The sequence below is a fragment of the Coenobita brevimanus genome, chromosome 46 (assembly GCF_032717465.1).
Source record: "Coenobita brevimanus isolate Jiangsu-jjx chromosome 46, ASM3271746v2, whole genome shotgun sequence".
Lineage (NCBI taxonomy): Eukaryota > Metazoa > Arthropoda > Malacostraca > Decapoda > Coenobitidae > Coenobita > Coenobita brevimanus.
Genome location: NC_136999.1, coordinates 2,149,430 through 2,221,518, shown reverse-complemented (window position 1 = coordinate 2,221,518; position 72,089 = coordinate 2,149,430). Strand labels below are relative to the sequence as shown.

General features: G+C 40.0%; 1 protein-coding gene across 1 annotated transcript; it reads right to left on the bottom strand.

Annotated features, from left to right (window-relative positions):
- Positions 1 to 20,396: 20,396 nt before the first annotated feature.
- On the bottom strand, positions 20,397 to 68,383 carry Chsy (Chondroitin sulfate synthase). The gene is made up of 12 exons (XM_080271417.1): positions 67,508 to 68,383; positions 43,609 to 43,749; positions 40,627 to 40,759; positions 38,110 to 38,287; positions 36,680 to 36,848; positions 35,193 to 35,333; positions 33,026 to 33,125; positions 31,914 to 32,074; positions 30,854 to 31,003; positions 27,707 to 27,790; positions 25,444 to 25,581; positions 20,397 to 20,606 (listed from the first exon to the last, which is right to left on the bottom strand). Exons 1-12 carry the CDS (start codon positions 68,381 to 68,383, stop codon positions 20,397 to 20,399), a joined length of 2,481 nt encoding a protein of 826 aa, XP_080127543.1.
- Positions 68,384 to 72,089: the final 3,706 nt, after the last annotated feature.

Below are 72,089 nucleotides of genomic sequence, written 5' to 3'. Positions count from 1 at the left end.
TTATTCCTGGTTCTTTTGGTTCGTAGCTAGTTGCTGGTGCTTGCTCCTTGTATATAGTGCTAAGTGATATACGTGATAATTTGAATGTTTATTTAAGTTACTTTATTTTAAGAATCGAGGTGGCCTATCCAAACTAAAAGGTCGTCCTATGCGACCAACAGGAATGGGCTATAATTTTTACTTAAAAAAAAAAAAGTAATGGCAAGGGGATTAAATGCTTAAGTTTTAAGTACTTAAATATGGTCAATTCGAAAAATTAAAGCCATTGCATACATTAAGTAGGAACTCGGCATGTTAAAAAATGACCTTTTAAAACTTTTTTGCAGGTCATGCAGTTTGGTATCAACGTATCGCCACTAACTGGACAGAAGTTTGCCAACTTATATAAACACTGACGCAGAGGAAGTCGCAGAGGCAATTTGTATAGACTGTAGGTTAAAACATAAGTAAATAAAACCTTTGTCTGGCTTTTTAGCTGCCCTACAAAAGCATGTGTACTAAATGCTGGTCACTAACTATTAATAATTATTTTAAATTCTGACTGAGTTTCTTGTTATGGAATGCTGGTGCTGCATAATCAGCTGGGAATGATAATTTCGCGTTAATAGTTAAATGTTATTTGGAAGCTTTACATAAAAACCCTGAACTTGTGCTTGATACATAAAACGAATATTTACACCCAACTTGAGGCGGACAGAGTGACTGACATTAAACTGCTTTTAATGTAAAAACGCAATTTATAGAAGCTACTGTCCTTTGAACGACTGGCACAAAACACACCACCCATCTCAAAAACAATGTTCCCCTGCCCCTTCCAGACTGTGTAAGCAAAACTTCACTAAAGAATATACGCTCTAAAAGGACCGAAGACACTTATTAGTTTAATTAATAAGTAGATACGCGGGAAAACTGAAACAGTCTCACACAAGACTGTCCGAAAAGCAGTCATCACCTAATACTGTTCAAGAATAAGTTCTTGAACTTTTTTAACAAAAAAACATTACTAATCACTCTCCTTCAAGAAAAAACGGTCTGCTGGATGTAGGGTTCAGGACTTTCAGTGAGCACTCACAGGTTTAGATTAAAGTTTCATCCTAGCATTTGCAAAACATACTACTGAATGTATTAGGCAAGGAATCTTCGTGGGTTCTACTGACTTCTTTCAACTTCGTAATAAGATATAGTCTATTCCATAGACATCTTTGAAGCTACAATCCTCCCATGGATAAGAGTGAACCTTTAGAAAAGTTATTTCTAGTTTTCAATACGTAATTCGTGAAGCATGTCTGTAGCTGCTTCTCTTGCCGGACTGAAAAACAAGACCTGTGTACTTGTCAACTGAAGGTCCATAGCACCTTCCTAGTCTTGGTAAGATTATGCAGTAAGTCAGGCAGTCTCTTAGTATACAGGTAACTTTTAACAATGAAGTTTAGGATGCATAATAATGTTCTAAAATCCTCTTAAGAATGTAAGTTGTAAGAATTGTACAGCACATAAGTAATATCTATTCGGCTGCCGCTACAAACGAGGACCAGGATTCAAGATGCAACGATCAATTCCCAGTTGTTGAACACAGGGTAACTAGCCTTCCAAAGGTTTTTAAAAAATTATCGTACGTTGTATTTTTCCGCAGGGACAAAGTGCAGAATCTTGAACCCTGCCTCGAAACGCAAATTACGACTGGGAATTGATTGTGAACGAGAATCTTACCCAAATGTGTTTTTTTTTGAGTGAAGATTCGTTGAACATATTCCTCAGCGATTTGAGTTGTATATTGCGCCTTGATAATGTCACCGATGCATAGGTATGTAGATTTTGTTGATAAATAGCGTACAAGATAAAGTACAATATGCAAATTGAATAGGAACCAACTGGAAATGAGGTGTGTGGGTCTCGGGGAAACTGGCTGTTAACCCTATGCCCCGTCAGAAAAAAAAAAAAAATAATAAAAAAAAATAAAAAAAAATAAAAATCCAGGGGTTTAATAATTGGAAATGTTCTCTCGGCAATATTTATTAATATGCATAAGAATATAGTTCAATATCAATAGGTTTACATGAAAGCAACGCTGCATTCAGAAACAGTGACGCCTTTCTACTGCATCGCAAAAGACAGTCTGTGGAAGCTGGCAGGAATGAGAGAAAATTAAAGCGAACCTACAGTAAGTTCTGCCAGTATTACAAGCCAAAACGGTGCTGGAGAGGGACGCCTTCATGTGGTGACACCTGCCTGGTTATACAAACGCCCCTCAAAAACTACCCTATCCCCTGAAAAGACGATGGACTGCGAGAGAAGGGCAACTTAGCCCAGCAGTCCACTACATTCACCTAATTTAACCTAACTTAGAGAGAGAGAGAGAGAGAGAGAGAGAGAGAGAGAGAGAGAGAGATGCATACATACAGCAGATATACAGACAGATGGATAGATAGACATAGGCTATATGCAGACACAAAAAGAGACAGACAGACGGAAAAATAAAATAAAAACAGACAGCCCACTACACACACACACACACACACACTGCCTGGATACTAGCACACAATGCGGTGTTTATTTCCCACAGTAGCATCTGCACAACCTTATCTTGCTCTCACCGCCGATGACATACCTTACTGCATGCACGCCGCTGTGTGTGTGTGTGTGTGTGTGTGTGTGTGTGTGTGTGTGTGTGTGTGTGTGTGCGCGCGTGTGTGTGTGTGCGCGTGTGTGTGTGTGTGCGCGCGCGCGCGCAGCAATGATTCAAGCTCGTACTGTCCCGTGTCTTAAACCATTTTTATCGTATATATCCTTAAATTTATGAATTGTTTGGGTACACACAGTTTCATTCGGTAGTGCATTCCACTGATCAATTGCCCTATTTGGGAAACTAAAATTCCTTACGTCTTTATCGCCTCTCTTTTTATGCATTTTTTTGCGGTGTCCTCTTGCTGATGCATCCCCACTGGTTAAGTAATCATTTAAGTCTATTTTCTCCTTCCCTGATATGCATTTATATAGCATAATCATGTCTCCTCTTCTCCTTCTCTCCTGTAGCGTAGGTAGATTCAGTGTTTCTAGTCTTTCTTCGTAGCTTAGATCCCTTAAGCTTGGTACCCATCTTGTAGCGGCCTTCTGAGACAAGCTTATCTATATGTTTTTTGAGATGAGGACTCCAGACTACTGATGCATATTCCAGGGTTGGCCTGATGAATGATGTTATTATCTTTCTTAGCATGTCTTCATTTATGTATGTGAAAGCTATTCTCATATTTGCACGCAGTGTATACATGTTCCGTACCTTCTCACTGATGTAATCAGCCGGAGATTGTCTGTTATTGATAATCACACCTAGGTCCTTCTCTCTTTCTGATGTGTGTAGTGTTTTACTTCCTAACTTATAATCCCAATCAAGTCTTTTTCCACTTTCACCAAACTTGATTACATGACACTTGTCCACATTGAATTCCATTTGCCATGTATTGCTCCATTCATGAAGTTTATTTAATTCTTCGTGTGTGTGTGTGTGTGTGTGTGTGTGTGTGTGTGTGAGAGAGAGAGAGAGAGAGAGAGAGAGAGAGAGAGAGAGAGAGAGAGAGAGAGAGAGAGAGAGAGAGAGAGAGAGAGAGAGATGCTGGGAAAAGAGGTTGGGGAGCAAACCTAAGGGGCTGGGTTTACGGGGGTTGGGTAGCAAAGATAAGGGGTTGGGGGGGGGGAACAAAGTATTACGGTGAAAGTTCAGTGCATATTCATTTTTTTACCTTGAACTATGTACCTGTTTTTCTAAGATCTTTTTTTCTTTTTTTACAATAACCCAGATGCGTTCAATCCCACAGCCTTCGCAGTACAATTCGTTCATTTTAACTTTTCGCCATTTTGCATCTTATTTCACGTAGCTCAGTGGCAGAATAGGACATATGCAACTGTTCTACATTCTACTCATTGCACTTCTCCGTGACTAGCATCATATTCAACTGTTGCTCTCTTTTGACAGTTCAACAATAGAATAAAAATACCACGGCTCAATATCCCTTCCTTTAAACTTCACTGCCAGTTATTGCGCAGTAACTAAACGTTAATCTCTTGGTACAGTTGTTTTCAAGATGGCCAGATGGAAATTATGAAATCTGTACCAAGCAAGTGTTGTATTCTCTGAAAGCTCACTCTTATTCCTCTTAGGACAGACCCCGGATAGGGAGGGGGTTAAATAAGGCCATGACACGTATTCCTGTCGGCCAATGAAGCTCCTTAATACCTCTTCCTTACCGATTTATTTTGGATATGGCTGGTTAATATCCTTTCCCACGTTATTTATGCAGAGTATGACGATACTGGAAGGATTTATGCAACACAGGACAGCTAGGTGTAATAAACAAATAAAACCGCTTAGGAGAAGGTGTTAGGGAGCCTCCTCAATATATACCAACCTATATCTAACCTCTAAACATTATCGTCTGAAAGTGGCAATAAAAACGTCTTAGGTGTGAAGGGATATAAAATGCCTGGTGTCAGCTGGAATGAAATACAATGTTCGTAACGTCTTCACTGTGATGATGTATATTGTATTGTTCGTACAGCTCAATGTGGCGACCATTTCTTGTTCATAGATACTGTTGTTGCAAAAATGTCTACTTCACTGTGTTCAATATTGCAGTATTGTTTGCTGTTCACGGCATTCAATGTTGCGCTCATTCTTGTTTGTAAAATTTAATGGTCTCGCGCGCGTGCACACACACACACACACACACACACACACACACACACACACACACACACACACACAAATTTCTCCTTCGTGCACAATGCTCAATATCTCAAGTGCTAGTCCTTTACCTGTTTACAGAATTCAATGTTATAATGTTTCCATGAAGCTTCATACTACAAGTGTTCACCTTCCCAGACCCCTTTCATGTTACCTACAGAGAGAGAGAGAGAGAGAGAGAGAGAGAGAGAGAGAGAGAGAGGGAGAGGGGGGGGGGACAATTATATAAATGTTACGCACCCGCACTGTATCACTCTCCCTCACGAACGCATCCAACTGGCTTCTCAACCTTAATCAACCCCTAATCAAGTGCGTATATGTGTTATTAGCCTTTATTTTTGGTTCACGTATCAAGAGCTTTGTACTTCATGGTAGCTAACGCCTATGAGTACCTTCCCCAAAAGCAATATTTCTTTATAATAATAATAATAATAATAATAATAAACAAAGTAATTCCAGTAACATTACGTACATGGTAGTGAAAGGCAATGAAAAAATCAAGGCCAATTAGTCTTACTGGCCTTGGAAAATATTTTACGTATAACTCCCCAGAATCATTAACGTCCCTGTAAAACAAAGTTAAGCCACACGAATTAATTCATCTTAGAATAAAACATCCTCATTCAGAAGGGAAATCGGTGATGCACATCCACGCAATTAGAAGAATCTGATTCTGGGGCCGGAAAGAATGTTATCCGAACTCTGTCTTCTCTTTGTAAATGTAGAGGTGTGCATTCAACTGTTGTGGGTCGCATTCTACGGAAAGACTAGCGTGCGCGCACACAGACGCACGCACGCGCGCACACACACACACACACACACACACACACACACACACACACACACACACACACACACACACACACACTGCCTTGACAACCCTCCTGCAGTTGATAGCCACTGACTCCCTGAATTCGATGACACATGCTCGCTCATTCCTGCAACCTGAAACTGAATGGGACTTCAATATAACTTTCATTAACTTCTCCGTATGCAGCTCTTCGGTAGCTGCAAAAACAGAGCAATGAAAGTTGTCACCACAATGAATGAGCTCGTTTAATACTCATTTGTCTTCGGTTAATCCTAAACCTTTTGTTCCTCCTCATTTTTTATTTAATACTTTTTTGCGCCAATGTTTGCGTCACACCTAAACCTCTTTCTCCTCCGTTTTTGTCACTCTTACTTTCCTCATTTTTTTTCTCTCCTCATATTTTATCTTTCAACTTGTTTTCTCTTCCTCCTCCTTTTCTTTCCTCTTCCTCCTTTTCAGTCAATCCTTAACTCTCTCCTCCTCCTCCCTATCAGTCAAAGGGCGAACATGCGCATCAAATACCTGTTACTGTTGGTGGTGGCGTTGGTCGGGGTGGTGGCAGCGGACGACAGCTGTCTGTATGAGAGGATGATGCTGAAGAAGGCGCAGGAGAGATGTGCCTTTACCCCGTGCAGGAGGACTCTCTTCCCAGTGCCCAGGGAGTCGAAGGAGGCGGTGAAGGTGATAGAGCCGGTGCAAGTAGAGCCACGCCTGAAAATAGTCGGTGAGCATAAGAAGTAAAATTAAGATCCACGTCGGGCTGAAACTATTGCAGCTACACCATTAACAAGTTCAGGATCAGTAATTCCTTGTTTTAAAAAACTTTCTTCTTTTTTTGTTAACACATAACTAATGTATGGCAAATGATCGACTGTCCAAGACTACAATTTCCCCCAGCTAAATCCTATCGCCTAACCTAACGTAACCTACTCAGACCCTAACAACCTAATCAACTGCCTAACCAAACCTAACTGACTGACAGATTAAATTTAAAAGAACATGGCAGCGTAACGAGAGGTCATTGCTAACCAAAATTCCCAACATTACCTAACAGGAAAGCCTAATATTATCTAACCAAACCTAACCTAGCTTAATAATAATAATAATAAAAAAAACAGTTCAACGAGAACCTTACAATTACTTCCCCAGACACCCTGACGAGCCAAGTGTCCAAGCTCATCACGAAGCTGACGCCTGTTCGTTATGTCATGGCTGGCATCAAACTTGTGGCTAAATTCTTCCACACGACCGAGTCCACGGAGACGACGGAGCACTACTGGGATGAGCTTAAGGGTATGTGTGTGTGTGTGTGTGTGTGTGTGTGTGTGTAATTTCTCTCATCCCTCAGCGGTAACCCATCTCACGTTTGCTCCCCTTTCTTCACCTTCAGACGCAGCAAACGCCATGGTCGACGAAGCCATAGACGACTCAATCCTAGCGCAGACGGACGCAGCTGTAGACAGACTTTCAGAGGACCTCCAGCTCTACATGGACGACTCTAACACCACCCGCGCGTTCTCTGCCTTCGTGCTGACGGAGAAGATGGACACTGAACTCAACACTATCCTGTGAGTAACGTTTCTGTATTCTTTTGGGTATTTCAGATTCCGTGAAATATCGAAAAACAATGATAATGGTAGAGAAAGTCCAAAGTCCTCTTATCAATGAGTGTGTGTGTGTGTGTGTGTGTGTGTGTGTGTGTGTGTGTGTGTGTGTCGCTGTCCATGTCTCTCCAGGTCATTACATTATTCATGGATATAGTGGCCAAGTGTGGGATATTGCACTACCTCCACGTGGCCACCATTCTCCTTAGCCCAGTGGTTTCCAACATTTTCTAATTCTCGCGAGAGAATGATACGTTCCCTGCGCCCCCCTTCCTGAAATACAGTATTTTACTGGCATAGTTGGCATACGTCAATATCATAGATTCTTAATCTTTGAAATTGTTTATATAATCAGATAACTAGATTTCTTATTCATATCTGAAATATTTTCTCCATACTTAGAAATTACTGAATTCCATCATAATTCATAGTTTTCAAATATAATTACCCACTTTATCAAGCCTTAGCGCCCCCCTAGGGGGGCGCGCCCCACAGGTTGGAACCCACTGCCTTAGCCTGTCTATCTATCTGTCTGTCTGTCTATCAATCACTCTACCTACCTATCAGTCAATCGATGTCTGTCTATTCATCAGTTTGCCCACCTAACCATCCTGTCTGTCAACCAAATAATTTGTCTGTCAATGTCCAAATATCTACTGTATTTATCCATCCATCAATCTCTATCTACCCAACAGTACTGTATCTATCAATCTAGGTCACTTTACGACGGGATGCATCGGCCGGAGCGTGGGTTATTGCACTACCTAGACATGGCCACCACCCGCCTTGTCCTCTGGCAGACCACAGCCTTCAGGTACATCAACGACCTCACCATCCACGGACAGGTAACTCTCTCACCCCTTAATAACACTCGGCCTCGCTTCATACGTATATTTCTTTTCAATCCGTAATTGCATAGTCGGAGGCCCGTAATAGTAGCAGCTGCAGCAGCAACAGCAGTAGTAGTAACAGTAGCAATGGAAATGGTAGTAGGAGTGGTAGTAGTAGGAGTGGTAGTAGTAGTAGTAGCTGCAGGACGAGTAGCATTAAAGCACTAGTAGAAGCTGTAGTAGTATTAGTAGTACTGTACTGTTGCTGCTGTTGTTGTAGCCCTATTCATCTGAAACGTGAACCCAGTGGGTTGCAGGTTGAAGATGCTCTTCTCCTGTAGTCCACCACCCACCTTTGGGGGGTGGGGAAATAGTTTTGGGTCGCCCAGCCATATCAGTGTTACCACATGAAGGCGTCCCTCTCCAGCACCACCTACAACCACTAGAAAGACCAGATAATGCGGGAGCTGTTTGACGCGCCCTACGGTCCCCTTATCCACCTCTATTTCCCTGACGAAGACGACAAATATCTCAAGCCTTCTACCCACACACGAGGAGATCGGTTTAACAAGTGTGTGGCATGGTGGTGAAGTGGTCCCTGGCCTACACAAAAGAGATATTTTGCAAAAGCTTATTATCTGCCTTGCCGACCCGCATACAAATGATAACCATTTAACCCAAGCTATTATTTTTCCTTACACAGCTGGAGTCCGGCATAACAGTGTGTGACATGGTGCGGAAATGGTCCCTGGCTTACGACACTGAGACAAGCCGCATAGTAGAACACCAGCTGCCCGCACTACACACTTGGCTCAACACGTTCATTGGGGAGGTGAGTGGCATGGCGGTACTCGCATATTAGCACCCTTCACAGCGATGGCACCGATATAACCATACAAACTTACCTAACTCCCTCCCTATCCCCCAACAGGAGGATGGTGAACTGTAGAACTTCAAGCTGCAGTCCACTAGGTTATAGATGGAATAAGTCTGGGGCTACAACAACAACATAAACGAGGAAACATTTTGAATAGTAGGAGTTAACACTGCCTTCATTAACTCCACCACTGAAGGTCTAAATAACATAATATCCTCCGTTCGGTAGTCAGAGTGGGAAAAAAAAAAAAAAGGTGGATGTGTTCTGAAGCTTTTTTTCGTTTCTCCCATATTAACCCCTTCAATATGAGGATGTATTTTTCTTATTACCGCCAAACGATTTCACTCAACTTGCGAAGCACCTCTAGTAGTGAAGCGATTAACGAATGCTGTGCATAAACTCTCCAGTTAGATTGAAAAAAATCAACATTAACTTATGTCTCTTCGTAGGAATCACGAACTAAACGTATAAAGTCATCGGCCCAGCCCTGTCACTCTCTCTCTCTCTCTCTCTCTCTCTCTCTCTCTCTCACACACACACACACACACACACAGTGGCAATCTCCCAATATTCTGAATCTGCCCTTCTTTGTCCCCAGCTGAACCTAGACTGCCAGATGCACTGCCATGACCCCGCATTTGGTAACTGGGAAAAGACGGTGACGTGCAAAGTATGGGATGGGTAAGTGGCCTGGCTGTTGATGATGAAGAAGATAATAATGACGCCGGCAACTATGATGATGATTAAATATTCATGGAAGATCGTACTGAATTTTGACATAATTTTCAGGTACCACGGCAAGAATCTAAACAGTACCGAAACCTTCTGTAGAAACAGCCATGGCGTAAGTATAAATTTGGTAATCTGGGTAGTTAAAAAATAAAAATATGGCACATTAAGAGCGCATACCTCCGCGCAGGCAGCACCATCCCCTCTCTGACCTTAAATTTTTCGTCTAAAATTTATAACTTGTTCCTTTTTAAAAGTTTGTCAGTCTTCATTCTTAATTACGGGCGCTCGAACCTATTCACCACGAATTTCCTATCATTACTAAGCTATTGATCTGCAGGAAGAACTACAACATATCTGGGGGGGTTTCTGCTCTCTCCCTTCCTATAAAAGTTAAATTTGGTTCATACAGTCCTCCTCCTACCTCACCCTGTCTGATTCTATTTCACTCTGCCTCACCCTACCTCCTACCTCAACCTGCTTCACCGATCCCAACTTTACTCCTGCGTAACCCTTCCTCACTCATTTTCACTCTACCTCCTGCCTCACTCTGTCTTACCTATTCTCACTTTACCATACCCTTCCTCACAAATTTTCACTCAACTTCCAACCTCACGCTGACTCACTCTGCCCAACCAGGAGTGCCCAAGCTGTGATTTTGTGTGCTTCAACTTCTGTCCACCAAGTACGATCGTGCCACACATAGAGAGGACACAAGATAACCACGAAACCCTGAACGAGCATGGTCTTTATATGCTGGCCAATTTCTTTGCTGTGAGTATATGGAAGAATATATAAGGGGTATAAAGGTGTGGATGGTTATATGATGAGCTGAGAGACATCAGGAGAGAATATACCACAGTGAATACGTTAGATTTTGTGTGGAGAAGGCTTTGTGGCACTGTGTACTTTCATGGACCTGTTCGGTGGCTAGTTTCTCCCCTGTGACAGTACATGAGGTGTGATTAAATCATAGGTTAACTAAGAGAGTACCCGGTATGTGTGGAAAAGCATACGAGGGAATATGAAAATGTATGTGGTGAGTACTGGTAGTGTGTGTGTGTGTGTGTGTGTGTGTGTGTGTGTGTGTGTGTGTGTGTGTGTGTGTGTGTGTGTGTGTGTGTGTGTGTGTGTGTGTGTGTGTGTGTGTGTGTGTGTGTGTGTGTGTGAGAGAGAGAGAGAGAGAGAGAGAGAGAGAGAGAGAGAGAGAGAGAGAGAGAGAGAGAGAGAGAGAGAGAGAGAGAGAGAGAATGCATGTGCAAATATATAAGCTGCAAGTATGTGGCTCAACAGTACATTATACAGTATAGTAAATGGAATTAAAAGAATATGTAACAGTGTGTGAATATCTAAGTAAATGTGTACAGTATATGGAATATTTAAGTGAGTAACTGTGTATATAACATGGGCTGAGGACTACAGCATCAATTTTTTCTTTCCAGGTACAAGTGAAATATCTGGACGAGTACAAAGAAGACTGCCACATTGACACCACATAAAAGTATCCTCAGTCAGAAATCATAATTTATTCTCTCCATCTCCTGACAATTTTATTCATCTCGTGAGAGGACCCTCATGGTAAAGAAATTAAGGCTATAATTCACCCTCAAGTTGGAAAAGTCTCTCCTTGGCTGAGGAAATGCCCATGAAAATACCAAGCATAAAATAAGAAACATATCAACTGACTGAATGCATTAATGCTCTTCTACCTGTCATAAAATCCCACTGTTTTCACTTTAACTTGGCACAGAATTAACATCTCTCCATCCTGAATGCACAGTTATACCTAACAACAGACCAGCCCTATAAAATACAAAGATACTCAAGATGAAACGGTATGGAAAGGAAGGAGAGCCACAGCGTTCTCGTATTCTGCCACTGGGCTATGCAAAATAAGCTGTGAAGGGACAAAAATCTGGGCCAAGTTTAGATGAATGAATAAAAGAACTGCAGTTGCCACATAATAAAACCAAATCTAAATGTACCTTCTGTGAATGTTGATAAAGAATATCATATAGTTCCCTATCTCATTCATCCTCAAAAAGCACAATATATTATTGATAGGAATGCACTGTGATATTACAGCCAGTGTACTGTATTAAAGTGAATGTACAAAGGTGTACACAAAACCTCACTTGTGACTCATTTGTAAAATCCATCATGAGGGTAAAACATGCCTGATTTTGTGCTGACTGAAGATGATGGCATCCTGCTTCAATTTCTGTATCCCGTCCACACCATGCATCAATGGAAAACAGTTATGATATTCTGCTATAGGAGTTTCTTAAGCTACACAAATTATGTAAAACACACACACACACATGCAAGGAGATGTGCAACTTGGATGTCCTTTCCTGGCACTGCAGTCAATGTTGACAAAGATAATGATAAAAAAGTCTGGAAAAAAAAAAGTTACAGGAGAGGACAACGAAGAATATGCACCTACAGCACAGAACTGTGTAGAATAAACATACTACAGCAGCAGAAGTCGATGTACACGAAGCTACAGCAGAGAACAATAAAAAACAGGCCATAGCAGTGGCAAGGGATGAATGTGCAGCTACAGCAGAGAACAGATATGGGTGAGTTTGACTTGTCACTGATGTAGCCTATTATGTCAAGTTCTGCCACTGGAAGCCAATGCTGAGAGAACTACTACAACTACTTAAATCAAACCTCATTTATGCTTCTCTTATGCAGCCTTCGCTCATCTCATTCTTACTGGCCAACATAAGGTGACGCTACAATAGTACAACTCACTGAATCTTACCTCACTTCTGTTTCTTATTTGTCATGTTCACTCCTCTCTCTTACTGGTCCTCATCAAAATGGACATCGCAAGGCAGCATGCATCCCAGGGCAACAACCTTATCAAGTACAACCAAACAAAACTGACAATCATGCATAAGCACTGTTCACATTTTTTTACATTATGTTATATCACAGAAGCATCTATAGCAATGTTAATGTGAAAACGATACCTAACCAACAAAACCATAGCAAATAAACAACATACACATGCTCTTACTCAATTTCTTTCCTATACTGTACTAAACTCGTGTCTTGTACGCTACACTAAAAAAGCATTTATGGCACTTTCTGTTACCTGACAAAGATATTTGACCCATTTCATATCACTTTATGGCTAAGCATATTCAAGCTGCAAGGTCAGTTTAACTCATTCCTACCTGATAACTAAGGCTCACTGAAATTCATGCAAGCACAGATTAGTACTGCTGCAATGGATGAATGGTTAGCATTACTGACTGCAAAGCTGTCTGTCTGTCAGCACCAGGATTCGAATCCTGGTATACATACCGTGTGTTGTTTTACTTAGGAGTCCATCCACCTTTTGTGGGTTGGTAGGTGAAATAAGTACCCAGGGTAACACCTAGAGGAGGTAAATGTGGTACCCTGGATGATGCAGTAGCCTTGTATCCCATGATAACCCACCATAGGCTCAAAGGCTAAGTTATAGAGATGAGAACCATGGCTAAATGCCTCAAAGAGTCTACTCCAACCTTTGCCATTTGGTATTTCAGGTTACCTGAATGGCTCATTCTTAACAGAGTTCCAGCCTCAAAACCACAGAGACATCAATCTCATTTTACCTTTGGGCTTATTTACCCTTCATATGCTTCTTTTATGATGGAGTCTGGCACTCCATTTCTTTTTTCACCATCCCTTCTTCAATTGTTTTTAAAGATGCTATAACTAACCCTTTCTGGTCTTCAAAGGTAAATCAACATTCTACCACATCCAGACAGCTACACTTTTCCATGGCACTTTCAAAATAATTTTACTTTTCTTTTTACATATACAGGTCAATATGTTTAAAAAGGTGCAAGGTTAGGACATGGAGATTGTATCTAGTGTGGGAAAAAGGGCATGAACAAGAACCTTACAAGAGAAAAGGAAGACAGACAGGCACAGAGTGTAGGTAGATATGGTGAAAAAGGTACTGGTACAGTAGGGCAGCATGGATAGCATTATTCTGTTTAGCGATTTCACGAACAGCGACAGGATAGAAACAATCTCATAGCGAGACATGTCGCACAGATAGTGATAGGCCGCCAGAAAATTGCGGGCTGGCGGGCCGAGTTGCCAGGATCAGGCCCCTGGCAACCCTGATGTTGGGCGCAAGGCAATCATCACTTGTCGCAGGACGTCATTCCATCTCATTGTTGATGTATATTTTTGTGCTTTCAAGGCCACCTTTACGGCGATTGCTGAATTGGTTGAGAAGTGGCCTGCAGTCCTAATGGACCCAGGTTCGAATCCCAGCTGGGGCAGGGAACAGTTAAGGATTTGAATTTCATTAAAGCAGGCTTTACTGATGTGCCAGAAGGCCCGCCCACATGTCGTAAAAATACCCCCACTAACACCAGTATACCAGTACCGTATGAGACAGCCCTAGCATGTATTCAATATGGACAGTGGGTGTTAGAGATGAAGTGGTGACATGTGAAGGTGTATGGAATGTACGAGGACTACTGGGCCTTGGGAGCAGGCTGTGAGGCCTATGCCCAGAGTTGGACACATACTGTACACACACACACACACACACACACACACACACACACACACACACACACAAAAATAATGGCTTCCACCTCTAACAAGGGTCCAAACTGGTAGGTAAAAAAAATTGGGCTGACAGCCATTAAGAGTAAGAGTGACAGTGGGAGTGAGGGACAGAAGTGAGATAAGAGCCTCTAGTAGGCCATACCAGCACACTCAACATTCAATAAACAGCACTCAGACCCAATAAAAAGAAGTTTGTTTAACCTTCTTGGATAATTAATATACGACAGTTTTACAGTTGTTTAAATTCTACTAGATGAATGTGGTTAAAGACGGAAAATATGGGTGTTGATGAAAAAGTCCCGGACTAATTTGATTTATTTAGGTAAGAAATTTGCTCCACGGATATGATGTTAGTGCCTGACTAACAGTCTCGTCATCTGCGTGACCCTACTATATAAGATTAGGGAAGGAAGACAATATTACTGTGGAAGACAAGGAATGAAAAAGCAAGAGGAAGAGGAGTAACTGAGAAGGAGACTATATGCAGTGCAACAGAGAAAGAATGAACAGGAAATCTGCAAGCTGATAAAGAGAAAGTAAAAGTGGCTAAGACAGGTAATAATGAAAGGGTGGTGACGGTGATGGTCATGATTACAACAGTGGTGATGGTGTAACTGAATGAATTCAATTGTCCATACAAAATATTCTGAGCAAACATGGTAGACATAATGCTGACACTGGATGAGAAAACCAATTAACAAAAAAAAGTGGAAGGGGATGTGGAAGATGTCTGAAGAAGAACACATCCCAACATGTAACAGACAAAGGATAACGAGCACTGAGTCAATAAAATACTTAAACCCTTCAATCTGATGACAGATTTTTGTGATTTACTCTTGCAACTTCCAAATGATTTTAGTCTGTTTATGAAAGCCTACAGAGGTGAAAGGAGTTATGCTGGCAATGTCCAATCTCTGCAGTTTGAAAATTCTAAGGTGAATAAACACATTCACCTTCATCTTAAATGTCAGGACCAACTTGCCTAGCCCCAGGCTCCAATGCTCCTCATGGGGCAACATAGGATTGGATGATGGATGGATGGATGGATAAAAACATCCTTAAGGGGGCAGAACGAAACTTAAAGATATCAAGAGATGGAAAACGTCAATTGCAGCATGCTATTATAACACTAATGGCCATAGGCTCAAATAAATTTGTAAAGATCTTGAACTGCACTCAATGCTAACTAATATGCTTAAACAAATTGTGGAATATGCATTTAAGTGATCACTAGATGCCAAAATTAAGATATAATGTCTCTATCGGATACATTTGTGTGAAGCTACACAATGTGGCGAATGATTTTGGCATATCAGATAAAGCCAGGATTCCGGAGGCTGGAATGATGAGTGAAAGGAAGTGTGTCCCATTTGATTGGGCAAACTTAAGCTGTCCAGACATGCTACTCCTCACCCTGCCCTAGGGTGAGAAAGGAGGCCTGGATGATGATGATGATGATGACCCAGAAGTTTTTGCAAATTCACTCCTTTACGTCTAACAATATCTTGCACAAATTTTGGACAACTGTGGTCCAGTGAGTCATGCCCTTCAACCACAGTGAGGCCTATAATGTCTGCTTCTTCGTTGGGGTTTTTTGCTGGTATCAAGCCACTCATGAGTCAGCAGCTGATTACCCTCACCTTCAGTGTCAGGACTGCATTGCCCAGCTCTGGCCCATTACACTCTTAACGAGGCAATACTAGCTTGGACTATGGACAGATGAATCAACGACATAAAACCATTCTTCTTGTACAGTACATCTAGGCTTACCAATCTCATCCTGTGTCACAAATGACAACAAACTGTGGAATCCACTGGTGGAGTGTGTGCACTGATGTGGAGTGTCACAAGTCTATGGTAAGGTTTAATGAAAAGCATTAATGATGCTTTCATTATAAAATTATTTCATGCTATACCACTGAACTTATGAACTGTACAGTCAGGGACAAAAGAATGCTTAATATGCTCACTAACAGTTCAAAGCTAAGAGAGGCCTGATATGCTTCTTAACCCACAGATGATTTGCTTTCATAAGATACATCATGGAAAAAAACTGAAGGACATGACAAAGTAGAATAGTAGGCAAACTTTTGTTTCTGACTCTACTTCATAAGCAACATTGACTAAAATTAGTAGGAAGACATGGCTCTGCACAAACTATGCAGCGTAAATATAAAAATAAAATTAGCTTACAATATACTGGCAAGCAATAAATATAGGGTTGGCTAAGTATTGCACCCACTGCCAATTCAAGTGTATTACAGGGATGGCTCATTCAGCTTTACCAATGTTTAACCTGTAAAAAGTTAACTGCTTAACATTAGTCATCATCATAACATCAGTTCAGATATAAAAAAATATTGCTCTATTTTTTAGCTGAACACTTATGAAGCTCTTACACATTCTTTTTTGATAAATATGTTGGGCCCTCTATATCACATCACTGTGTTTCAAAAGTCACAGATCACTGCTTCATTATTTAACATAATGAAGGTGCTGGCAAGGGATGCCTTCATGTGGTGGCACTGATATAGCCTGGCAGTATAACTACCTGGTTATACAAATGTCCTTCAAACCTCTCACCAGCCCTCAAAATGGGACAGCTTAAGCCGGCAGTCCAATCAGATGAGCCTGGGGTGACTACTACCTCTACTTATACTACTACTACTACTACCACTACAACTACAAACATAATGAAGCACATTAACATTTACATCCTCAACTGTACTATATATTTATAAAAAGTGAATTAAATAACCCAGCCCATACACATATCAGCAGACTAAGCTGTTCCTGCAAGAACATGAAAAAACTGGCAAGAAGGCACAATATATGGAAAACCCTGTACAAGACTTGACTTATTCTGCATGATGCACCAGTTGAGTCCCTAACACCTAATTCTGCTCTGCTTCCCAACCTAACTACCACAAGCCTTACCCATGAGTACTGAGTATTAACCCCTTGATTCAGAGAGGAGGAAGGGGAAACCAAGGATGAGATGGAGGGATGGAGTGAAGAGGTGTGTGAATCAGGGGATATGAGTTGAAGGAAGGGCAGCCAAACGGCACAGGACAGGGTGACATGGAGGTGATTTGTGGCCACCCCTTATGGGATTACAGCATCTTGCAACAGACAGATAGTGACAGAAATCAAAGGATGTATCTTACGGGTTCATTCTTTCCATTTAAAGTTGATTAAATTCAGCTAAGGATAGACCTTTAACTGAAAGGTTTTTACAAAGGCAATATGTCAACTGTGTGTGTGTGTGTGTGTATATACAGTAAAACCTCGCTATAACGGACTTCAAGAGACCAGAATTCGCTTTTATCGGAATCGTGGAGCTACTGGACTAAATTCCTATATATCGGAAAAAGTCTGATAAAGCCAGAAGCAGTCCAGACTGCCTGACCACTTCAGCTATGTTCACCACAATAAGGTAAATAAAAGACATCTTTATCAGTGTACAGTACAGTGTTATTTTACATGTTATACCATTTGATTATTGTAGTGAAGGTATAACACAGTACAGTACCACTACTGGTTGTCAAAACAGTTTATAAACCAACTGTGTGATCTGGACTAATGTCTGATATATTGGAAAAGTTCGGGTTAGCAGGGGGAAGTCTAAATGTCGTTTTTATCGGAATTTCGCATTTTTCGGAATGGTTTTGGCCCCAATCAGTCCGTTATAGTGAGGTCTTACTGTGTGTGTATATGTATATATATATATATATATATATATAAAACCTGGAAAAAAAAAAAAAAAAAAAAATGCATCCTCTGCTTCAGGGGGTTAATATTTCTAAATATTTTAATATCAACATTTCCCTCTACACTGCCATCACTTATTCAAACAATTAAGGCAACACAATTATTATGCAATATGAGAATGCCAAGCAAAATTCTTGGCAAGATATACAGTACTGATACTGGCTAAAGAATGTATTCAAGATCTTTTCAAGATGCACCAAATAATTCATATACTCTTCTTTAACCCTTCTGCTTTCTACTGACTTTTCAAGCAACGTTGGGTCTGGTTAGTACTTGGATGGGTGACCGCCTGGGAACACCAGATGCTGTTGGCATCCCTACGTGTCAAGTGGGGTTGGTGGAGGATTAGTGCCCCTCCCTGTAAAACAATTAAACTCTAAGCCCTTGGCCACCCCGTCTGGGATACATGGCGTCTGGCAATGAATGAATGAATGAATATGACTTATACTACACGGCAATGTACGGTAATTCAGCTGAGAGAAATTGCTGTTACTGGGTAGAAAACTATACATATTTTTCTCTGGAATGGTTGAATTTTCTTTACTGGAATATAAGACTGGATTTAGTCTGAACACAATACCCAAGTAACTGCAATGTAGTGGACTTGGAAATAAGATAAAAAATTTTACTGTGATGGCGTGCTGAGGCAAGGCATGTGAACAAATATGTCTTCTCATTTAAACCTCTGAAACTAACACAAAATAAAATCTCTTACAGTATTAATTTATAAGCCCCATCAGCCCTAACTAAATTTCCCATTTCACATGGGATGAGGAAATCCTGAGCAAGAACCTTTGATCTCTTTGGGGACATGAATCAGAAGAAAAATGAATTCCCAGGTACAGTACACCTGATAAAAAGAGCATATGCACCCATGAAATTGTGTGATGGCTTAGCATGTACAAGTATAAAACATTCCATTATATGAAGCAACCATAACATCATCATATGGAACAAATTCATTTGAGTGTTTATAATTATGTATATCACATTCACATTACATGTACATTTCACTAAAATTGAACATAAACTATTTGGAGCATGTTACTGGAGAGGAACACCTTCACATTGTGACCACAACACCAGAGTAAGATTGGGGTGTAAGTTATACCAATGTTCCTCATCTCCCCAAAGTAGGTAGCTGGATCACAGAGAAGCTGCAGCCTGCAGTGCATCAAATTCACATTCAGATGAGCCTGGGGCCACAACCACAACTACGGCCACAACATTATGGAGAATGGAAAGTACACTTAGTAACTTACTATGCCAAGTAAGGTATGTAGAGTTACAGATATGAATCAAGACTTTACACTACTAGTCAGAGTTCTTCTGTTCTTTCATACAGTATTACATGACAACATTGTCACTGTTGTAGCCCAGGCTCACCTGGATGAGAACCTGTTGGCTGTAGGCCAAAGTCGCCTTTCTGCAGTTCACTATCTTCACTTCAGGGGAAAAGGAGGGAACTGAGAGATGTCATACTGGTGCCAGTGCATTAAGGTGCCACTCTCCATCACCTGGGTGTGGATATTGTTTTTTTGTTTTGTTACGCATACACTCTCCCCTCATATCCTAAGCCTGATGAGGTGAAAGGCTTGTTGCAACAGAGGTGGTGGATAGCGTGATCACCTCATCCATACACCAACACAAAGAAGGGAGAGGAGAATTCTCAGCCTTCCACTCCTGCCCATATATTGTTGCCGTTTATGACACACAAGGAATGAGCATCATATGACACTCTGCACGAACCATATGAGAAGCCCTATGCAAGAATGACTAGCCCACCAATGACTATGGCAGGGTCACAGCTCTGCACAGAATGCCTCTTATTATCAAGGGCTTGTTCTGGGTTGTTATTACAACAGCATAAAAAAATATGCTATAAATGTAACACTGTTGAAAAACTGAGACATTACCGACCAGTACATTACAACTGGCAACCACTAGTGCTTACACCATAGTGTCACATCATATCAAGAACTGGCATAGGAATGGCTGAAGTGATTGATGATTATATGAAACACAAAAATGAGCACCTGTTGCTTCTGATCACAATAAAATGCAGATTGTGGAAAAGTAATGGATGATTATGATATTTGTACATTAAGAACATGACACATTAATATTACTTGTGGACATTATGAGCATGACAGCATATCAACATTACTTTTGCTTATTAACTGTGACTCAAATAAAAATAAATACAAATATCTGACATGCAAAGTTAACTTGATCATTAACAGATTGCATTTGCCTTAGGCCAAGTTAATATCTGGATTTTCATGCAGCACTGTCTTTTGCTTCGGACAAAATTACTACTAAACGTTCCATACAGGACTATAAAAATATATTTAAGCACATAAATGTATAGTAAATGACTGGCTGTTACCATTACATAATATAAAATAAAAGGGAACATGATTATCTGGACTCCTAATGATGCGTCATGTCATGGGTTTGCTCTCTTATACGCTAATATACTTGGATTATCTAATATGCTCTTAACCAAGGTGTGTGTGGCACCGTAAGTACTATAACGTGTCCCCTGGCACATTTCATACTGAGATGAGCCAAGAGTATGATCACAGCTGACATGATGAAAGACATGAATGAGATCAGGATCAGCAGCTCGGAATATCTGGATACCCCTTTTCAGCACCTAGAAATAAAATGGTGCAATAAACAATCTACAAATGGTATCAGCATGGGTACTGCACCAGGACTGCAAGAGAACAAGAATATTACTCAAGAATACAAGGTGCAATAAGAAAAAAGTTCTGATAATGGTCTCACCAATTTGTAACGAACAGCTGTAGTAATTTCACCGTAACTTGACCTAAAACTGCCATCCCTCCATCTTGGATGCTGAGTTGTTGGAACTGATTAACACTAAAATATTATGCCAGTCAAGGAGAAGTGCTACAGAAAGGATGTCAAGCCACAGAATTATCCTTTGCTGCCAGTGAGTTATGTGAAATAAGCTACAAATGAACAAAAATCAGTGCCATTTTAGTGTGAAAGACCTAAGATGACTTGTACTGAGGCCTATCATACATCAGTCACTCCCCACATTACCATATATCACCACAGAACATGAAACCATAAGCCAGTGCAACACAGCAAGAACGAGACTAAGGTTACGTGACCCATCCACCATCAATTTTTTCCAGCTCTTAAGATGCTGCAATATAAGCATTATACGATGTCAATCTTAGCAAGACAACAGAAACTCACAATTTTAAGAGTGTATGGAGATGAAGCTGTGAGCAAGATTAGTTTTTAAGTGGTTTAACCAGCTCTGAAAAGGCAATGAGGATGATTAGACAGATATGCAATGCATCCTTGAATGGCAAGTTGGTGGTGGTGGTGGGTGTTAGGATTGTAAATAAGGAGCTGTACAGAAGGATGGGACTTGAATGTACTCATGTTATGATGAGAAGGGGTAGACTGAGATGGCTCGGGCATGTAGAGAGGGTGGACGATGATACCTGGGTGCAGAGGGTGAGAAGTGTGAATGCTGAGAGTAAGGTGGGGGGGGGGGAGACCTTGGGACAAGATCATAGAGTGTAACTTCAGGGTTAAGGGACTAAATATAAATGTCGCTAGAGACTAAGCAGTATGGAAAGAGACCATTAGGTGATCAAGGCTGACCCATAAGTACATTGGTGCCTTCATAACTTGAACAAAATTAAAGAAAATGAATGACTCACTACAGGATGAAGCATGAAGTTGTCACACCACCAACATCAAGAACAGAGGACAATATTGCTCAAATCAAGGCTCTCACTGCAGGCCGGTATCTGACCATCTGACGATCAGCAGCGACCCATCTTTCACTTGGTTCATATTCAGGCCATACCAACAGGTCATTTGTAAGATATCCTTTGCCATGCAACCTTACAGATGGCAAAAAAATATAGTCATTTTTTTGCTCTAGCCTGATTTGTGAATATAAATCAGACCCAGTGTTCTTATCCAAGGGCATAATGGAATGAAACATAGGCTTAAGACTGACTCTGAGACTGTAAGACAGATCTCTACACGGAAGACCCAAACGTCACTAAGGCCCCAAAATACTGGTTAATCAAGATTCCCACGGAAGGTATGTTGCACGATTTTTTTTTTTATATAGATGGAACTTTGCATAAAGGATTTCTCAAATAAAAAATTTCTCTCCATATATAGTAATTTATACAGCTTTTTATTTTAGAATTCTGAGATGTGTGCACGTGGCAATGAGATGAAAACGAAACGAGAAGTGCAATGCTGCCTGGCTTCTTAGCTAAAATGCGACCAGCAACTCAACACTCATTACCCAACAGTCTCTGGCTAGTATACATAAAATAAATAAATAAATAAAAAATATCTAGTCACACATCACCTTAACCCCTTCAATCCGACGATGCATTTCCTCATTTTTTTCTTGCTACGTACTGGCCAATTTATTGAACGTCAGTGGAACTTTTCAAGGTGGAGAGGAAAAATACAGCCTTAAGTAAACATTTCACCACTAGCAATCTCTGTTAGGCTGAATTACGTCAACTGGAGGTGGCAAGAATAAACCAAATGATACATAATCGTAGTGAATGGGTTGTTCAACACAAATAGTACCATGGGACGTTTGGTTCTTCCTAAAACTGAGTCTTGCATGAAAAAACATTTAGCTAATATAACCAATGTGGAACAATGAGTCCTGGGGGGGGGGGGAAGTTCCCACGGTCTCTTCCATTAACGACAGCAGATTTGTAACGAGTGCATGGATTCAAGAAGAGAGTAATACGAAGGGGATAACTGAAGTATGTCTCAAGGGGCATAAATGAAATATAAATTAACATTCAATAAAACTGAGACTGTCAACCATTATCAGAACTTATTTTTTATCACAACCTGTTTATTATCTATAAATAACTAGAAATTCATAAAATATAACCTTATGAAAAAATGGTTCAGTAAACAATTTATAAATACTTTAAGTGTAAGTACTGTATTGTATTACACCTGGACTAAAATAGAAAAAATACTATGCATTACTTAACAAATTACCACCACAATATACAGTAAAATACCTGCAAAAAAGTAATAAAGACTTAAGTAAAAAGTGATGTTATACAGTCAAAGGTGAAGTACAGGTAGTCCTCACTGACGGTCAGGCATGCACTGTACAAAAAAATACATCAACTTTTTCAGCATAACTTGAACTGTCATTTGGGGGAACTGCCACATATGCTTTATAGGCAGGAATGAAGTTTTTTATGTGGCTTTAACATTAAAAAAAAAAAAAAGAAGAAAAAAAAAAAAGAGAGAACTTATTGTACTATGGGTGAGGAAAAGTATGCTACTGTATCTCTTTTACATAAAATACAGTATAGTACTGTACTCTACAACCATCAATTTAACTGCAGAATTAAGATATTGTATTTCCCAAATTGAGTGATCAGGTATCTAATGACTACATGATCATCAACATAAATAAATTCTGTGTCTGAAGTTAATATCCACTGCATGGGAACTGTCCACTTTAACTTGACAAAATTAAAACTGCCATCTCTGCATCTTAAATGCTAAATTAAAACTGCCATTGCTCCATCTTAAATGCTGACCTGTAACCAGTGATTAACCTTTAGAATATGGTGCTAGTCACAAAGAGGTATTATGGAACGAATGTGAAGACCCAGAAGCGTCTTATTCTGTCAATGAACTATGAGGAAAGAAAATAAAACTATAATTTAAGGTGGATGCACTATAGTAAAGCAATGATCTACACACAAAATTATCCATCCATCCATCATCCAATCTTATGTTGCCCCTAGAGGAGCGTAGGAACCCGGGGCTAGGCAAGTTGGTCCTGACATTTAGATGAGAGCACAAAACATTACCATATTCACAACTTCTGCTTAAAAGGGTTGGAGTTTTCAAACAAATGTTGTTATAGTGAGGTATCTTGAAGCTAGTAATTTACAATACCAAAAATCTTTGAATCTTGGTATTTGCTGAGCCCCAATTCATACTGCTTCCATACTTCTATTACATATAACTTCACATGAACTATCACCAACATTATTATCATTATAAAAATAATCAAATTTGAATTCTTAGTTGTGTTCATACTGTACTGTACATGCCTGAGAGTCAGTTCAACAGACTGAGATACAGGAATGCGAAATCATACTGTACAGCTAAGGATAATTTTCAATCATCATCCTCTTTACCAAAATATTTCCGCTAAAAATGGGGTAAGCTGATTCATAAACAAGAAAAATAATGCATAAAAGAATGAGAACTATCTACAGTGCCTAGAAAAAGTGTCACACATTCTTTTACCCACTACTCAAAGCATCAAAACTCTCCGCTCCACCTCATCCTGCCAGTGCTAAGCAGATGGCTACCACCAACTTGAAAAGTATTGCAAGCTGATGTACAGTTCAGTATGGAAAAAAGCTTGGTATCTAACCACATGATAATTTACTCATAAGCAGTCTTCAACCATAAATACACAAAGTCCAGCTGTTATTCTCTTAGTTAAAGCTTCATTGAGCATGACTTCTTTCCACCTGGTACCATTAGGGTTGGGGGGAGGGGCAAGACTACCATTCATGTACTCCCTGTAGTCATGGCTAAAATGGAGATGGTGGTGTTGACTGGGATTCTTCTTTCCCACAATACAATTACCAAAATATAATCCAAAAGACCTTGTATCTGGATCCTGTGTCTGCCTAAAGTCCAGTAAAATTAACTGTTTGGAATCTGTAAAGTATAAGTAAAGAATATGAATGGATAATGCCTGCAAAGGTGTTAAAGCATGGAAGGAAGGTATGATGTGATGATGCTGTGTGAGATGAAAGTGAGAAGGGGTAATGCTGATGAAGGGGCAGGTGTGTGATATGAGTATTTATGGGGGTTGTAAAGACATCAACAACCATCCTCATATTTTCTACAACACCTGGGCACACTCCTTCATCCTGTTTTTGTATATTTCTCATTCTACCTACCCAACACAATCCATGTATATTTCTAAACAGTCCCATTTCCACTGTTCTCACCCTCGATTTTTCAAACTAATTCCATACCATAATTTAATGTGGGCACTGATACAAATTTATGTAGTCCTCTAGCAGACCCTGTCTTCAGTCCTGTTCTGTATCAAGATCCTCATAGCATTAACCACTTACACAAGGCAGTCTATTCTCCATTTCCTTTACAAATATGTGTTCCTTTACTACTTTCAAACACTAAGCAACACCAACTACAGTCAATACTCACCACCATCTCAGCACATAGAATGGTCTCATCATTCAAAGCATAGGAGACTACCTTATGTCACTGGGAGTGTATGTATGAAAGTAAAAGCTTTTACCACCCCTTGGCTTTGAACCAAGGTACATTAAGGCACACACTGCACCTATCTGAGAGACTTTTACTACCATGCCATTGAGGCATATTGACTACATCTACTAACAAAAAACAATCTATGATAAACCTGAGCATTTTAAGTTTACCTTTTCAAAGAAGTCAACATCCTCTCCACCCCATCCTATTATTGACGTGTCCAGCCCACCTGCCTGCTGCAGGTCAGACTTGTAAATGGACACAATCCCATACCCAAAGGTTCGCCAATACCCAACATCTTCGTTGATCTGGAGAAAATTTGATATTGTTTATTAGAACATTCTGCCATTAACCAATAAAACACATGATAAAATTAATAACTGCATTAAGTACTCTCTCCATGTCATGGCATTTTGTACATTCAATAACACTGAAAAAACATTAAGTTTTTATTTAGTCTGTCACTGCAGTTGACAGGGCAATCTAAATACAATATAAACTTAATAGTAATCAACACCCAGGTCAAACCTGAGAATATACATAAAAAAAAAAAACACACACACACACACACAGACAGTATAAGAAACCGTGTTTATATGGTATGACCATTTGGAATAAACAGAAATCACTATCTGTTAATACTCCAAAGACTTTAACCTACAAAGTTCTGTAATTCACTGTCCACTGTGTTCCACTAGGTTGGTTTAATGTGTTTTGCAGACAGTCTACTATGTACTGGAGCAAAAAATTTTATAGCTTCACAGATATTTTCTGGGAGCGTTTCCCAGGCATCACTGGATGATTGAGCAATGAAATTTCGATTACTACTCCCTACAGTAATACTACCCTGAATTATGTAAATCAGCCCTTTTGTAATTTTGAAGGTTTTCACAACTAGTATTACTGTCTCTTCCCTGACATGGACAAAAGAAGTTTGCTAAGAGATAAGTGTAAGAAATATTCAGTCCCTTTGCTTTAAGTGAACAGCCCCTAATGCTTGTACCTTCAAAGGCATATACTGTACTTATGAAGCACTTTGTACTGAAATTTAATACTGTTTCTCCTTTTCCTTCTTATCTGGCCACCACCATAACAAAGGTTGCTATGTACAGTAATTATTTCTCCTCCACCTCTAGAGCTAAGGACACAAACCTGCTGGCCACAGTGAATTTCCGTATACTAAATGAAATCATTTATCATAAGGCAGAGCAAGTTGGTCCAAACATTTAGCCTAAGATGAGAGTGACCAGCCTCACTCATCCCTGAGTGGCATTACGTGAGCTAACCCCAACCACCCCTTGGATATAAACCTACACAGGCTCAATCTGGCTGGAGCACCTTAATTACCCACTAAACCACCAGGCTCCATAATTTGGTTATATGGTTACCACCCAGCATAGTAAATGGTTTTCTGGTGTACAGACACCCATTTTCCTTGTCACTCAGTGTAGAGTCACCCATAGGCACACAGATGAAAGAATGAAGGAAAGAAAGACAGAAGAGGGAGTGTAATCTCACCCATAGGCAGAAGAAAAAGGAAAAAATGAAGGAAACTATGAGGATGGATGGAAGATAGGAATGGGCAGACACTCAAAGCAGCACTACATCAAGTGAGCGGATGGTGAGCGCCTCCACCTACCACTAACAAAGCAAGTAATTCATTCATTCATCATTGAATTCAGTGCTGCCCCATGAGAAGCATCAGAGCCCTGGGCTAGGCAAGTTGATCTTGACATTTAAGATGAGAGTGATCAGACTCACTCATCCCTGAGTGGCATTACATAAGCAATAAACCCCAACCACCCATTGGATAAAAACCTGCACTGGCTCTATTCGATTGGAGCACTCCAATTACCCACTAAACCACCAGGCGCCATAACTTGGTTATATGGTTACCACCCAGCGCAGTAAATGGTTTCCTGGTGTAACCATTTAACCAACTTATGGTGCCTGGTAGTGCAGGTTTAAATCCAAGGAACAGTTGAGGTTTATTGCTCACGCAATGCCTCTCAGGGATGAGTGAGGCTGGTCACTCTCATCTTAAATGCCAGGACCAACTTGCCTAGCCCTGGGTTCCTACACTCCTCGTGGGGCGACATAGGATGCTGCATGGATGGATGGATGGATGAATAATACAATAATATAATAATAATAATACAGTAATAATAATAATAATCCATCCATCCATCATCCAATCCTATGTTGCCCCATGAGGAGCAGAGGAGCCCGGGGTTAGGCAAGCTGGTCCTGACATATAAGATGAGTGACATCATCATCATCATCATCATCATCATCATCATAATAATAATAATAATAATAATAATAATGCCAGGAGACTTTTTTATGCTGAATAACACTATATGGCAGAGGCATGAACAAACTAAGGAAAAATGCACTTGGTTCAAGGAGTTAAGTAAGTTTCGATGAACTTACCAGGGTATGATCATAAGCTTCAGTGCTGCTTATCTGCCTTGCATAACGAGGATCGAACTCACTGAACACAATAGGGAAGTATATCTGAAATGGTAATAGGCTGCTATATTCCTGTTAAAATTATCAGAAATTGTTCAATCCATTCAACAGAAACACCAGATAAAGGCATCCTGCAGTATCACTAAAACTTTCTGCAATCACTCAGTTTTCTATTCAAATAAGCTAACACATTATCATCATCCATAGCTCTTTCCCCACTTAGGACAGGGTGAGGTAGGGTTCAGGAAAAGAGAGAGAGAGATACCAAATGTCTCATCAATCAAGCCCCTTCTAAATTTCTTATCATAATCTTCAGGTTTCCAAACTGCTTGACCAAAATTATAATGAAAACTAAGTGTACCTCTTTAGGTTTACCAAATGCACATGATTTCCTCAACTGACTACAAATTGTCTGGTGGTGTTTTGCGCAATGACAGTTTTCTACTGTGTCTTTTTTTCTAGCTTTATTGCTAATATCTATCATATAAAATACATGCCATACGATGGGGCTATTCGACTCACTTTTGGCTATTTTTTTGTTGTAGTAAGGTTTGTAGTGCAATATTTAGGCACTTAAAAAGCTTTACTGTATGGGTAATGAAACACAAATGATCCAACTATGTGAAAATGGATTTTAACACAGGAAAACACAGAAAAGGCATATTTGAAGAACAAAAATATGTTTATGAACACCTGATATGGGGCAACTGAACTCAGTGGGCTTTCCTTCGGTGAAACATTCGAAGTTTTCATTCGAATCACTCCAACCTCCATTGCCTTCTTGCCCAGCAATTGTCCTTTGGATGTGTGTCTTCAGGAGACCCGCCTCTCTGCTCCCCCTGCTTCAATCTGAATCGAACCAGCCAGAAGAAGCAGGGTTATATATGTCAACTGGTCCTCCTTCAGTCCATGACTGGTGAAAGCGTTTAGTCTCGTAAACAACACATGGACTAAGGCACTTTCCACTGGCAGTGATGGAGTACATGACGGATGTTGTACTCTTTGCCATATTCATGATACGCTCCGCATGTTTTATACTACACTGGGATATCTGGAGCTTTTCCTTAGGATCATCCCTGATGTTGGTTTCGTCACAGTTCATGATGTTTGCAGGAGGTACTCCTCAAAGGCTGCCTTCTAGCATTTTAAAGTAGGCCACTACGACCTCTTCAGAGACGGGAGCCCACTTCCTCGAAATATTTTGGCATGTCCTAGGGGACAGCAGGACTTCATGTCTCTTTAGGATGTTATGTACTCAATCTGTACCTGTGAGATTATCCTTGAAATCCATTATGTAGTGTCTACAAATGTCCAGACAGCACTTGAAGTTGCAGCATATACTGTATGTTGCCCCAGGGGGCCGAGTCAAACTGCCCCAGGGGGCCGAGTCAAACTGCCCCAGGGGGCCGAGCCAAGTTGCCCCGGGGGAACAAAGTCAAACTGTCCAATTAGTCTAATATCATAATTTATAAAGGAATGCAGCTAACTTATTTTGACAGGTGCATAAACATTAATGACACTTAACTTGTCATTACATACCCAAGGGACAGCAGAGGAAAATACAATTAATCTTGTATTTATTGTAGTAAATTACAGCTTAAAAAAAAAAAAGTGAAAATAACTGGACTGAAAAATTGATCACAGTTAACTTACCATCAGCAAGCTATCCCTAAATTTCATTTACAATATAAATTAGTGATTGCAGAATATACTACCATATGAAAAAGTCAAACATACCCTTATTTATACTGTGTGGACCACCTGAGTCTCATTACCCCTTACTGAGTCTAATTGCCCCAGGTGAGTTGAACAGCCCCATCTTATAGTACTACATATGGCTGGTGATGGGGAGGGTGAGGAAGTGATCTTGCCAACACTTTGGAAGGTACCTCTATATACACCAACTTACAATGATCTCAATACTCAATGATTCACCGTTTGAACAACTTTCAGCGAGCACATGTTAACTTGATACCAAAAGATATGTTTTCCGGTATATGTAGTTGCAATTTGAACAGAAATTAAAACACAATACCATGCCAAAGCATTAAAAAAGTATATAAATATATATATATATGAAATACTGATATACAGTATTCTTAACTTTAAAAAAGGTAATAGGTGGTTATCGTCAACACTGAGGCACTTCCATAAGAATGATGGGTGGATATATGCCTGGTACCTAATTCCACAATAATCACTCACTAAAACTTAAGTTTACCCATGCCATTTAACTTCTAAGAAATTACAGCAAAGTTATGTCTGGACTATCATCATCATCATCCAATCCTGTGTTGCCCCATGAGGAGTGTAGATGCCCAGGACTTGGCAAACTGGTCCTGACACTTTAAGAGGAGAGTCACCAACCCTACTCATCCCTGAGTGGCATTACGTGAGCAAAAAAACAACCACCATGCCTTGGACATAATCCTTCACAGGCTCAATCCGATTGGAGCAGCTTAATTGTCCACTAAACCACCTGGCGCCATAATCTGGTTATATTGTTACTACCCAGCGTAGTCTGGACTATTAACATATTAACACAAACAGAATCTCACCAATGTAGGGCTGTCTTCTTCCTTCACCTTTATCATTCATTTTCTGTATCTGCCCTTCCCTCTTCCTAGTTATCCCATCCTTCCTGACACTTTTTATTGCTCTTCACTCCTTTTCAGGTGGCTCTATATTGCGTGACAAGCCAAATGGTTTCCTCTATCCCAGGACACCAGTTACAGTGCTGGGTGGTAACCACATAAGCAACCCATATGTCTTCCCTACTGGTCAACAAGCTGGTTGGCAGTGGGTTAGCGCCCCTATCCATAAAACCACTAACTCAGAGACAAACAGTCACCCCTTACAGGATTATGGCATCTGGCTGTATATAGACAGAAGATCAATTACAGCAACTGTACCCAATAATGGGAAAGCTGCTTATTTAGAAGGGAATTTTGACCTAACACGATCTGACCTGAACCCCCTGGGACCTGAAGCGGATCTAAATCAGGTTGAAACTGTTGAATCTTCTGAAAAAACAATATTTCCATATGTGACCATAAATCATAAATTTCAGCAATTCTGTCACTATGAAATCAAGACCCGGAAACTCACCTGTTGTCCTTTGATGGTATGGAGGCGTATGCGGTCCAATGTGGCCGCAGAGAAGGTCATGTCTACATCAACAAAGAACATGAGGCTGTCATCGTTGCACTGGCTGGCACCCAACTCCAGTGCAAGGGCTCGGGCAAAACTGGAGTTGGCCTGATGGATTGTAGGTTGAAATTATATTATGCCAAGCCTGAGTTATGCTGGTTGGGTTTATAGACATCATATCATACTGGAATCCTTAGGAGTTTGGACAGGTAAGCTTTGGATGGGTACAGTATATTAAGCAATGTTCAGGCTATGTTGAGCTGGGTTATGAGTTTTATACTGGAAATGCTAGAAGTTAGGACAGGTTTAGATGAGTATGGTTAAGCTAGCTTAGGCTGGGAAAGTTCTGGCTGGATGTGCTCAGGTTTCTATGGTTATGGGCACAGGATGAGTTTATCTAGGTAAGACTGGGATTTGTACTGGTGAAATAATCTACGCAAGGTTTGGCAGCAAGGGAGGAATGCACTGGGACTGATCAGGCCAAGTGAAAAGCAGGCACAGACATACTGGTAAATGATGCTGGTATGAATTACAACAGAGAAGGCTAATACTGGGAAGCATCACATTCGAAATTAATACTACACAGCACTATACAGCCTGATGCAACACACGATGAAAAGGTGGTACACTTGCAATAAAGGAAACTTGTCAGCCTTAGACCCTTTGATAATATAGTCCAACATTATCCTTGCTGATATGTTTACTCATAAATAGCATCTAATACAGCAGAAGTGGGGGCTGGGGACTCCTCTTTGTACAGCATAACACTGATCTAGATTCAGCAGCCTCCACATATCTAGGCATAACAAAAAGGATGGTTCTGAATCTCCAATATTTAGGTGGTTAAAGAACTTTCCAAAACTTGTCATCCAAGATGAACTATTCTCTATACTCATTTCTCCTACCACAGATTCATTTTCTCAAGCTATAAGACCTCTTGCAATGAAGTGGTTTATAAGGAAGTCATACTGTATAACTGAATGTAAGTATCTGATATCAACAAGAATAGTTATGACACCTGGAGTACAGTCATGGAAGCAGAAGGGTAGTCCAGCTGCAGACTGGAGACAAGAGCCTCCACATCTTCTTGTGTGTCTTGCTCACCAATGGCTGGCCGGAAGGACACCACCACCAGAGCAACATTTTCACCTCCCGCCAACACAACACGCCGAAAGTCAACTGTACATGACAGTAAAAGGAACATCTTTACACACTGACACCACCACCTGTGAACCACCAGCCAACGCAACATACCAGAAGCTGTATCTACCTGGCAGTAAAAACAACATATTCTGCGATAAAAAATAATATAAATAAGCAAATATGACCCACATACCTATCAGTCAAGAACCAGTCTCACAGTACACTTAGGTCTACATAAGCTGGCAGTACACCTCTGCAGTTTATACAGCAATGTACCCATATGGCACACAAGTGTAACCAGCATATAAATGTTCTGTCAGAGCTAAACCAACTATTTAATAAATTACAAAAATCATGCTTCAAAACTACATCTCGACACTGGGTTATATATGTAATTATAAGTCTAATAGCTAACTCTACTACTTTTAACCTGCCCTGTATGGCACACAGATTTAACTGTTGCAATCTGGAAGGAGCAAGTTATTGGTGAAAATGTTTGAAATAAATTACAGTAAAACCTCGATGTAACAGACTTCAATAGACCAGAATTCGCTTTTATCGGACTTGAGGAGCTACTGGACTAAATTCCTATATATCGGAAAAAGTCCGATAAAGCCAGTAGTAGTCCGGACTGCCAGACCACTTCAGCTGTGTTCGCCACAATAAGTAGAAAGACATGTTTATCAGTGTACAGTACAGTATTATTGTATATATTAAACCATCTGATTAATGTAGTGAAGTTATAACACAGTACAGTACTGCAATGGTAGTCAAAACAGTTAAAAAACCATTCATGCGATCCAGACTAAAGACTGATATATCGGAAAAAGTTTGGGTTAGGAGGGGAAATTCTGGATGTCGCTTTTACCGAAATTTCGCATTTTTTGGAATGGTTTGGGTCCCAATTAGTCCGTTATAGTGAGGTCTTACTGTACAATTAATTTAAATATAAACATACAACTACACATCCACTCCAGAAGTGCATACCCATAAATCGCTGAAAAGTGCTGAATCTCCCAGCAAGGGGTAGGATGAAATGGATTTTCTTTGGTTTCAAAGTGGGTGACGATGGTTCAGAAAGTGGAACCTGAAACATAGTATAAGTAATGGTTAATCAAAGAGAGAGATATTGAGCTACAATAAAACCCTAGTATTATATCTGCATTAGTCAGGCAACTGTATATCTGGGAACTTAAAAAACTTATTTAACATACAATGAATAACATTACAAGTCAAAAGAAAAATTCAAATAGCACTACTTTTCCATCTTTTAACAACCACTTCAACACTGCCGGCACTGTTCATCTGCTCTTAATTCTTACATTTTACATTTTCTCTCCTAAACCATTACTTTATTTATTTGTTTATTTATTTTTAACTTTCAGTTTTACAAATCACTGCACATAAGCATCTACAGAACTCCTGACCAGAAACAGAGCTCCACTTCACTGCTGCCATGTACCACATTATTGTCTGCACACAAAAGATATAAGTCAATCACCATTCATTGTTCCTTTTTATTATTTGATCTATGTACAGTAGTCAACAGGGACAGCAATAAAGAGGCTAAACTTAGTGAAAGGATACAGGACTGTCAGAGACGCAAAGGCTTTAACAGCAGAGACAATATGTATGTGGAAGTAAAGAACTTGTTACATATTAGTACAGTAATACACACTAGTTCCAATCTTGATATATTTCAGTGAAACCTTGATGATGCTTCAGAGATATACTGTCACTGTGGGGAGTGAACATAAGTCATCTAAATGCAAGTACAATGAGCTGGTCACAGAAAATGAAAGTTTTGAGATAAACATGGATATAGATGTGGTTGGAAGCACAAAGAAATATACTGAGGTGGTTTGAGCACATGGAGAGTAAAACCCATAAGAATAGTTTAAACAGGGTACTTGGAAAAAAGACCAAGAACCAGTGGCATGGCAAATATAAGTACTGGAAGTCCTTGATGTAAGTCAGGGTTGGGTTCTTAAATGTCACAACTTCTTCTGCACTAACTGTAGTTACTGTAAACTGAGAGAAACTGACGAATCATACTATAGGTAGCAATGGATGTCTGACAGAATTTTTCAGTGGTTTGCCCCCCCCCCTCAAAAAAAAAATGGATATAAGGACTGCCTGTCCATATGATAGGTGGTATGGCATTGACAGTCAGTGTTAAAGAGATAAAAACCAGGATGCCATTTAGTCGGAACCATCCCTCAGGGGATACAGTATAAGGCAAAAGGAAAACTGACGAACGATTAGTACTGCTTCAGACAGCTAATATCAGACGAAATCCCAATGTTCTTAAAGCACAATTTAATCTTTTTAAAAGCAGTATTAAAAAAAAAAGGACAAAATACACTGGATGAGGAGTGGAAAAGGGGTTAATGTGCAATATAGAAGTTTTTGAGTATGAAGAACTTTAAACAGACAGGGATATTTAACAACAGAAATAATCCATCCATCCACATCATCCAATCCTATGTCATCCCATGAGCAGCGTAGGAGCCCTAGGCTACGCAAGATGATCCTGACATTAAAAATGAGTGACCAGCCTCATTCATCCCTGAGTGGCATTATGTGACCGATAAACCCCAACCATCCCTTGGATATAAACCTACATAGGCTCAATCTGACTGAAGTGCCTTAATTACTCACTAAATCACTAGGCACCATAAACTGGTTATATGGTTACCACCCAGTGTAGTAAATGGTTTCCTGGTTTACAGGAAACCATCTGGCTTGTCACTCAGTGTACAGTCACCCATAGGCAGAAGGAAGAGGAAAGAGTGAAGGAAAGGCAGAAGAGGGAGTGTAAAGTCACCCACAGGCAGACGGAATAGGAAAGACTGAAGGAAAGAAGGACAGAAGAGGAGGGAAGGAAGACAGGAAAGGGCAAACACCCAAAGCAGCACTACATCGAGTGAGTGGATGGTGAGCGCCCCCACCTACCACCACCAATAATAATAATAATAATAATAATTCATTCATTCATAATAATAGTAAAATAAAGTTGCAAGATAAAGTTCAATCAACAAAAGCTAAAGCTTACCCAGTAGCTGTTTCATAACCATATCTAGTCCATCCAAAATGAACTTCACCTCTAACATACTGAATTTATCCATAGTATGACTTAACAAGCCACTCTCACCTTGTAACTGAACTTAGATAAATCAGTGAGTCTGCCCTTAACAACCACTTCCACCAGCTGATGTAAACTGGATGTAGATTCAGCTGACTCCATCAAACCTCCCTGCTCACGCTCACGTACATACAGTGGGCCCAGTGGCACCTGTGTGAGTCCAGGAATAATTTAAATTAAGTTACAAGCAGATTGGCACCTCCTAAAGAAAAGGCAAAGATGGTACTCTTTGAGTTTGTTTTTCCTTACATCCTTAAAAAATACCATCCCATGAAAAATGGAAAAGAAGAATTAGATAAAAAATAAATAAATAAATGAGAAAAGAGAAAGAATACCGCTGTTACTGCAACGCAGACTTTTCTAGATATGAAACCAATGGACTGCTCACTGAAGCTGTCCCATTCCCTGCAGTCCACAATCCTCCTTTTGGGGAACAGGGGAACTGACAGGAACTGAAGGTTGTTTGGATATCTGGGCAGCAGAGCCTCCCAGGTATATCAATGCAACCATGTGAACGTGCTCTTTCCTCTACCTTTTGTAAACATACTAATGTATATACTGCCCAAAAAAATATATACCAGTACTGTATATACCTGGAATTTAACTTTCTAAAGCAGTAATGAATTTACAGTGAGCCCTTATGTTTCGCATAATTTGAGTTCATGAATCTACCTTTCACAGAAAAGACCAAAATTTCCAAGAAGTTATTGCTCACAACCAAGAGTTCACCTTTCGCGTCAATCTATGGAGCATCGGTGGGCAAGGCGATCATCAGCTGTTGTTCACCATGTTGTTTTCACAGTTCCCGCCAACTGTGAGACCCTGTGTGTGGTGCTCAGGCAGTGATCGCAGTTGCGGTCACTTTTTTTTGCCTTTCCATTCGTTCAGCTATTGTTCTTATGTGGTATACCTATACTGTATTATGGCTTCCCCTTCATTCACTGAAGGACCAGGTAATTGTGGTGATGGTGAAATACTGTGAAGTTCAAAGGATGGAGGCAAGAAGAGAAAAGGACGTCTTGAGTACTGAGTCGGTGGGAAAAAGAAAAATTATTCCGTAGAGGATAAGACAAAGATTTTTCAGGCTGGTGATCCATTTATTTAATGTTTCTTAATATTTTTATCAAATTCCTATGGCTGTCAGTTATTATGGTATCCTATTTTATATGAATTATATCTCAAAAGTGAAAGAAAGAGTGACTTTGGGAGGGGCTCTAGAACGAAATTGATTTTTTACCACTGAATTAATGCTTTTCAGTTCGTAAAACACAGGTTTACCGCCAACCTTATGGTACCAATTAGACACAAAACTTAGGGGCTCACTGTACATTTATTTCTTACACATGTCATCAAATCTCATAAACTTGTGCCACACACAGTCAAATACTGACAAAATAAAATATTTGTGTATGTAACTATACTGTACTGTGCTGCACAGCAACCGCTAAAATCCATCAAATTATACCTTTCATTATGAAAAAATAAAAGAAATATACCTGCATATATGCATGTCTGCGGACAGGCACAGTCATTTTCTTTCCTCTGTACTTCTTGTAAAGTAGCAGCATATCAAGAATGTACTCCAATGCAAAAGTTGGGCTCCATCGCAGATACCCATACAGCACCTCTTTAAAATCTATGATACGTCCTCGCTCCTTTGACACTCTGCAGAAGGAGATTTAAATGAATGCATGGTCTTGAAAACTTCCAAGTAACATGTCTATAATGCATTAATTTCACACTCTCTCTTTCAAACACAACAGCTTTTCACTGGTATTTACCTTCTGTTCCTTCTTTCTACAGAAATTATCAAATTCACTTATGACCCATCTGAAGTTGTATACCTGAATTTACATCTATGTATTATATCATAAATAAGATAACAAGCTTCTGCAAATTATAATTAGGTTTGATACTAAAGTCCGTTCACCTCTTCTGGCTCTTTCTCACAAGTGAATTCACAGATAATTTGAATGAGACATTGCAGATAACAGTACACATCATAATCTGCAAAAGAATGATTACAGGTATATTCTTCTAAGTCCAAACTTCACACTCATGTGTCTATAAATCCAACCATGAAACAGGTTAGAGAGGCAAATGGACTTCAGCATTTGACTGTACTTTTAGCTGATTATCTTGAAACAGCACAACAGTGATTACCCTGAAACATCACAACAGTGGTTAGACTATGGTGTTACCTGCCATTCCTTCTGCAACTACTAGGACTGATGGTAGAAACCTCAGAACATGGAAATTCCTTACTCAAATGTAAGCTGTACAATCTCTGGCAATACCACCACCCTATATCATTAAAATTCGGGGAAAACATAATTCCCCATTCACATTCATACAAGCTCTGTTTTATCCCTGAACAATGGCACATCTTCATAAACTCCACTGCTGCAGGTTCTTCCTGATCATCATCATCATCATCTACTGTAAACCTGTGTTGCTAGGCAAGTTGGTCCTGGCTTTTAAGATGAGAGTGACCAGCTTTACTCATCCCTGACTGGCATTACATGAGCAATAAACCTCATCTACCCCTAGGATATAAACCTGCACTGGCTCAATCCGACTGGAGAGAATTATCCACTAAACCACCAGCCGTCACAATTTGGTTAAATGGTTACCACCACCCAACATACTAAATGGTTTCCTGGTGTACAGGAAACCATGTGGCTTGTCACTCAGTGTAGAATCACATGTAGAAAGAGGGAAGAGGAAAGAATGACGGAAAGAAAGACAGAAGAGGAAGGAAAGAAGGAAGGAGGAGAGGAAAGGGCAGTCCCTGAAAGCAGCACTACATCGAGTGAATGGATGGTGAGCACCCCCATCTTCTTCCTGATGAATAAAATAATCTGGTAGTAGCCCAAATTAATTTAAAAGTAAATAAGTGTAGTGAAGTGGGGGGGAAATCAATTACCGGTTAATTATCTCCATGAAGTCACGTGTGACATCCTTGATGCCCTCATTCATGCCTGAAGTGATCTTGTGTCGAGGGTTGAATGAGCTGGGCTGGAAGGCGGCTCGGCTCACAAAGTCCCACATCAACACCTCTTCTTCTCTGCTTGGGGCCCACTTTTGCAGGCTGATCTCCATACCTGATATAAAAGTATCATCTTAGCATTTTATGAGAGGAGGTTAAATACTCAGCAAAAGCAATTTCTTTAAAACTAGGCATGATCAATCAAAAAGTGACATACAGTACATACCAGTAACTACATCATAACAATTGTCATTTGACTTACCATAGTTCTGATTAAATGGAAATAATGAGAAACCTACAAATCAACATCAGATATCGTATTACCAGTAATCTAATTTCAAACTGACACTGAAAACTGAAACTACAAAGTTATTTACAAAAATCACTCCAAACCAACACAAAACATAAGTCAAAGCATAATATGACACTAAGTGACTGTGTTCAATACTTACTTTTAAACTAATGCACAGTTCCTTTAGAGGCATGTCATATAAGGTTGGTGGATGGAAATGAGGAAAATGGCTTTGAGAACAAGAGCACTAAATACAGTACAATGCTACTAAGCTATTCACACGACACTTCAAATGGAGCAACAAACACTAGAGGCATGGTGATGAATGTCTTAAGCTAAAGCATTCACCAAGAATATATATACAATCAAAACCTCTGGCTTACTTTCCTGAGACCTGTACATTGTCATATACTGTACCTGGAAAACACACGTAAAAATACAGGCTGCAACTGTAGCAGTTAACATACATACTTACATCATCCAATCCTGTGTTTCCCCATGAGAAGCATAGGAGCCCAGGCTAGGCAAGTTGGTCCTGATATTTAAGATGAGAGTGACCAGCCTCACTCATCCCTGAGTGGCATTGCATGAGCAATAAAGCCCAACCACCCCTTGGATATAAACCGACACAGGCTCAATCCGGCTGGAGCGCCTTAATTACCTACTAGACCACCAGGTGCCATTGTTTGGTTATATGGTTACCACCCAGCATAGTAAATGGATTCCTGGTGTACAAGAAACCATTTGACTTAGCACTCAGTGTAGAGTCACGCGTAGACAGAAGGAAAAGGAAAGTAAGAATGGAAAGAACATAAGAGGAAGGAAGGAAAGAAGGAAGGAAGAGAGGAAAGGGCAGCCACCCGAGAGCACCACTACATCAAGTGAGTGGATGGTGAGCGCCCCCACCCACCACCATAACAATTAACCCTTTCAGTATATGGGCATCTTTTTATTCCATCCTGGTTAACACTTATCAGTTATATTTGGTTAAGAGACCTCTAGGGCTGAAGAAGAATAAGTAAGGATTATATAAGATGAACAGGGTACAATTTCTCTGGACACTTGACATTATCTTCAACAAACTGGTTTTATCAGAGAACAATTCTTACGAGCCTCTTTAAGTGAGCGGATGGAACAAGTGAATGGTGCAGTACTGGAGAGAAAAGGGTTAAGTTATTTACGACATTTAGCCCTTCATTCAACAGAAGTCTTTTTTGTTTTATTTTTGATATCTTCAGACAATTTCTTCAGTTTAGGGAAGATTTTTTGAAAAGGTGAGGGCATTAACCCTTTCACTAACAAAAGGCTCTTTTAAGCTGAAATAAAGCTGTCTGGGAGTAGCAATGATAAAAAGGTAGCTGAATAAATAAATAAACAGAACACATCACTACTGAAGGGGTTAGTGAAACAGCATACTGCTTGCCCTGGAAGTGACTGATAACAAAACCAAGCACTGTTACTGAAGCTGAAAGGCAGATTCACTCATAATAAGTGAATGCCAATCCTTCATTATAATACCTCTGCAAGCACAGTCAGGTATTGCTTACCTCTTCCTATTGCAGGTGTCCAGTCCTATATTGGAAAGAAAGGAAGAGAGAGCAGAGACAAGAAGTTAAACACAGATAACGTAATAAGAATGAGACTCGATAGTAAGGCAACAACATATCTAGAAAATAAAGTGGCTGTTTGAATTAGCTATACTTCAACCAAAGCAGGTATGAAATGGATAAAAAAAGATTATTCTACAGCCAATCAATATTTACATTGCAGAAACTACATAATGGGTGAATTAAGACATTTCACGAATGCAGGAGGCTTACCGATGCATAAATATCAAAACAATTAAAAGCTTTCAACAGTTTGTCTTAAAGCTACATTACATACAAGTTTCAGTTTGTATGACTGACAAATTTTAGGTTTACTCAACCAGACAATATGAATGTAATACTGTATGTAAAATGATATCCTAATAAACCACCAAAACCTGATTGATTCCTGCTTAATAATACATGTGCTTACAGATGGTGTAGTACATTATTATCCTGGGCAGCCAATGGTGTTACCAACAGTGTGGTTGTGATTGGAACGTACTGACACTCTGATTTATAATAAACCTGTGTAACACTACAGTTGTGTATGTGGTGGTGTGGTACAGCACTAACCAAGGTGGCTCATGGTGATGCCAGCAGTGTAGTCATCAAGGCGTGGTAGTGATACTTTGGCCTCCTGCCCAGAACTGGTCAGCTCTCGCACCAAACGGACAAGTTCTCCTTCACTGCTCCTGATGTCCAAGCCCTAACACAAAGCACAAGCAGGTTAGAGAACACCATCACAATCCATTACACTATCACCATCATCATTATCATCACCATCCTTATCCATTTTTCCCACTTAAAGACCGGTGAAATAGGATTCGAAAAGTAAGGAGAGAAAGAAAAAAAAAAAATGTGACTGAGGAAAAGCTAATCAACAGCATGCCCAGTGAAATCCCCCCCCCCCCTCTCTCTCTCGGCATTCAAGCCTCCAGAATCCAACTCCACCTCACATGCATGACCAAATGCACATATTTTTAATTTTTGGTATTTACTTTTTACTGATGCACTTAACATTAATAATAATGGTAATAATAATATTAACAATATTGATGATGATGATAATAATAATAATAATAATAATAATAAATAATAATAATAATAATCCATCCATCATCTAATCCTGTGAGAAGTGTAGGAGCCCAGGGCAAGGCAAGTTGGTTCTGACATATATGATAAGAGTGACCAGCCTCATTCATGCCTGAATGGAAGTACATGAGCAATAAACCCCAACCACCCCTAATAATAATAATTTTTTGTGTGTCATTCTTCTATAGAATTCACTAGCATCTTAAACTCAACAGTATGACTATCATTTCAAAAGTAACACTGCATCAGGACAGTGACACCTACCGTATACGTACAGTACTGAATATGAAAATTAATTTACTGGGAGCAAAAGTGTTTTTCTCTCCCCTCCCCCTTTTTTTTTTTCTCTCTCTCCCTATATGTATATATATATATGGAATTGAAAAACAGTCTGGTGAATCCTCAGCAACTGACACTTATGACCTTGATGTGTGGCCATATGAAGTCACCTGTTTCAAATGTTGCAGATTCACTTGCATGATTTGCAACAACAACTCAGAAAGAAATAGGATAGAGAAAAAATCTTTTACTGCCGACAGTACCCTGAGGTTTTCTGTCTCCTCTGACTCACAAACATGAAGAGGTGAAGACCAGGCTTCAAGTCTCCCCATCCAGAATGAATGAGTAAGGATAATTAAAATGGAATGAGTGACTGATATCTTCATTGTTATGACACATTTCTTAACTTTATTCTTGTTACCTTTAAATTATCGTATTCGGTTTAGGAGCAACTTCTTTAAACTATGGAGATTATCTATTTTGTAGCTTTCACCGATCCTTTCACTACCACAGGCCTCCTCAAAGATCAAGTTCAACTTCACATATTTGGTACCCATATCCAGTTTCTTGCCATAACTTATCAAAGACTGCTTAAATCCTCCTACAGTTTTCTGCTCTACTATACTATGTGATCAAGGAAACTTCTAAAAATTTATTACTCTCTAACTGAAAAAGGATTTTCTAACATCAAGCTTGACAAGACCTTTTGTATATTGCAATTTAACCCTTGGACTGCCCAATTACCTTTTTTTATCTCACTCCGTGGTGTGCAAAAAATGAAGGATTTTTTTTTTTTTTTTCATAAACTTGAAGATAAACACCCAGGGCATCATATGGTGAAAAGAAAATAATATCTCTCTCTCCATCTTTGTGTAGGGCCATGCATAAGTTTATGTAGGGGAGTAGTGAAAGAAAAAAAAAATAGTTTTTGTTTATTATAAACTTGAAGATAAACACCCAGGGCATTGTCTGGCGAAAAGAAAAAAAATATCTCTTTTTCCGTCTTTGTGTAGCGCCATGCATAAGTTTGCGTGGGGGTCGAGTAGTTAACGATAATGCACGGCCAGCACAGCCTGAGCCGTGGCTCGCAACAGGACACTACCCAGCCTGAGCTGTGGCTCGCAATCCATGGGTTAAATCTGTGCTCCCTCAAGTCTAAATTTTCACTCCTCTTGAAGAACTTATCACATCTTAAGCCTTCCTTATCCTTAACAATCATGGTATCTGGAGGTAAGGATACTACTGTAACCCAACAGAACACACCACAAGAATCACGCAATTAACTTTTCTCAGAGGCATAAGAGCGAAAATCATTTGTTAGGATGTTGGCCATATTAACCCCTTCACTACCATCACAGATCTTTCTAACTTAATCTTATTGTTACCAGAATATCTTATTTAGCTGGGAAGAATGCCCAAATAGTAAAGTGGTAGGTAATTGCAGTATTGTACTCTAGTGGTAGTAGTTGTAGTACCGCAGCCCAACATCCTCTTTTGGAAGATAGAGAGGAAGCAGGAAGATGTTTGTATAACTATGTAGTGGAACCACACAATTATATCAGTGCCACCACATGAGGGCGACCCCTTTTAGCATCGAAGGGGTAGTGAAGGCCATATTTAATTCCTCCTGTTGCAAAAGTCTATCCGAAGCTGAATAAAAATGTCAAGAGATAATATGAAAAAAATAAATGATATCCTCTGGCCGAAGGGGTTATAGATGAGGATGAAAGATGACACGTCTACTACACTGAATTTGCACTAATCTAACAAAGATACGTAACCCTTTTCAACTCAATTGATGGCCCATGTACAGTAGTCAGATGGAAGGATCACTGACTGTTTACCAAGAACACTTATTCCTACCTTGTAACAATGGCTCATTAAATGTCATGCAACCATGACTTTAAATTTTTGTTCCGTGAGTGACCCAGTTTCTTTAGATGAAAATAAACTGACTGCTTAATTTATGAAACTCATTCCTACCTCATTACTGAATTAAGGCTCATCGAACTTCAGGCAACCACAACTAGTTGGACTGGCACAGTTCCATCTGATAAAAACAATCCCACTACAGGAACTAATATGCATCCTTTATAACTAATGTATTAACCAGCAAGCATGTACTGTACCCCTCTACCAATAAATTATACAGTAAATATCACCGGCTATTAGCCTACCACCAACCTGAATGTAAGAGTGGAGACGGTAGAGGTGTGTGTGGTTCTTGACTGGGTGCAGTGTTATGGCTCGATGGACTTCACGCTGCTTGAGTGGCCCTGCAAATGCCTCACTCCCACTACTGTTGTGGTACAGGATACTCTGCATCTGGATGGGAGTGGGGGGAAAAAATTATGCATCTCAGACCCATAATTTTCAACAGATTTTTTTTGGGGGGAGGGGAGTTACACAAAATGTCTATAGCTCCGTGCTACAAACTTAAAATCATACTGAAATGCTTAAGTTTGCAGACCATCCGATATTTTTCGGTCCGATTCTACCCCTATTGTTGTTTAATCTGTATATAAAGGGGGTTATAAAAGAGATACAAGGTAAGGCAGTGGATGTTGCAGCGGCCCTAATGAGAGAGTGCAGTGTTTGGAAATGCCCTGTATTGTTGTTTGTAAATGATACAGTACTGTGTTGCTAAGTGAAGACGAAGGGGAGCTGCAAGGCTTGGTGGATGAGTTTGGGAGCATGTGTAAGAAATGGAATCTAAAGGCAAATGTAGGGAGAAGTAAAGTTATGGTCTTCGAGAGATGTGAAGTCAGTGATGTACCGTACAGTGAGGTTCGATGTGGAGGGAATGGAAAATGTGAGTGTGTTTAAGTATTTGGGTAGAGTGATGAGTAAGGATGGAAGTTTAGAGGGTGAAGTGCTTGAAAGGTACACAAGGAAGAAAGGTTGCTGGTTCCTTGAAAGCAGTGATAAAAAACAGGGAAGTAAGCATGGAAGTGAAAAAGTTACTACATGATAGTATTGTGATACTGACTCTAACATATGGAATTGAAGCTTGGACCTTGCTGGAGGGACGAAAGTCAAGAGTGAGAGCAGTGGAAATGAGTTATTTGAGAGGAGCCTGTGGAGTCACATGGAGAGACATGCTGACAAATGAGGATGTGAAGGAGCATTGTGGTGTGCATGTGGATGTGACATGAAGCATTAGGAGAAACACACTTAGGTGGTTTGACTAGGAGGAGAGGATGGAGAGTGAGAGACTGACGAGAAGAGTGTATGTGAGTGAGGTGGAGGGGGGGAGAAGGAGGGGGGGGGAGAAGGATGAGATGGAGGGATGGAGTTGAGAGGTATACAAGAGAGGGGTGTGTGAGCTGGGAGCAGGTCAGTGAAACGGCGGGGGACAGGACGACATGGAGGCGATTTGTTTGTGGCCACCTGTACCAAAATAACGAAAATCAAGAACACTATGCCTCCCTATCCAGACCCTTACCCATGAAGTCCGTCACACTTGGGTCAAAATTACACTAAAAATATCAGGACCTGTCAGTTCAGCCCATATGTAAGTAGCCGAATTAACAGGGCAAATTTACAAAAGGCTAGAAACACCAGATTCCATAATGAAACTACTGTATTGCTAATGCTATGTCTGTCTGTCCACAGACTCCAGTCCTATCCAGGTCCACCAGAAGTAGTTCCCAAATAGCCCAACTCATCACCTATTCCCACCCACAGATCTCCAACCTACCCCAAGTAGGTGGGAAAAAAACAATGCCAACCTTGACAACTGCATTCTGAGTCACACTGTGCATTGGGAGTGACTCATACGGGCCACGTAATGTGTGACATTTAACGACCATTGTTCAAAATAGACAAAGAAAACTGTTTGGCGGGGTTAGAGGCGTTCGCAAGGGGCGTATAATGCGTCCCACTGAATGACTATTGTTTGATGTGGCCGACATAATGTTCGGTGGGCTTCATGGCGTTCGTTAAATCAGATATCCAGTATAACAAGGTTTATTATAATGTGGGTTTACTGTAATATAAATAATATAAAGTCAGAAATTATCTTATACCACTTAATGTTATTCAGTATCATGTGATTTTCTCTACCAAAGGTCAGTAAGCATGGTATAAATAATGTCTGACTTACTTAATATTACAACACAACCTAACTAACTACACTAACACTCAAGCTCCTATAACTAACTCAGCCCAATAGAATACTCTGGCATTTGCTGGAGTATAATAATTTGTTCTAACCACGAGACAGTTAGTATGTCACAGTAATGACACTCAGGTTTCTATGACTCATTTACACAAATAAAATCTGTTATTGTTTGAAATAAAATACAGTACTGAACTACAGTTCTCCCTACCATGAGGGTGTTGGGAGAAAAAAAGGAGAAAAAAGGAAGGAAAAAAAGGTAAGTCACTACAATGGTCAACTCAACGCCAGTACAGTAAACTCTCAATTATCCGTCGTCACAACATCTGGTTCAATACAACAGCCAATGCAGCTCTTGGCTCTATTAATGCAATATCTAGCAATTTTTATGCAACAAACGGTGCTGAAACTGGATATAACAGATGGTCAAAAGCAATATCCAGCACTGAGGGCTCTCACCTGGCTTGTGAGTGGTAGCCTACCAGCGCCAAACGAAATCCTGAAACTTGAGAGTCAACGAAAACACCCACTATGTGCCAGCCAATCAGAATCCATCATGGGCGTGATTTATCTGGCGCGCCAAGAATACTGCCATGCTCTCATTCTCATCTGTGGATGTCGTAGGGTCAAGACATGGCTGTGCGCTCTTGCTCTTCTGACCATGTGGTCGCAAAACCCTGGTGCTTTGACTAACTCTGGCATCCCATGTTCAAGCTACTGTACAGTATCGTACTGTAATGCAAACCTAATGGCCTGACAGTGCTCATGTCCTAATGCTCTACTGTGATTGTTAAAGTCAGTGCTCATATCCTAATGCTCTATTGTGATTGTTAAAGTCAGTGCTCATATCATAATGCTCTATTGTGATTGTTAAACTATCCCTGTGCTGTATTGTGTACTGTACTGTTTATCCTATTTCTCTCTCTTCCATATCCACTGACAAGAGAGAGAGAGAGAGTTACATAGATACACAGACCACACAGACCTTACGGTCCCTACGAGGTGGTCCGGCCTTAATACTAATACAGTGCATAGGAGCAGGAGAAAAGGACAGCACAGCAGAAGGCTCACTCCCCCACCCTCCAGACTTTCCGGCATTTGCTGTACAGGAAACAAGAGAGGAAGTAATACATTGCAGGAATGAAAAATCTGAAGGAATTTCAAAGGATCGGCAGAAAGTAGAATAATATTGAAAAGGAAAATTTGTGCATACAGCCACATACTTACTCTATGCATGCAATTTTTTTTTTTTTTTTATATATATAAAAGGATGAAGAGAGAGAGAGAGAGAGAGAGAGAGAGAGGTGGAGGGGGGGGAAATAAATATGTTCTAGTGAAGGCTGATGTTGGTGAGTATCAGGTAACCAAACAACAAGTCAAACAGCTCCACCCAAATACCATTAAACAGAAGGCCTATTTATAAACTTTCTGAGCTTAAGTTGTATGTACGACTGCCTCTGTATAGTATGTTCACTCATACAGCTATTAATCACGTCATAATAACCCCCCCCTTTTTTTTTTTGCTTAACTTTTGTGTAAGGCTTATTTGTGCATAGTCTTCACTCACACAACTCCCAAGAATTTAGGTAACCAAATTCTTGCCATACAGTATGAGTCCTTCAAGTCCTCTCACACAAAAAACAAAAATCACTTTACAAGCAAATGTTTTTCTAGTTCATTAAGATTTTTTTTTCTTCTAAACAATATACAGTAATACTGCAATCTTTACCATTATAAGAAGTACCCAATACTTCACAATCAAACTCTTGCGGTGAAGTTGTGAAAGATTTTTTTTTTTAATTACAAAACTTCAATCTTTCCTCGTATTACTCCCAAACAATTCACAGTCAATTATCAGTTCTAATGTAGCTGACAAACACTTCCCAACCAAACTTATGATTTTTTAAAACAATACTTTTATCTTTACTATTTTGGCAGCCTAATGCTTGAAAACCAAACATTCTTGAGGGTAAGCTGTGTGTAAGATTATTATTATTTATTATCATTATTATTATTATTATTATTATTATTTATACAAGACTTTAATCCTTCCTCATAAACTTCCAAACAATTTACAACCATTCTTTCTTGAGGATGACTGTAGGAATTTTCTTTTTTACTACTTTCATTTTCAATACTATTGCTTCTTAATTCTTTAAACTAAACTTTCTTGAAATTGTGTGCTTATTTTTTTTTATTTATTTATTTTTTTTTACAATACAATAGGCCTACTTGTACATTTTAACGTGTTATTGTACCTGTTGAACATTTCACAACCAAACGTTCATGAGACTGAGTTTAAGATCTTTAAAACAATATATATATCACTTAAATCTTCACTATTGCAGTCGTCTCACATATCACAACCAACCTTTCTTGATAGTTTGTGCAAGACTGTCTATTTACATTAAAGCACTTAAACTTCACTATTACAGCTGTCTAACATCTCAATAAATCTTTCCTGAGATTGAGGGTACTTTTTTTTTTATTTTACATTATATCACTTAAATCTTGACTATTATAGCTGTCTAACATTTCACAGCCAAACTTTCATGAGACTGAATGTATGATTTTTTTTTTTTTTTTTTTACAATATATCACTTAAATCTTCACTACTGCAGTTGTCTGACATTTCACAACCAATCTTTCATGACAGAGTGTAAGATTTTTAAATACAATATATCACTTAAATCTCCACTATTATAGTCGTTTAATATTTCACAACCAAACAAACCTGAGACTGTTAAAGATTTTTTGTTTTAAATAGCCTATAAGACTTTCATCCTGACTATTAATGCTGTCACATTTCACAACCAAACTTTGATATTATTTTTTTAACAATGCGCTACTTATATCTTTACCATAGCTGCCTAAACAAACTTTCTTGATGTTAAGCTGTGTAATATATATGTTTCAACAATAAAGTATTTTCATCATTACTACTAGACTTGGCTAGCACTTCAAAACCAACTTTCTACCTTCTGCTTTTTTTTTTTTTTTTTTTTTTGCTACTCCTCACCCCGCCCTAGGGTGGGAATGGAGGTCCGAATGATGATGATGATGATGATGAACAATTTTTTCATTTTTTGGACTTTGGAGATCCCCTTAAGGTAATGAAGAGAGGCTATATCTAACCCTTCCTGTTAGAAAAATCTCTCCTGAGCTGGAAAAAAAAAAAAAAAAAAAAAAAAAAATCGTCTGGAGATATCAAGAGGCGTTCCCGTGTTGAAGAGGCTCATGAATGCTGCATCTCGCTCCTCCAGTCTTACGAGTCTAGCCCAAGCTGAATAAGTAGTAATAGTAAAGAAAAATAATAATGTGAATAATAAAATAATACCCAGCACTAATAATAATAATAATAATAATAATAATACCGTAATAACATTAGTAACAATCCAGTAAATAACGATAACAATGAAAAGCAATACTAATGTACAGTAACAAGCAGCAAAGACAAAAGCTGAACAAATGTGCAATAACAAAAATAAATGATATTCTCAGACTGAAGGGGTTAGCCACATCAATTCGAAGACCTAGCTATGATTTATTTTACTCGTGGTACCTTCAGACAATTTTATTCAGCTTAGGATGGACATCTCCTTCTGGAGGGATTTACTACAGCCTTAATTTATGCCTTTACTAATTGAGATCCTTACTAAGTTGAATAAAATCGTCTTGAGTTAGCACAGGAAACTGAAGTCCTAGGGGTGAAGTGGTTAGGATGCTTGACACTTGTAAATGCTTCCCCACACCCTCCCCTTCCTCTCTCTCTCTCTCTCTCTCTCTCTCTCTCTCTCTCTCTCTCCCATTTTCCTCTTCCCTTCACTTCTCTACCCGCCCCCTATTCTCCTCCTATCAACCCCACTCCTCTCCCCTCCCTTTCTCTTCTCTCCACTCCCCTTCTCTCACCTCCCCTATCCTCTCCCATTCTCCTACTGTCTCCCCTTAATCCCTCTCCTCTCCTTTTCCCTCCCCTCCCCCCTCTTTCGTCCTCATAACCTCCCACGCACACAACGCACACACATGCGCACATACACACCCACTGATAAACGTACACACACAGAGATAAACATACACACACAGCCAACCAAACACAGTTACACACACATACAGACAACCAAGCGCACACACACACACACACACACACACACACACACACAGCAATAATTGTGTGCAACTGACCCTACCAATGTAAGCCACTCACTCACTTTGGTATTTTGTTTTCTTTTTTCTTCAATTTTCTTTTAATCTAAGTCTAGTATTTTTTGTTTCTTTTTAGCTAAGTCTAGTATTCTATTTTTATCTTTAATTTTCTTTATAGTTTAGTTCCTGACTTTTTTTTTTTATTTGCTTAGTCTAGTATTTTTTTTTTTTTTCTGCGCTCTCCTGTTATTTACACATATATCAAGTTCTCGACTCCCACGTGAATAAGAGTAATGGTAACGGTAACTGGTAATGGTAATCGGCACTCCCATAATTACTGCCCATTTCGAGATGTAAGGGTCCACGGTTAATCCCTTCAGTCCGATGACGTAGAATGGTGGACTCCAAATACGATAAACAGCAAGATTGAACGATGGTTTTTGAATCTCAGTGGTGTTATCTTTTAAACCCAACACACTTTTCAGAATATAGTGTTAAGGTTCGTAATTCATCGACCAAAAATGTAAAGCGATATTCCCGACCGTAACTGTACATTTATTTGAATTCTCTCTATCATCAGACTATTCTACTCACCTCAAGCAATTTTTTTTTTTTTTTTTTTTTATAACGAAAGTGTTAAGACGAATACTTCAATAACTTCACTGCTCAATGTCAGTTCAAAGAAGAGTAACATCGTCTGGTGGTAAGATTTAACATTCCCCTACAAAATATCCCCATTCATAAGTCATGGAGAGGGACACCTTCACGCGATGGCACCGATATAAGCGGTTAGTTCCTCTACCTGGTTACACAAACGTCCTCAACTCCCTCCATGTCCCCCGGAAGAAGGCTGGTGGACTGCAAGAGCAAAATCTCAGCCTGCAGCCCACCCAGTTCACGTCCAGATGAGCCTGATGTAACAACAACTACAACTACTACTACTACATGAAGTCTGTCCAAAACTGAATAACTCTGTCTGGTGGTAGGAAAAAAAAAAAAAAACACTGTATACATGGGTTAATGGGAGGTTTGTACTAAAAGACACGTTCAGAAGACTGATACTAGCCCTCAAGGACAACTAAACTCATATCAGAAAAAAAAAAATCAACGCCAGAAAGAAGAATGAAAAACTATGGGCTACTAGAAACACTGCCTCTATTTGCACCAAAATATCTTGGCCATCCTGGGTTCTAGTTACAAGTGTAGCCTGATGCATACTGATACTGGACTTGGGAGTCAGGCCCTGTGGCTAGAACAAGTTGACTAAGCCTACACTGAATAGCTACCGTATATTTAGGATATAAAAATAACGTACAGCTCCGGTCAAGAGTGATAAATCTGACCTACTATAACTAACATCATAATGTGAAATACCGGCAAGTGCAGCTTGTTACCAGTACTCAATAACTATCTGGCTGAAGCCTAAATGGGCGCTTTTAGAGATTCGCTGTCAACGTCTCTCCTAACTAACTAACAACAACAACAACAGCAGCAACTACTACTACTACTACTACTACCACCACCACCACTAGTACTACTACTACTACCGGACTACTACGGAGGCTCAGTAGGCAGCGCATGACTTACAAGGCAGTCAGTTCGACTCTCACTCGAGGCATTGCCATTTTAACCACTACTACCGGTACTACTACTACTACTACTAATACGCCCTTCAAGACAACGCTGTTCCTTTTACACACCTGACCGTGATACCGCACCAACTGTTATCCCGCCCGCCAAACAATGGGGTCTTGACCCACACGCTTCCTAAGACCAAATCATATTGTCCATTCGATGAATATCCTGTTCCTGCTGCAACAAGCTCCCCCCCCCCCAAGCCTGCCTGCAAACTCATCATCATCAACAAACTGCAGTGGAGGCGCGTCAACGCTGCTAATAGCCAGGGCTGTATAAACCAGCCTTGGGTGGTCATGCATGTTTACCCAACCTTGCGTAAGTGGAGACTCAAAGTGTGTATGTAACCCTTTGCAATGCAGCTCGCCTTACGTTAACCGTGGTCACTATCTTGCAATCCACTTAGTAACTTTCATCCACTTAAGCAACTTTCACCGAGTAACGACCAGCATAGCATCCAATGCCAAGGAGTGGGCCAAGTTTTTCACTCATGACTCTCCAAACGCCAATCTCACTACGATAAATTCTAAAGGGCACAGGTTTCCCTCAGCTTAAAAAAAAAAAAAAAAAAAAGTAACAAATATTTAAGCAACAAATATACCTCAGTATCACTAAAAATAAGGACATCAAAATCAATCTTTAAATTTATCTCTGTCGCCATGAAACACACCTACGTAATATAACAGTCCTATAAACAGCAGTGCCGTTATCAAATTGCACTGTGCATAGACGTCCACGTATTATTAGACTCTGAAGGTGAACTACGAGCTTGTTGTATGTGGCACAGTAATGGCCCTGTGTGTGTGTGTGTGTGTGTGTGTGTGTGTGTGTGTGTGTGTGTGTGTGTGTGTGTGTGTCTCTCTCTCTCTCTTGTGGCTCTGTCCAGTCTAAGGCGAAACCGACACCGTTAAAAAAAAAAAAAAAAAAAAAAATCCTGTATTCGAGCAAGCTCATAATACCAGAGACTTAAAAATGCCTCACACGACTGGAAAAAATTGTGTGTGTGTGTGTGTGTGTGTGTGTGTGTGTGTGTGCGTGTGTGTGTGTATCAGTCTGTATGAAAATTACGTATGAAAGTTATGTATGTACGTATGTCTGTGTGTGTAAATGTATGTATGTGCGTGTGAAGAAAATCAGGTCCCGTGAAGAGGTTAAGGAGGACGGGATGGTTTACCTTGGTTCAATGTGAGCGATGCCAAGAAAGTCACAGAGTCTGGAGTGAATGTGACAATTGCATCACATCTCACTCTTGTTTATCACACACTTAGATCTCATTTACCCAACCAACCAGTGTCTATATATATATCTAATATCTATCTATCTATTTATCTATCTATCCATCTATCTATCAATGTCGAAGATGTATATTATAACCTTCAATACATATGGTCTTTGATGAGATGAAATAGGAGCGTATGAAATTCAGTGTTGAATTTCAGAACTACATGACATCTAACTCTTACTTATCATTCTCTTATATGTCACTTATTCAACACATGGCAAATAATAACGATGATAATAATAATAATAATAACCTTCTCCGCGATACGTGTTTGCTGTTAAAATAATAACGTCAGAAATTCACAGTCAGATATTAAACAGAGAGCAGCATCACACTTACTGGTCTCACCCTCATATGTCATTTACTCAACCAAATGGTGTCAGGAAAGTATTAGTTCCTTTAGTATGAGGCATTTCCTGAGATGAGTAAAACTAAACTGATCATCTCAATTAATCAACTAACTTTCCTGAGCTTAAATACAACTGTTTTCCAATATATTTTACTCAACCGATCAACTTACTAAAAATCTTAGTTTATGATACAGCCAGTGAAATTTATATACTAGGTGGAAGGCCAAAGAAAAATATTATGAAGGGTAATGCAAATATACATATAAAAATAAAAATACACATCTACAAATAAAAAGAAAAATGCAAATCTGGAAGAAAATGCACATTCACAAAGAGAGATGTTTATATAACCAGTGTGTCTTTCTTGTTTAAACTTACAAAAATAGACGTGTGGATTCTAACAAAGTCTCTAGAATGTAAGCACTGGAGTGGTCTAAGAGGATTATAAACAAAAGATGTAGCTAAGGGGTAAGAGGAGGGGGGGTTCTTAGATCACAGGCAAAATTAGGAAGGAGGAAAAAAAAGACATGGGATAAGAAGAGACTATTAGTTGAGACAGAGAGAGAGAGAGAGAGAGAGAGAGAGAGAGAGAATAAAACATTTTTCCCTTTCAATATGGCCACGTCTTCGTTTAAAAATAGGATCGTAAAGTGAAAAGACAGGAAGAGAAAGATAATTAGGCCACAATATTAACTGCAAGGTAATACGGTGTGTTTAGCTACTTCCTGTTGGTGGCAAGGCTGTTCACTGTTGCTTGATCTTTCTTGAGCAATAGGTCGGAGTGGTGAAAGCTGAGAGAGTCCTTGTCCTGATGTACGGGCCTATGATGATGATGATGATGATGACGGTGGTGGTAGTGATGATGATGACGATGATGATTACGGTGGTGGTGGTGATTTGATGTTTATGCCACACAACATATTTTTAATCAAGAATCTGAGGTGTGTCTCGTTTCATCCGGCTCTGTTTATAGTTTTTTTTTTTTTTTTTTTTTTTAATTATAAGTGTTTCTCGTTCCTGTTTCTCGATTCCTCCCACCCCGTACATTAACGAAAAATATCGGTGGGATTAGTGAATGGATAGTGAATAATTAAACCTTTGTGGGGGATATTAGAACATGAGCCTAGTTCACACCCTGCCTGAGCCTAGCCTACACCCTGCATAAGCCTATTTACACCCCTTCAGAACCTAGCCAACACCCTGCCTATGCCTACCCAAATCATGAGCCTATCTGTCCCGTTCTGGGCCTATCCACACCCTCCCTGAGCCTACCTACACCCTTTCTGAGTCTATCCACACCCTTTCTGAGTCTATCCACACCCTTTCTGAGTCTATCCACAACCTATCTGAATCTACCCACACCCTGCCTGAGCCAATTCACATCCCGTCAGAGCCTATCCACACCCTACCTGAGCCTATTTACACCCTGCCTAAGCCTTTTCACACCCTGTCAGAGCCTATCCACACCCTGCCGGAGCCTAACCTTGCCTAGGGTGTGGACAGTCCCTCTCCCCCCGCCCCTCCACCTGAGTGACCCGCTGACCCTGTGTGTGTAAATGTCAGGAGGGGTGGACATGACCGTAGTCCGAGAGGAGAGGAGACGAGAGAAGAGAAGAGGAGAGGAGAGGAGAGGAGAGGAGAGGAGAGGAGAGGTGAGGAGAGGAGAGAGGTGAGGAGTGAAGAGAGAGGTGAGGAAAGAAGGGAAAAGCAGAGAGGAGATGATAAGAGGTGAGGTGATGAGATATGGGAAAAGAATGAGAGAGAGAGAGAGAGAGAAAGAGAGAGAGAGAGGGGGGGGGGTTAGGGCCTCACTGGTGGTAAACATGTCACCCCACATAAACACAGCACAGGCGCAGTCATCCTCACAACACACAAAACTGGAGAAAGAAAGTAAGAAAGGAAGGAAGGAAGGAAGGAAGATGATGGAAAGAAAGAAAAAAGAAGGAAGGTACGAAATAAAGGCAGACACAGAATGTAAAAGGATGAAGTAAAAAATCAAATAAATCAACATACAAAGGAAGGAAGGTAAGAAGGAAGAGGAAGAAAGAAGGCAAAATAAAGAGAAACAGAAAGAAAGTAGCACCAACCGACCTTTAACCCTTAATCTGTCAGGAGCCTCCCTCGGCTGATAAAAACCGTCTAGCGGTACCCCCCCCCCAAAAAAAAAAAGATACTGAAGTGAGGTCTTGCGCTATAAACGTTTGAGATGGTTGTATGTCGGGGAAAAATTATAAAAAAAGACTACCCTTTAAAATGAAATCTATGAGTTTTCGCCGTACGTTTCAATATGGGCGGTGGGTGTTAGCGCCGAAGTGGTGACATGTGGAGATGTATGGTACGTAGGGGGACGGTTGAGCCTAAAGGAGCGGGCTGTTATTACGTTCACATTGCGGATGTTTGTACTGAACGTGGCCCAGTGAAACGAGTTCTTGTTCTTCCATCTGTTCTCTCTCTCTCTCTCTCTCTCTCTCTCTGACAATTTCCATCAGAATACTTCCAATCCCTGACTCAGTATCGTAATCGTATTCTCCGTGCCAGAGACTGGAGATACCGCAACACCTCTTCCTCTGCGATTTATTCTGCGTATTACCCTTCAATACTCTCTTGTATGACAGTGGTGAAAATAGTCGCAGTATACCTCACCTCACCGAAGCAACTTTAAAATGAGAACGATCCCTAACTCCTTCCTGCGTGATTAATGGCCAATGACGTCAGACTGTAGGGCCCATTTGACCTGTGGCCAAGGAGATTCATTTCTACCTCAGCAAATATCATGCAACTACGACAAATTAAGCTGTGATTGGCCCAGTTCCGTCACATGAAATAAAGCTGACGATAAATATCTAAAACGCACTAAGTGATTATTGAAGCCTTGCATCTATGTGGGAACGTCCACAACACTGACTGGCAACCTGAGCTGATGATGATATAAACACACACACACACACACACACACACACACACACACACACACACACACACACATGAAACAGGTGGCCGAAACTGAGAAGAGCTGACTTGCTCCGTCAGATAATTCCACCGTACCACATTCCCTAAAACTACCACTTTCAAATTATATATTATTATCTAAAATTATTATTATTATCATTATTTATTCTGTACGTCAGCGCACCTCAGAAATAAAAATTAATAAAACTGTTTTCATGGCTTATAAAATCAACTCTACATTCTATAACCCTTTTCTATCTAACTTAACCTAAATTTGCCATCCCTACAACTCGAAAGCTCAGCCGTAACAGTAGAACAGCAATACAACACGATGCTAGCCATGAGAAGTTAGTATGAAAACGATGTGGAGCCGTAGCATTGCCTAATTCTGCCTGCGGTATTCGTGCCAGGTTAAGGTGAAAGAACTACATATATCTATACCTGTATCAATCTACTCGTATTCCTCTGTCGCCTAATATTCCTAAGCTAGAGAGCCGATTTTTTTTTTTCCCCGCCTGTAGACCCCCTACTCCACTATAATAAACCAAAAATAAATAAAAATGTACCTTACTCTTCCATCAGCCTCATTTCCCTGCCTGTTTCCTTTATCCTTCATTTATTTTTTCTATTCACCTTTACTTCGACTGTTATCATTTTCATCATTCGCTGCTTCCTAGTGTAAATGCTACCAGCCTTCCCTAACGTATCCTATTACTTCATCCGTTCACCTTATTTTTGGCGTTCCTCTTCCTGTTTTGCTATCAACTTCACTTCTTTGCACTCTTTCAACAAGTTCTCAATTTCCTCTCCGGCCACTCAACTTCTCTGCAACTTCTCATTTCCACTCCCTTCTGCCAATCCAATCAACCTTTTCTAATGCCTTCTTCTGAAGCTCCCATTACCGTACAATATCACACAGGCTACTAAAAATCGTCTCTGCACAAGCTTACGAACTTCAATTAACTGTGACAAGATGCAGAAAAACACCAAGGTCCCTTCTCTCCACCTGATGTTTTTCTGCACAACTACGGTATTACTGAAACCTAAATTTTTAAACGCTAATAAAAATAAATCAGTTGTCTAGCGTTATCAAGACAAAAAAAAAAGTACTGGACAAAGGGAACCATTTGTGACGTCGATAATGAAGTAACTTGTTCCAAAAATCCATAGGGAGCGACCGACTGACTGGGTTACTCCTTGAGATGCACCAGATCCTAAAAACTCCAGATTTCAATATCAAATACTCTAACCCCTTACATAAGAGGTCCTCACGTTACATAATATCGTATTGTGTTGGCTAAAAATGTGTCAAGATGATGGCTAGGAGAGAGAGAGAGAGAGAGAGAGGGAGGGGGGGGTCTCTCAAGTTGCATATAAAATCGCATTGTGTTGGCTAGACAATAGACAAAGAAAAAAAAAAAAAAGTCAACATAAAGGTTACTGGGTACAGCTACCAAAAAGTAAACAGCAGAATATTCAAATTAAATGATAAGCCGAGGAAGTAAACAGAGATAAGTGAGTGGGTGGAGTGGGGTAATGAGGTGGCGGGAAAAGTGAGATGAGTGAGGTGATTGTGAGTTGGCTGGTGGAAGTGCTGAAAGGCTGGAAAGTGAGGTACAGTAGGAAGGTGAAAGTGAGTTAGATAGTGGAGAAGTAAGTAAGATGGGTAGTGAGGAAGTGAGATGGCAGAGGTAAACATGAAGTGAAATCGTGACGGTGAATGTAAGAGTGAGAGGAAAGTAAGACGGTGAAGGGAGAAGTAAGCTGGAGGGACCGTAAGAAGGGGGTGTGAAAAAGTGAGGTGAAAGAGAGATCGTGAAGAGAAAGATGGTGGAGCAGTGAGAAGGGGGAGGGGAGAGTGATGTGGGTGAGGTGAAAGTGAGAGGGTGGAGAGAAAAGTAAACGGGGGCAGTGCAGCAATGAGAGGGTGGATTGAAAAGCGACGTTGGTGAGGTGAAAGTGAGAGTGGAGAAGTACCGTAAGTGAGCTGGGGAGTGAGAGGGAGGATGTAAAAGCGAGGTGGTGAGGTGAATGTGAGAAGGTGGATGAGAGTGTGAGTTGAGGAGTAAAAGGAAGAATGGGCAAGTACGGTGGGTGATGTGAAAATGCGAGAGTGGGAAGTGAGAGATGGGTAGTAGTAGTGGAGCAGGGACAGGGTGAAGGGAAAAGTGAGGTGGATTGAAGTGAAAGTGAGAGGATGCAGGTGAAAATGAGCTGGGTGGTGATGCAGTGGATGTAAAAGCGAGGCGGGTGAGGTGAAAGTGAGTTGAGCGAGGAACCAACAGGCTCCCAGATCATCTTACACGTGCCTGACTCAGTGACGTGGCGTGGGAGTCCTGCCTGGCCCTGTCCTGCCCTGTTCTGTCTGCCCCTCTCAATGTCCTGCCCTGCACCTCTCAATGCCCTGTCCTGCCTCCCATTGTTTATGCCAAGCCCTGCCCTCTTTCCCTCTCTCAATCCCCTGCTCTGTCCTGCCTCCCAGTGTTAGTGTTCTGCATCTGTTAATCCACTCTCCTGTCCAGCCTCGCTCTCTTTATGTCATACCCTGCCCTGCTCTCTCAGTGTTCCCCTCCTCTCTCTCACAATGTCATTCCCACCCCTCTCTTAATGCCCTGTCCTGTCCCCCTCTCTCAAAGCCCTGTCCTGTCTCTCAGTGTCCACCCTCCCTCCCTCCCTCCCCTAACTCTCTCACACGCCACTCCTGACCTCTGATTTTATTGTTCAGTCATAACTGTGACGGTTTTATTTGCCCGGGTATAAGAGAGCACCACGTTTATTCTGTTGTTATTTTTGCTGAACACGGTAAAAGGTGGACGGATATGGTAAATGAATGTGTGAGAAATCGAGGTAAGAGAACTGACGAGGCTTTAGAAATGCCTGCCTCACCCACTGTTACCGATCCCTCAAACTTTTTTTTTTTTTTTTTTTTTTTTTTTTTTTTGCCTACATCTTACTACCCAATCTACAGCGCCCAACGCCTCAGGGTACAACCTCCCAACTCCCCCGTCACGCACCACCGCCCACGACTTCTCTATACCTTGTTCACTTTCACTTGGCGTAAAATTGCCATCTCTCCATCCTGAGTGCTAAGCTCCTATAAGAGTCTAATAATAAAATATGGTGCTAGTCATGAAGAAGCGCCGTGGAAAGGATGTATGGCAGTAGTATTGTGTTAATTTCTCCATCCTGAATAAGATTAAGCTAGAATATGGTGCCAATCACGAAGAAGCGCGGTGGAAAGGTTGCAGGGTCGTAGTGTTAATTTCTCTATCCTGAATACTAACCTGTAAAATGAGACTAACAATAGAATAAGGTGCTCTAGTTCGCTCACTTTAACTTGGCCCAAATTTTCATCTTTTTGCAGCTCATCACGTACGGTACCTCAGGAGCAGAAAAAGACGCTGTTACGGATTTACATCCTTTCTGTAGCACTTCGTGACAAACACCAAATTCTAGGGTTGATGTATCGCTATAACTCGGTATTCTAGATGAAGGGATGGCAATTTCAGGCCGAGGTAAAGCGAAATGAGTATAGTCACGAAGAAGTGCCATGGAAAGGATGCACGAGTAGCAGTATTGTCTTATTCTGCTCTTTTTTTCCTAGTTGCGGTTTCTCCTGTTCTAAATGAAGTGCTCTTGGGGATGCCGGGAGATAATTCCAAACAGCATGTTGTCTGGAAACGGTGACGAATATTTGTGTGTGTGTGTGTGTGTGTGTGTGTGTGTGTGTGTGTGTGTGTGTGTGTGGTATTTTGAGATATGACAATATGTGTGTGTGTGTGGTATTTTGAAATGTGACAATCTGATGTGTGTGTGTGTGTGTGTGTGTGTGTGTGTGTGTGTGTGTGTGTGTGTGTGTGTGTGTGTGTGTGTGTGAGATATAACAATATCGTTTTTGTGTGTGTGTGTGTGTGTGTGTGTGTGTGTGTGTGTGTAATTGGTATTTTGAGATGTAACAATATGATGTGTGTGTGTGTGTGTGTGTGTATTTTGAGATGTAACAATATGATGTGTGTGTGTGTGTGTGTGTGTGTGTGTGTGTGTGTGTGTGTGTGTGTGTAAGTGGTATTTTGAGATGTAACAATATGATGTGTGTGTGTGTGTGTGTGTGTGTGTGTAAATGGTATTTTGAGATGTAACAATATGATGTGTGTGTGTGTGTGTGTGTGTGTGTGTGTGTGTGTGTGTGTGTGTAATAATCCATATGAGCCGCCTTCATATTTCCTACACAATGACTTCTGCATCCTCTAACTTTCAAAACCACAATGGAAAAAAAATGGAAATATCTCTGTAACTAAATACAAGCAAGTGACGACAGAGCAAACAGGATGTGCACTACTCGCCTCTCTATAAACTAATCCCACCTAATCCTTCTTAATCCCATGGTTAAGTGGGTTAGGTTTTAATGATGTTTGATCCAATCACGTCTAAAGAGCAAGAGGTTAGGAGGATACAGATCTATCTATCTATCTATATATATATATATATTTTTTTTGGGGGGGAGGTGAGGAAAGGGGTACGATTCGCCCATTACCCATATGTTTATTATTATTATTATTATTGTTATTACTATTATTATTATTATCTGTATTATTATTACTTCACAATATATACCCGGTATATATTTTTTGGGGGGAGGGGAAGTATTTGCCCACAACCCAAAAGTTATCATCATCATCATCATTATCATTATTATCATTATTTACGTATCATCAGCATCATTTATAATCATTACAATAATCATCATCGTTACCATCATCATCAGCCTGAGTCCTGGTTCAGCATTCTTCTCTGCTATATTCGTCTTTCCAAAAATGGGCAATAAATAAATAAATACCAGTACATACATAAATAAATCAGACAATTTAAACGATATTGGTGGGTAGGTTCAGCATGGATATACTCATCATGTCACAAAGTTGGGCAATAAATAAATACATAAATAAAAATAAATATGACTGTTTAAAGAATATCAGAGAGTAAGTTAATTATCATCATCACCATTATCTTCAATCACTCTCTCATGTGTTATTTATACCAGTACTTTGCACCAATAACATACAAAGAGGATGATGAGATGCAATATAAATAATAAATCACGACGGAAGAGGTGTTTGCATAGACTCAAGAGCTAAAGTGGCTTTGACATTCTCCTAACACCCCTTCCTTAGTGATTTATTTTGCATATCACCATTGTCTTGTACGTTTCAAATTCAAGCTATGTCGATAAATGAACTGGCATAAACAGCATGTGAGAGAATGTCAACGTGTAAAATGAAAAATATAAAATACAAATAAGTAAATAATAAATCACTTAACAAGAGGTGCCAAGATGCCCATATGTTACCTGGAAAACCTGAATATGACCCTGAGACAAGAGAGGTAAACCGGTATGAAATGTTATAAGTGTGGCGAGACATGGCAGGTGAAATGAACTGGCTGAAGTGGTGTGAAGGTAGATTAACAAGTGTGGTGAGTGACTGGACAGGACAGATATAGATGGATAGCTAAATAAATAGAGACACGGATAGAAAGACCAATAGATACTTGGAGACAGACAGACAGAGATAGATATAAAAATATATAAATAAACACATGGTCATACAGAATAAAGCTGCAAAATGTAATATATATGGAAAGTGACAAGTGGAACAGTGTACTGTACTGACAAATGAAGCTGTAATAATGATTAATGTTACCTATGAAATGTGAGTGGCAACTGGGTACGTTTAACACTGGTCTGGCACTGTGAGACACTGGGTTATATTTAAAGTTCCTATGGAGATTTAGCAACACCTTTTCCTAAGAAATTTATTCCACACACTATGGTACTCCTCATTACCCTCTTAAGTCACTAATGTAAAGTAACATGAGTTATTAAATGCTTAAGGATTTTGAATTTTATTCTTGCTATGGTACCAACAGATGGTTTCTGCCCAATCTGGAGCTAACAAGGGGCTAACTAATGCTAAATCTAACTTTTCCAGTTCGACAGGTCCCTCCTAAGCTGAATAAATACATCTGAAGGTAGCAAGAATAAAATAAAAAGTATGTCATCAGACTGGTGGAGTTAAACCAATAGCTACTGTATAAGTTACCATGAAAGGGAATGTTAAAGTATAGAGAATATACTAAACAGATTGCTAAAGATAAGATGCTACAAAGCCTCCTGTCACCTAAACGAGGAGAGTGGGAGGGTGGTGGTGGTGGTGGTGTGAATGGAAACAGATACAGCTTTAAAAATGTCCTGATAAAGTGAAAGTGTAGGTGGTGAAGATAGGCCCAGTGTAACAGCTAGAAGTTGTCTGAGTGGTACAGAAGTAACATATGAAAAGTTTTGAGTAGTAACAAATAAACGTGTAATGATGATTGACATTAAGCTATTAAGAAATGTGAAAGGTAAGTTTCAATCCTGGTATAGTAGAGTGATGGATTAACATTTTGCATGTCATGAAAATTTGCCTGTAAAAATACAGCTTGATAAATGGATACAAAGCATTACTGGTGAAGAAGAGAGTGGGAGTGGTACACAGTAGCATACAGTTAATATACATGGTGTCATATATAAAGGTTCCAACATGCTTGTATGTGTAATCCTGTCACCTAACGGTGGATCTCGACACTGTTCGATCTCTGGCAACCTCCCTATTCAGTCCCTTATCCCTGAGGCCACGCACTACGGTATGACCTCGTCCCAGGTATTTTTCAGTCAGCCTCTCACAACTCTACCCCCGACGTTTACACTTATCGTTTTCGCACCCAACTGTCATCTTCCATCCTCTCCACATGCCCAAGGAATCTCAATCTGCCTCTCCTTATCACAGCACCAATACAATCCAATCCCATCCTTCCTCTCAACTCTTCAATCACAAACCTAGCCACCCCAGGCCTCACGTTCAAGGATGTACATCACATCCAACTAATCATTGTCCTTTCTGAACATCTGAGCCTACAAATATCCACTTCCTTTACTGTCCAGGGCTAACTACCAAACACCATGACACTCCTAACACTTCAGTGTAATTCTATATGGTTGTGAGACCTGAAGTGTGACAGGCGATGCACTTCAAAGTCACAAATACTTGAAGTAATGAGAGTAACAGAAGTACCAAATGAAGTGTTAAGCATCTGTTAAACTAATCTGAAACACAACAGGTGAAGCATATCAATGGGTGTGGGAGGAAGGGGTGGCAGGTGTTGCAGTGATGGGTAGGGGAGCCACAACGAGGAACTTCCCCCGCCCCTGACACCCTCCTCTCTTCCCTCCCCACCCATACCCCAGCCCCTCCTCTTACCTGCCCTGCTACACCAGGGTCAGGCAGGATGTGAACTAGCAGTAAATGGACTTGGGTACGAGATAGGATGGGTACAAACACTCTGTACCCAATGATATTCACACCAGTAAAAAAATTTAATATACTGGTATTGGTAACCTATCCTATATTCATTACAATAAGGTATGTTTTTCTATGCAATAAATTTCTATTATTATTTAATACATGCATAATCCTGGTTTCAGTGCAAGTGGTTGTGAAATTCATGTTTACATCACCTATATGTTCCCGCTATTAGATCTCCTGAGTAAGAAAACTACCAGACAACCCACTGTAGCATAATACATGGCAGGCTAATCCCCCCCCCCCCTTTCTCTCTCTTATCCTCCTCTTCGTCCAACAACAGATCATAATGCAACTAGAGTTCATGGCTCATGCTTATATTCACACTCCATTACTGTGCAATCTTCACTGGCTGTCTAGTATTTAGAATAAATTACTTTCTTCCACTGATTTCCCCTCCAACTCACTGTGAACCCACCCTCACCATGTCTCTTTCTCTTGGATTTTGTTTCATCATAGTGAATGAACCATTCACTGGCCCGTGGCTTAGGCTGCTGGGGGAGATACTAATTACTGCTATAAAGTATCCTGGTTACAGTGCAATTTTTTACCCATCACTGTTTTCACTGTCATAAGAACTGCTAGAGCTAACAGAATGCTTTGTAGTAATCGTACATAGTCCTTCCCTCATAATCTCAATGATAAACAGACCACACATCTCAAAATGCCAATTCTCAATCAAATTTACAATACTGGTGACAAAAACAATTAATCCCATATTAGTCCTTTCAAAAAGCATGGACCTGAGGCTTCATGGAAATAAAAAAAAATCCAGTCATCTCTGGGAGATTAAATCCACATGTGCAAGGAAAGACAGTCCTCCAACTGGTGTATTCAACCCCTTGATAAGCCACTGAAGATGCTACATATGGTATTCCTGAAATTTGTACAGCTGGCTAAAACCACAATGATAACCTAGAAATGTCTGGGATCAATCAGTCCTATGGTACATCGTGTGTTACCTGTGGTCCTTACAACCATCTAAAAAGTGGCAGATGAAACAATACATCACCGCATCAAGGACTGTCAGATCTCTCTTTACTACAAGATCTCTAGTAGCTACACACATATTACCAAGATGGAATGGAGAAACGTTATAACAGTAGCTACTTTCCTACTGGATAAGGACTATGGTACAATCCAATACAAAACCTCGAAAACAAACCATAAATGACAGGTACCCTACATGACAGAAATGCCAACTGGTAACTGTGAAGATATACAATAGTAAGAGTGTGGGAACACAAGAGAAGACAAAAAATACCAGTATCAAATCATAATTTCTGTACTGTACAGATAAATTAGCTTTATGTTCAAGCCACCAGTATGTAAATTATGAAGATGAAACGTCTCACAATAAGCACAGAAGAGGTGGAGGACATGAGTGGTTCAGCAGGAAAAGGAGAAAAACATGACCCAATCCCTAGAACCAGATATCAGGCAAAAGAAAAAATTAAACATGCAACAGTACAGCTAACACATGTAAGGAACTGGAGAGAATAACAAAAACATAAAATTACCTTGGGGAAAACCTAGCCCACTGAAGAAGTCAAGCTTTAGATTTCAACTTCATATGGTCTACTGATACACAACTAAATGAATCACCAGTAAATAAAAATTCAACAATCCTTAAAGCCCACAAATTAAAATGGAAACGTGCAAAATACCCATACGGCTCAACTTATCATTTGGAAAATACACTCATATTATTCAAAATATAGCTTAATTTTCATAAAGGAACAGGTCTCTCACCAAAGCAGCATAAAGATAAGAGAGAGAAATGAAAGCTGATGACAACAAAGAATACAGTACAAGGGAAAAAATGCAGGCCTTGCAAATACCAACCCACTAAAGAGAACAGGAAGTTACAAGGCCATGACTCACTCTACAATACCTCCTGAGAATACCAACTAAGATCTAAGGAAGGGGTTAAAGCAAATTTTCCATGACATGACAAAAGATTTCAGTGAACCATGAGGAATGATATTGTAATTCTATCTATCTATCTATTGCCAGACGCCTCAATCCCGTTTAGGGTGGCCACAAACAAATCGCCTGCACGTCGCCCTGTCCCCTGCCATTTCACTGCCCTGCTCCCAACTCACACCCCCCTCTCTCATATACCTCTCCACCCCATCCCTCCATCTCATCCTCGGCCTCCCCCTCCCTCTTCCCCCCTCCACCTCACTCACATACACTCTCTTCGTCAGTCTCTCACCCTCCATCCTCTCTACATGGCCAAACCACCTCAGTGTGTTCCTCATAACGCTTCCTATCACATCCACATCCACACCACAACGCTCCTTTCTTTAAAAATCACTTACCGGTAGCTAATAAACAATCAATGCAATGTGCTACTAGTTATGGTAATAATTATATATCCTACACTACCTCCATACTATTATGGTTAGTAGCTAATTATAGTTAGTACGGTACTGTAGTTACACTATGGTACTGCTCATTGTGCCTGAAAAGTTGGATATCAAATAAACAAAAATGGTCAATGGATGTCAATTAGCCATGATTAGCTTCTAGTACTCAACCTCCTTGAAGGCACTGTAAATGGCAACTACCCTAAGGTATTATAAAAAGTATCTGTATCACATGGTACTGATTATACAATACTGTAAAAAAGAAAAAAAAAAAAATCCATACTTGTAACCCTATACTGTACCTCGTACGGGAATCCAAGGTTAGGCTATCATGCAATAGTCACAATAATTAAGGGCAGGTGACCTGCCCAACCACAGGTGGCATAACAGTATATTGTGATTCTGCACAACAGTATGGCACATAACACACCATGGCACAAGTACAGTACAGTAACAAATAGGTTCATCACTTGATCAAGTGTTTATACTATGACTGCTTCACGTGTCTACAATCATAAAAACAAATTAGCAACCTACCATACATTTGAGGCAATACAAAGTGAAGGAAGGCAAAAGCCAAACAGTCACAGTGATTTTTCAATGTTAGCTAACCTCCTTTTGTCTACCGGTGATTCTACACTGAGTGACAAGCCAAATGGTTTCTTGTACACCAGGAAACTATTTACTACGTTGGGTGGTAACCATATAACCGAATTATAGTGCTGCTCTCGGGTGTCTGCCCTTTCCTCTCCACCCTTCTTTCCATCCATCCTCTTCTGTCTTTCTTTCCTTCATTCTTTCCTTTTTCTTCCGCCTGTGGGTGACTATACACTCCCTCTTGTGTCTTTCTTTCCTTCATTCTTTCCTCTTCCTTCTGCCTGTGGGTGACTCTACACTGAGTGACAAGCCAAATGGTTTCCTGTACACCAGGAAACCATTTACTATGCTGGGTGGTAACCATATAACCAGATTTTGGCTCCTGGTGGTTTAGTGAGTAATAATGGTGCCCCAATCGGATTCAGCCGGTGCAGGTTTATATCCAAGGGGTGGTTGAGGTTTATTGCTCATGTAATGCCACTCAGGGATGAGTGAGGCTGGTCACTCTCATCTTAAATGTCAGCACCAACTTGCCTAGCACCGGCCTCCTACGCTCCTCATGGGGCAACGTAGGATTAGATGATGGATGGATGGATAAAGCCTGGTGATTTAGTGGGTAATTAGGGTGATCCAATGAGCTGCTGCAGGTTTACATCCAAAGGGTGGCTGGAGTTTATTGCTCACATAATGCCACTCAGGGATGAGAGAGGCTGGTCACTCTCAACTTAAATGTTAGGGCCAACTTCCCTAGCCCTGGACTCCTATACTCCTCATGGGGCAACACTGGATTAGATGATGATGATGATGATGATAACATAAAAGAAATTCTCTGTTTTATTATGTCCTCCAGCATTTCATGCCCCAGCAATATGGGTGTTTCTCTAAAAAGGCTACTTAATCTTCCAGATTTTTTTTTTTTTTTTTTTTTTTTTTTTTTAAAGCTCTTGTCTGCCTTCACTTCTGATAATTTCATTTCAACATGCTCATGTAATAAATTGTTACAGTCACTCCTCATTACTAATCAGGGATGTGTTCCAAAATATCACAATATCCTCCTTAAAACTGGAACTGCAGGCTGGAAGAAACTGACAAATCAACTTTAAAGTACCATAGCAAATGAACTCAGGCAATTTTCTGTAATGTAATGTTGATTTTTAAAAATGTAATAAAAGAGATCTTACACTGAGGACCTGCTGTAGCCATATCTTACATGAGAAAAGCAAAAGATCAATACTCACTTCATAGGACCAGGTACAGGGAACATTGGCATATTTCCTCACACACCGCCCAACTTCAACATCCTCGTGTGTCGACTGGAGGTTCTTGAGGCAGTCCCGCACGTGGGGGGCCACGAGTAATAGTGTCTGTCGACTAAATATCACTCCAGGTCCACCCATACAGAAGTTCTCGTCAGTCTTCAAGGAAAGGAGGCCAAACTCTTCTTGATTCCCTTTTCCAGCCTGACCAATGAAGTGTGGATTCGAACTGTTCACTGACCGCAGGAAGAGTTCAAGCTTATCCGGGCGAATGTAAAGGTCATCATCTGCACGCATAAAGTACTCAAAGCGGTCGGCAAAGTGTTCTGCCATGTACTTTAACATCATGAATGATTTTTTCTGGGGTGGGTATGAATCATCGACACCACGTAATCTTATTAAAGGAATATCTGCAGTTGTTGTGGAAGTTTCTGATGAAAAGAAGGCTATTTTTCCAGGAAGATGTTTGCCCCACGTTTCATAAACAGCTTTTGCACGAGTATCTAAATATTTATTTGCTGTCATAACACCAACAAAGACTAAATTTTTTGCGCTATTATGAATATTATTATTTCGGTCAAGCCCAACTATCCTAAAAGCATCATTCATATCATCATATATGGGCATATTCCTTTTAGTCAAACACATATGAGGTTTCAACATTAAATGTCTTATTGCACTTGTAATAAAAACTCCTAATACAATTCCTAACGACACTCTAAGTATCTGGCTGAGTGGCCCCAGCCTGCCATGGTGACCAGCTGCCACGTTCAGAGATCTAACCGTCAGCCGCATTTTCATGGGCTTAGGAACCAACTCCATGCTGACTGGAGGTGCTTGGTACTGGTATGGGTTCATCTTTCCTGAAACACAGAAGAAAAATTTATTTAAACTTACTGAACCACAAACATTCACCTTGATGTTTGAAAGTGAAACTGAGGGTGATGCTGGCAGAGGCAGTCAGGCAGACGTTGGGTTGTAGGAAGGAGGATGAAACAGTGCACTGATGTGGTGGAAGGGAGAAGGGGAGGAATTTTTGAGAAAGTGGGAGAGAGAACTAGATGAGGTCATGAAAGAAAGAGGTACTTGAATGGCTCCTATGTTAGTGAGGGTATTAAACTCTGTGCATGAGAGCTAGTTACAAAACAGGTTCTGCATCTGAACAATTAATACATGTGCAACAGAATTAATGTATCTTTGTGATTACAATGTAATCTTGATGGCAGAAGTTACAGTACTGCAAAAAGTGGTGGGTTTAAAGGAGTAAACACAAGAGGGAAACTGAAGTAAATACTGTAGTCTCAACAATGATCTACACATTTTAACTACTATACTTATTGAAACTGCATTTTACAAGAAGCTCTTGCTATACATCCTTTGCTGATGTTCTGTTTAGCTATTAATTCCAAAGTTAATTACACAAATAAAGCCTACTAAAGTTCCAATGCTACCAATAAACTTTCCCCTAATTCACTGTACCATCTGTGCAGAAATGGATGTGGAATTTTTTTTATCTTGAGGACTGACTTGTGAGAATGATGGCAATCTGAAACTGAGCAAAGACCTCTCTCTGCAAGGAAGGTGGTGTTACAAAACTGATTCAGCATTCAAACTCGACACATATGTGAGGGAATCCATGTCTTTACATCTAAATGCAATTCTGACAGCGACAGAAGTGAATGCTGAAAAAGACTGTGAGTTCAAAAGCACATACAGAAAGCTCTCATTATAAATCAAGGATGTGTTTGAAATACCCGGTATCTAAAAATGTTTTCACATATCTGGTGCTGTAAACTGGGAACAATGCCAAATTAGCTTTATAAGTAGCAATGGAATTATACAAGGTAATGTCTTTGTAATTTTGTCACCTCAGCTGCAAAACAGTAAAAAAGGAGAGAGGGGGCAATTTAAAAAGGGACCTTACCGTACATAAGAAGAAACTGAAGGAAATATTATGAACAACTTATAACGATGACCACAATATCCACACTAATCACCATCAACATTCAGATCTCCTTTCCCACCCTTGGGTGGAGTGAGGTAGTGTCCAGAGAACCAGAGAGAACATGACAGAATGAGATACTAACCAAACTTTGCTCAATTAAATGAGCTACAATCCCATTCACTGACCATTCAAGCCCCAGGAGTCCTAGCTGCACATGATAGGACAAAATTTACTCTGCACGTAGCTTCACACTAATTATTAACCAAATATTTACCATTCCACTCTGATGCACAATTTGTTTCTTAATGTTATCACCTGACTATTTTATTCAGCTCTGGAGAAAAATTTTGAACTATGGTACTGAAAAGGGATTAGAAACACCCTCAGCTAACTGGTTCATTACTAAGGGGATCTTCCTTTAGCCGAATCACTCATCTGACAGTAGCACAAATAAAGCAAAAAGAAAGCTTGAGAGAAAGAAAAAACTATAGTAGTGAAGGAAATTTAATCATTTAAATGTTTAAATTTGGTGTTCAGTACTTTACACAGTACTTCACTTCCCTACCACCAGGCAATTTTATTCTGCTTTGGACAGACAGACAGGAATGTCTGATAATCTTCATCATCTTCACTAAAACAGGTTCTTCCAGACCTGAATGAAACTGATGGTAGGAAGGAGAAAAAAAAAAAAAATGCAAATATGGTGGAATGGGTGACTACAGTCTCTCTTCTGTTTTTCTTTCCTTCCTCTTCCTTTTGCCTATGAGTGACTCTACACTAAGTGACAAGCCAAATGGTTTCCTGTACAACAGGAAAGCATTTACTATGCTAAGTGGTACCCGTATAACCAAACTATGGCACCGGTGGTTTAGTGGGTAATTAAGGTGCTCCAATCAGATTGAGCCTGTGTAGGTTTATATCCAAGGGATGGTTGGGGTTTATTGCTCATGTCATGCCACTCAGGGTTGAGTGAGGCCGGTCACTCTCATCTTAAATGTCAGGACCAACTTGCCTAGCTCAGGCTCCTACACTCCTCATGGGGCAATTTAAGATTGGATTATGGATGGATGGATGGTTATGATAATCATCAACTCACTAATAATAATACTGAAACAACCATTCCCATTATACATGTAACCTAAATTCTTAATCCTCTCACTAAATACACACACAAACACACATCGTATACAACTGACATCAATGCAAAGGTCATATGCATGATTAATGCAACAGGGACACAAACACATACCTTCAGCTAACAGAAAGAATCTCCAAGAATATTTCAGTAATTTCAATCACAAGCATAAGTTTGATTTTAGGCACATCATGCATAAACATGAAAAATAATACAAAACAAGGACTTTCACTTCAGTATATATTTCCCCCAAATTAAAGTACTCTCAATGTAAGGCCATAAGAATATGAAAGACGTACAGTTTACAGGTATAGGCTTGTACTGCTGCATCACAAGACGCAACTCATTTCTGAGAATATGTACAGTCATAAGAAAAACTATTGTTACCACCAGGAATTTTCGATGCGAAATGAATGTTAGCCGGGCTGTGTGGGCGGGTCCTTGCTGTTCGTCCCTCCACTATCTAGTGTTGCCATATCGCAATCCTATTACAAGAGCTGGAATAATGAGCAAGAAGCCACATGGCAGGGAAATATATAGGACGTGTTTGCGTTACCCTGAGCGCCCCACCAGGGATTAATAATGAAACTCGGCACGTTTATCATTTTCCTACTATTCAATACATATTGTCTATAGAATACAACAAATAAATTATTTTTAAGGGTATCAAATCTATAGGCATCAACTGTTTCTTTTTTCTTTTAATGATAGTGTAGCTGGGGTTTAGTTCATTTGTTTGCTTTAGATGGGTGGTTAAATGCTTCAGATGTCTAGAGGCTGTTTTGAAAGCAGAGATTGGGTATAGAAAAAATTAAACCAATGAGACTGAACACATACTATTATTTTCCTTCTACTCAGCATTTATTATATATAGAAAGCAATACATATCATTATTACACTGAAATTTTCTAACTTGGCTTGTATCGGCTGAAGTACTATCATACGTCTGGCATGGGTGCACATACTCACTGCCCGTTTGCATGTATGTTGTTGACTCTACACCATTGTTATATTTTTATTTAATGAATTTGGTGCTGGATAATAAAACGTACTGTCTCTATGCACAGAGGCCAAACGATCTACTTAGCTTTTATTACCTCTTGCACAAATTCTAAAATCTGTGTAACACATAACCGACATTGACGGGTTTGTGGTACAAACTTTCCTGTCCCATCATTCCGCAGCACTTCGTCGTTGTGTCATAGTGCACAGCTCTGAAGGGTAACGATAGTTTTTCTTAGGACTGTACACCACACTACTATGAAAAATAAGCAAATCATGTAAAAAATACAAAACAAAATCTTCACTATTATTTACCATGTCTTTGAAATATCCCCCACCACCCAATAACATACACTTCAGTACCAATACAGCACTCAAGTATTTTACACTAAGGTATACAATCACACTGCCACCACCGGCATCTAAAATCTCCAACCAAACAGTACCCCACTGAAGCTAACACTGGAAATATACAGACTACA

Excerpts from the sequence above, each read along its gene's own strand:
- Chsy (XM_080271417.1), bottom strand. The coding sequence starts at position 68,383 with ATGAACCCATACCAGTACCAAGCACCTCCAGTCAGCATGGAGTTGGTT. Across the intron at positions 27,791-30,853 it reads ATACCATCAAAGGACAACAG|ATATACTTCCCTATTGTGTT; the intron begins GTGAGTTTCCGG and ends TTACCATTTCAG. Across the intron at positions 25,582-27,706 it reads AAGCTTATGATCATACCCTG|ATCAACGAAGATGTTGGGTA; the intron begins GTAAGTTCATCG and ends AATTTTCTCCAG.